Source organism: Cimex lectularius, unplaced genomic scaffold, assembly GCF_000648675.2.
Source record: "Cimex lectularius strain Harlan isolate CLEC.00 unplaced genomic scaffold, Clec_2.1 scaffold32, whole genome shotgun sequence".
NCBI lineage: Eukaryota > Metazoa > Arthropoda > Insecta > Hemiptera > Cimicidae > Cimex > Cimex lectularius.
Window position 1 is genome coordinate 61,855 of NW_019392689.1, and position 72,089 is coordinate 133,943.

General features: G+C 35.2%; 2 protein-coding genes across 2 annotated transcripts; both read right to left on the reverse strand.

The window, feature by feature from the left end:
* Positions 1-30,020: 30,020 nt before the first annotated feature.
* Positions 30,021-30,739, reverse strand: LOC106665059 (cytochrome c oxidase subunit 5A, mitochondrial-like). Its single transcript, XM_014391225.2, has one exon. The coding sequence runs from the start codon at positions 30,557-30,559 to the stop codon at positions 30,113-30,115; it is 447 nt and encodes a 148-aa protein (XP_014246711.1). The 5' UTR covers positions 30,560-30,739; the 3' UTR covers positions 30,021-30,112.
* Positions 30,740-41,239: 10,500 nt separating this feature from the next.
* Positions 41,240-50,106, reverse strand: LOC106664979. The gene is made up of 5 exons (XM_014391092.1): positions 49,643-50,106; positions 43,749-44,163; positions 43,626-43,694; positions 43,479-43,568; positions 41,240-41,455 (listed from the first exon to the last, which is right to left on the reverse strand). The coding sequence occupies exons 1-5, from the start codon at positions 50,104-50,106 to the stop codon at positions 41,381-41,383; spliced, it is 1,113 nt and encodes a 370-aa protein (XP_014246578.1). The 3' UTR covers positions 41,240-41,380.
* Positions 50,107-72,089: the final 21,983 nt, after the last annotated feature.

Sequence of the window (72,089 nt, forward strand, 5' to 3'; positions counted from 1 at the left end):
TTTGTTCTGTTTATATTAAAAGAAAATATGAATAAACAGTGCGGCTTGACGACGATCTAGGTTTATTTTACCGGCGTGTTTACAATTCTTCAGACGTCCTTCGAAGGAAGAGAACAGAAACCTTTTTAAAACTAGATCCTGTGAAAGAGAACGCCGCTTTGCCAGACCGCAAATATGTTTTAACTTTTTATATCCCTCGTAATTTGATATACGCAGACGAGATCTATAAAACAAGATTTATTTTCTTCAAAGTTGCACAAGCATGTTTTAAAGTCCACTAGGTTTATAATTCCTCCGATCAAAACTGGTTCAGGATATGCGATAGTTTTATAGAAAATTAGAGTCAAGAGGTTTTTCGTTGTTATTTCAATTCGGCCGATTGTATGATAATAATCTCGTATAATTTTTACGACCGTTCTTCGGGTTAAGGCCGGTCAAGTACATATCGCTTGTTGCATGGCCTTTAGATATATTAACTTTTTTTTAACTTTCTTTTTCTTCTAAAACCTCGAAAAAAAGGGGTCAGTACATAAATTATTCAAAATAAGCCGGGTATGAACGTCAAATCAAGAGGTAAAATATTTGACAACGGTGAGATTGAACCCTAGTATATAATTATTGACAGTCAATTGAAAAATTTAAAAAAAATACCATGAAAACTTTTACTAAACATCTTTTTTAATTTATTGAAAAACAGATGTGATATTCTGTGAAGTAGTAAGTGTTTATTTTTTATTCCACTATAAAATTTACAATGTTGATCTCAGTAACTAACCTTCATGAAAATAACATTAATTTCAATTTAAATACAATGAATTTGTTTGTCTTGTTAATAAAATTTTCTAGATGCCAAATAAGATATTGATTTATGCACAATGTGAAAATACAAATTGCGAAATAATATAAATTCCAATGTTAAAACAAATTTATGCACATGTGAAGGAAAGGAGTTGTGTTTATGTTAATTTATTGGAACGAATGTAATTTATTAGCGTGAAAGGAAAGAATAGTTTAACCCTACCCCGAGGAATATCGATAACTCTTGGTGTGAGTGTGCGACGTCTGGAGAGTAAAAGTAATTTATTAGCGAGAATGAAGTAAGTTTAACACCGCCCCGAAGAATATCGAGTACTATAGGGAAGAGAATGTGACCAGAATTTCACGTTTTTGTAGGGTAGTGATAAATGTATTGTATATCAAGTGTCCATTCTGAAGTTGACAAACTGAGGTTCAAATGAAAGGATATCGACTTATTGTTAGTTTTCTTATAAAAGCAGTCAGTAACAAATCGAGACGCTCATATGACTGCAGGTTGAAAAATACGCGTGGAAGACAAGGGAAAGGAGTTCAAACATACAGAGGGCCGTGGTGACTTCATCTGTTAGTCTGCCCTTAAACTTTCCGCATTACAACCTACTACAAAAAAGACAGACATCCAATGCATATGTATACGTCGTTACCACCCTGTACTGACATAGAAGCCTGGTGCCATCCCCTCCCCCGGAGTACTCGATATTCGACGGGGCGGGGTTAAACAACCCTTTCCACTCACGCTAATAAATTACATTATTCCAATAAATTAACATAAACACAACTCCTTTCCTTCACATGTTCATAAATTTGTTTTAACATTGGAATTTATATTATTTCGCAATTAGTATTTTCACATTTTGCATAAATCAATATCTTATTTGGCATTTAAAAAATGTTATTAACAAGACAAACAAATTCATTGTATTTACATTGAAATAAATGTTTTTCTTCCACGTCCATTTCAATACATTAACATAAACACAACACCTGATATAAACATAGAAGTCTGAAGAAACATTCCCTCCTCCAGAATTTTAATTTATTTAATTTATTTATATTTTTAAGCCATTTTTATTTTTTTACCTAAATTATTTTAGAAAAAATTAATATTAAAATTATTGAAATTATTTTGTATTAAAAATAACGATGAGGCCAATTGGGAAGAGAACACTCAGTTCCCTGGTTGAGCTTTCAAGAAATATATTTAAAAATATATAAATATAATATACAAGGTGAACAAAATATGAACATCTATTTAAAATATTGAAACATACAAGAATAAATGGAATTACTAATTAAATTTACGGTGAACTATGTCAAACTTAACTCGTCCATTCTATATAATAAATGATAAATTGGATATAAAATTACAGTATGTAGTCTGATGTTATTGATACAAAACATGATATTTTATTCAAGTAAAAATAACAAAGAAATTGTATTACGGGAAATAACAATTATGCCCGGGACGATATTAATCCAAGAAAAAATTCCAATAATATCACGTAAAGTCTGGAAAATTTGCCTTCGATTAATTTTCCATAATTTTCAATAAAACTTCAATTATAACTGTAATGACAATTTACAACCAATCTGGGTGCAAATTTTGTTGACATTATAATCCGACGAACTCAATTCGATAACAAACGAATCTGATAAGAAATCAAAAACAGCAATCCCCGTCCAATAATTGGTTTTGTTCGCGATTAACGTTTTACCATAATTATCAACTCAATAATTATCAGTTTAAAAATAAAAACCCTTTTCTAAACTTAAATTTCACATTTTTACCTACAAGTTTTCTTTCAGGAATTAACAATTACTAACGGATTAAAGAACAAATTCGTGCTGGTTTTAAGTTAGAAACACATTTATTATATACTAATCGAAGCATCAATTTAAAAAAATTTAAATTCTGGTAGTACTAATAGTTAGAATAATCTTTAAGTCGTAAAAATATATAAAACTGAGATATTTTTAAACTACATAAATAAATTTATAGCATTCTGTATTGGACAATTAAGTATCACGTGCCTTGCAAATGACATATAATGTGCATATGCAACATATGTTTTTTGTTAGTCACCAATTTAATAATGAAAAATGTGTTTCATGTCATTATTTTAGAAAATAATCACTAACAGAATTCGCAAAAAGTCGTGCTGGTTTTAAGTTAGAAACACATTTATTATATACTAATCGAAGCATCAATTATAAATTTTTAAATTCTGGTAGTAATGATAGTAAGAATAATGTATTAGTCGCCAAAATATATGTCGGAAAAATATATAAAAATAATACATTAAATACTGAAATATTTTTAAACTACATAAATAAAATTATGTCATTTTGTATTGGACAATTAAGTATCACGTGTCATGCATATAACATATAATGTGCATATGCAATATAATGTTTTTTGTTAATCACCAATTTAATAATGAAAAATGTGTTTCATGTCATTATTTTAGGAAGTAACAATCACTGATGGTTTACGAAAAAAATTCGTTGCTGGTTTTGAAGTTAGAAACACATGTATATCATCTATTAATCGAAGCTTCAGTTTAAAAAAATTTAAATTCTGGTAGTACTAATAGTTAAAACAATCTATAAGTCGGAAAAATATATAAAAAATGAGATATTTTTAAACTACATAAATAAACTTATATCATTCTGTATTGGACAATTAAGTATCACGTGCCTTGCAAATGACATATAATGTGCACATGCAGTATAATGTTTTTTTTATTCGCCAATTTAATGATTAAAATTGTGTTTTATGTCATGATGTTTTATTATTTACCATATTGTGTTAATTAAAAGAGAAAAATCATTACATTACATATCGTTTAATCTAAATTATTAACATTTGATAAAAAAACTTTCAAAATTGTTTTGAAATAGGATTTTAAGAATGTCTGGGTGTTTTAAAGAATTTGACCTGGTAGTTTAGATAGTTGATAATTATTTTGATGATCTGACAGTAAAAAGTATCTCTTGGGGGGTAGTTAATTCAAATTGTCTTATCTCAATCTATAAAAAAATGTAAATTTGATCAAAATTCCTCACCGTTCGAGTGACTCCCTTCTGAGCCGTTGATTCTGCGAGAAAACTATGAAATCGTTCGATTCGTGTGTATCGCAGACGACCAGGTGGGTTTTTTTTATCCGGCGAAGCTCACTCGCGGAGGTTTAGTTAACAACTGAGAAGTTTCGACCCCCCCGATAAACGCAGGCTGGTGCCCCTCTTCTTGATCACCGGCTCACCCCACTTTCACCCGGCACTCTCCCCCAGATAACGCGATCCTTATCACGTATCGCGATGATTTTATTAAGCTATAATGTTCACAGGTTTAATGACTTTCTTATTTGCTGAATCTGAGTGCCGGGACTGAGCGGCGAATCGGCTCTTTGATTGAAATTGATGGCCCTTCTATCACCTTATACTGTAGACATACAAGATTGGGTTTCATCAGTGCCGGTTTCGGTTATTTCATTCTCTCGATGTGGGTAACCTGCTGTTCTCTAACTGGAAATTGGACACCCTTGTCCCAATATCGGTCAGACACGTTTAGCCAATATCGGCATATTGAATAGTATTCTGCAGACTGAGGGTCGTACTTGCCTTTTCTTACGATCCCATTTATAGCAACAAATTAGTTTTAAACTATACGGAAACTTTTTAATATGCTACACAAATACTCATGCGTTAGTAGATAGAGAGATGGATTGTTCTAATTAGAGAGAAAAAGAGAGGAGAAAGAGCTTACAGATTACTGAATGGATTGAGAGAGTGATAGGGAGAAAGAGAAATAACTAGACAGCAAAGTAGAGAGAGTAAGAGGAAGAGAGAGATGGATTGTTTTAAATAGAAAGAAAAAGAGAGAAGAAAGAAATGACAGGCATACAGACAACTGAGTAGACAAAGATAATAAGAGAGAGAGAGAGAGAGAGAGAGAGAGAGAGAGAGAGATAGAGAGAGAATGAGAGACGGAGAAAGAGAGAAGAAAGATATAACAGACATGCAGACAACTGCTAATGATTGAGTGACTGAGAGAGAGAGAAAGAGAGAGGGGGAGAGAGAGAGAGAGAAACAGAGAGAGAAAGAGAGAGAGAGAGAGAGACAGAGACAGAGACAAACAGAAAATAGAGAAGAAAGATATAAAAGACAGGCAGCCAGAAAAAGAGACACAGATAGTGATTGAGCGACTGAGGGAGAGTAAGGGGGGAGAAAGAGAAGCAGAGAGAGAGTAAGACACAAACAGAAAATAGAGACGATAGAGAAGAGAGGAGGCATACAGATAACTGAGTAGACAAAGATAATGAGAAAGAGAGAGAGAGAGACTGAGACAAACAGAAAATAGAGAAGAAAGATATAACAGACATGCAGGCGGCAGAGTAGACACAGATAGTGATTGAGCGACTGAGGGAGAGTAAGGGGGGGAGAAAGAGAAGCAGAGAGAGAGAGACAGTGACAAACAGAAAATAGAGACGGTTGAATAGACAAGGTTAGTGAGTGAGTGACTGAGAGATAGAGGAGGGAGAGAGAGAGAGAGAGCGAGAGATGAAAGAGGTGACAAACAAACAGACGACTGATAGATAGTGAGAGAAAGAGAGCCAGAGACGGACAGAAAATAGAGACGAAAGATATGACACGCTGACAACTGAGTAGATGATGATGATAAACGCTTTATTTATCAATCACACAAGATTTGGTCTCAAGGACCATTCTTACATCTAATGTGAAAATATAGTTACTAAGTTTACTCATCCTCTAATTTATTAAACATTAATTACTTCGAATAAGCTGATTTTTGTGTTCAATATTTTACATCTATTCGTTGTACATTGAACTACATATGTATTTACTTCAAATTGCATATTGAAATAAATATTGTAATTTACAGAATAATTGAGCAATGAAAAAGTAAATTACTAATATAATAAGTGAACAAAAGTACATTTTCAATACAATTCAGTACAAATCATGAATTATAACTTGTCATTATAAATGTAGAAATAAAACTTGTAGTCATCAAATAGTAATATCAAAAACTAAATCAAAACAAAACTAACAAAAGAAATCAAATTTAAGACTGTGAATCTTTAGCATCATTCATAAGAGGTGATTATTAAGACTATGCTGGAAATCATTAATATTTTTACATGTTTTATGTTTATAGGAATTCTCGATAAAGTTATTGCACCTTTTACTAAAAATGTCCTATTAAAGTTTTGGTTTTGTGCTTAACGACGCGCGTACGGTAGTTTGCAAACCTAGAATCTCTAATTTTTGCGAAATTTTGGTTGCAAAAACTTTTTTGTATATACTACTGTCATATTGGTTTAGGATACATCTAATATACATGTTTAACCTGACTTTTAATTTTTTTGATCTGTGTACGATTTAAGTCACACATTGCTCCTAGACCATATGTTATGTGTGGAAAGATTAGAATTGATACAAGTTATCTTTTGATATTTACATTGTAATTTTCAAAACGTAAACATTTTATTAAATCTATGTAAGGTCTAGTGGATTTGATTTATGATTTTTAACGCTTGTGTATCCTTGGTAAGCGTTAAACCCAGACATTTTACGTTTTCCTCATATTTATATATATTACGCAGGGCGAGCGACGAGGACCCGAGGGGTTAAAAGCCTGGGTAGGCCCGTACCCCATCTTTTTTCCTCATATTTAAAAAAAATGTTATCAATTTGAATTTTACTTACATCATCAAGGTTCAATTTTTCTAATAATTTATTATGGCCAAAAATTATTGCTTTGCATTTAGTCGGGTTTAACGCTAACATTTGGTTATTACTCCTGTCTGCCAGGCTTACAAGGTCAGCATTTATTTTTTCGATTGGTTTTTAATATAATAAGTATTAAATAGTAACATCAAAAACTAAATCAAAACGAAAGCAACAAAAGAAATTTAGGACAGTGAATTTTAGCATTATTCATAAGAGATGATTTTTCTTGAACTTTTGCATCGATAAAAGCATTTATATGTATCATCTTTATATAACTTAACTTTACAACAATGGAAAGCTTCATATATTCTATTAATATACAGAGATAACAACAACGCTGACAAAGTAGACACAGATAATGAGAGAGAGAAAGAGAGAGAGAGAAGAGGGGGAGAGAGAGTGAGAGAGAGAGAGAAAAGAGGGAGAGAGAGAGAGAGAGAGAGAGAGAGAGAGAGAGAGAAACAGACAGACAGACAGACAGAGACAGACAGGCAGATAGAGAAAGAAAGAGGAAGAGAGAGAGAGAGAACGGGACNCAGACAGAGACAGACAGACAGACAGACAGACAGAGACAGACAGGCAGATAGAGAAAGAAAGAGAGAGAGAGTGAGAGGGAGAGGCAGTCAGAGACAGACAGGCAGACAGACAGACAGACAGAGAGAGAGAGAGAGAGAGAAACAGACTGACAGACAGACAGACAGAGGCAGACAGGCAGATAGAGAAAGAGAGAGAGAGAGAAGAGGGGGAGAGAGAGTGAGAGAGAGAGAGAGAAACAGACAGACAGACAGAGACAGACAGGCAGATAGAGAAAGAAAGAGGAAGAGAGAGAGAGAGAGCGTGACAGAGAGACAGACAGACAGATAGACAAACGGAGAGAGAGGGATATAGATAGTAGATAGATAGAAGGATAGAGAGCGAGAAAGAGAGAGAGAGAGAGAGAGAGAGAGAGAGAGAGAGAGAGAGAGAGAGGGAGGTGACAGACAACTGAGTTTTTCTCCAATGATTCATGCAAGGTTGCTTTTTTTATAACCAATTTCCAATTTTAAAATTCACATTTTTCGTAAACAATCCCGGGTTATCATTGAGAATTCGGTGTGGGTGAGGCGACCCTGACCCCGGCCTTACGATTGCGATTGTGTTGTGAGACACGTTCCTTCATCAATCTGTTTTTATTTACAAGCCATCTAGAAAGATTGGATGCAATGGGCTCCAAGGTTCAAATATGCCTTTATCCCACCATTTACACGTCAATTCGTCCCGACGCCGACCTTATCGTCATTGTTCAGATGGTACACTAAAAGAAAAATTAACTGAAACCAGTGAATTTACAACATAGAAGGTATATTTTATAGATAAAGTTATAAAAAATTGTATCAATAATTGGGTAGATTTCATTAGGTTAAACTGCCCCAAAATCTAAGTACTTTTTCAATAATTATATAAATATTAATCAATTCAAATATAAGAGCATTAATTATATTATTTCTATGAATAGCAAAATAAAGATATATTGTTTAGAAACCCCAACTGCGGTTAGTTATAGCTGGTATTAATTAATTAGGGTCTTTCTATGCGGTGCTATTGAGGAGTAGAAGGAAGTGGTTGCTTTTTCGTGCATTGATGTGGAGTGAATTATTATTTTATTTGTTATTGTATATAAAAGAAGCCACAACTGAGCTTTTGGGTTCATCTTATCATGAAGTTATCGATATAATTTTTCATCTCATAATAATGGCAGAAAAATTGATTGGTAAGCATTATTTTTTTAAACTGCATTTGGTACACAAGATAGGTTTGTTGAACTTAATAAAATAGTAATAAAATAATGGACCTACCTTCTATTCATCGTCTGCCAGCTGTTGTCAGTAGTACAAACAATTATGAAAGCTAAACCTACGACCTAGGAATGTGATATGTAAGAAGTCTACGTCAAATCTGTAAAATAGGGATTCACCAATCATCATAATTCAAGGTCAGTAAGGACCTTTGTCGATTCTTCTGAGGACTTTTAACAGAAAGTAGTAGATGCGCTGGATGTTAGATGGCTTGGCAGAACCCCACAGTTGCACAATGATGTCCAAAGTAAACTCTTGTATAAGGTTGGTTTAGTTTTGACGGTCAAAACGGATTTCAATCTTAGATAACTCTAAGTCTTCTATTAAGTTAATGCTTAATTCACCTTCTAAATTAAATAAAACATTTCTTGTAACCACTGTTTTTTTACGACAACCATCCTGCCCTTATCAATATTAAGAAACCAGAACGCCCCTTTTTGTAGGCCGTAAACTGTTGCAAAATAGATAAGATATGCACATTGGGCAGACATTAAAGGTTGAGTTTTCTATAACTAAGCATATCATTTGGCTGTGTTTATTAAGTGAAAAATAAATTGTAATTTTCATAAAAATCGAGTAAATTTGACCGTATTCATGTTTAAGTCTTATACTTGCTGGTAAAACTTCTGGAAAGATTGATCTTCTCTTATTAAACTTGGATCAAGTTCAGACAGTAATATTTCGAATTACACAGTGGACGCCTTGAAATCTTGCAGCTGTGCCATTTGGCACCGCACAGAGCCAGGCAAGGAAGCAAAAGGGATGAAACACTTAGAAGCATTTCGACAAAAAAAGCTCATTCACACCTCGTGAATCCATTTATTTTAATTATTCAAAATGTATACTTGAAAATCGAATCAGACTTTTTAAAAAACGGAAACCATTTTTAATCAAAAGCTTTATGATTTTACGATGTTTCCTGTGTACTAAAGTAAATTAATTCCACACAAACAGTGCACATCCTGTGAAGGCGGAAGGTGTAAATCCAAACTCCGTTTATTGAACTTTGTACCACTCCTATTGCTAATAAAAATAAATTAATTTACTGATTTTATGTTGTTATTGCTATAGATTTTCATGTTATACTTACAAGGAAAGTTTATGGACATCGGATGACTGAAACTTGAACGGCCGAGCATCATAAAAAAATAGGTTAGAACATTTTTAGCAAGAAACCAAATTTATATTATTCGCGCTCAAAAACCACTGAATTCAAATTTTACATAATTCTTCAAATTTTGCAAACACAAATGGCCGATAAGTGATCCTTTGAAACGATTCATCCGATCCACAGGAAATTTTACAGGTTTTAGTATCCTTTGATCCACACGCAATGGCCCAAATTTGACCTCCATAAATAAACGAAAATCGGATATACAAAATAAAACGTTTGAGGAATTTTTATTTTCATCCATATTTTTCAAACTTAACATGACACGAAATTTAAAGATTTTTGGTAGAGTCTAAAAGCAAAGAAAATCAACTTTCAAATTATTGTAATAAAGTTGAATTTAGGTCCCCGAAGCTAAAAATGCAATTAAAAAAACTTTAAAAAAAAACATGATAAAAAGGAAGTGGCTGAGTCGGTGGGCCGGATCGGCAGTAAAGCGTATAACTGGAGGACCTGACTCGTAGAAGAAGGTCCATCGTCACAGATTAAGAATAGGCCATGTCAGGTTGACCCACGGACTCTACTTTTGGGCCAAGCCCGTATATTTGTCCGGCATGCAATGAAAGGTGTGTCCTCAGCTAATTGAACTGTGCGATGCCTTAGCTCCATATAGAGAGCCTATAGGAAAGCCACCCTATATGGTAATTGATCAAGCACGGCAGCGACTCTGTTTCTCTTCTTGGAAGAAACAGTTTTATTGTATAACGTTATGATAGCTTGTGTAGCAATCGAATGTATTTATTGGTGTGAATGTGAAAGAGTAAGAGTGTGAATGGGTTTAGGTTTACGAACTGATTGCGTTGGGGATGATATGACCTATCCGTGGATACCCCTGGAGCCCATCCTCGGCGGCTGGACGTACAAGACCATGTACATGCGTCTGCAAATTTGAGTTTATATAAATCAGTAATCGGTAATAACGTTGAATTTTTACAATTTGGATAAAATCCAAAGGAGTTATGCATGTTAAGGTGGAACACAAGACAAATCGGAAAAAATCGCCCCTGACCAGTCCAGCGCGAAAATATTCACTTTTTTATTGCCTAGAAAATTAGGACTTAAGGGGTCGACAGGGGCTGATCGTGCATAATTATTTCCTTAACCTTAGTAAAATCGACTGATATGCAGAGTGTCAACATACTTGCGTCCCTGGTTTTCTTAAAAACTACTCAACCTAAAAAAATTGCAACAGTATTTTTTTTAATAAACTCTAATTTCAAACATTGCAAATGCATATCTCAGATTTTATCAATTTCTATAAAAATTAAAAAATAAACTTTTTCTTTTTTAAATTATATTTTCATTTGCGGTTGAGTCAAGTTAATTTGTTTTTATAAAAAATGGCGAAAACATTATCAAAATCGGTTCATAAAAACTTATTTAGATATTGCAAAAATAACATGTTAAATGAGAAACTACAAAAAAATTTACTCCTGTTTTTACAACCAAAATTAATTTTTATTATTAATAATACAATAAAATTTGTACCCGTTAAATCTTGAAAAGTTATGAAATTATTAATTCAGTCATTGTACACAATTTCAATTAATTAATCTTTATGTAAGGTATTGGTTGAAATGAAAAAGTTAGTGTCACGGCGGGATTTGAACCCAAGACCTTGGCGACATTGTTCACAATGTTATCTTTTTTTTATAAAATCAAATAAACGGTCTCATTTAAATTGATTGATTATATTTATAAGATCAAATTAATTATCGAAACATTTAAGCTGATTTAGAAAAACAATGGCAATTTTATTTTTCGGTGTGTACCTGATTTGCCGTGTTATTTTCGTAATAACTTAAATTTTTCTTAACCGATTTTTACATGGTTTTCTCCATTTTACACAAAATTCAATGACCCTGATGAATCCGTATTTCAAAATGTATATTACCATTTCAAAGTTATACTTTTTAACATTGTTAAAATGGAAAAAAATCTTAGTTATTGAAATGTTTAAAAGCAGAGCTCATGCGTAAAAAACTGTTAATTTTATTATTATGATGAGTAATTTTTGAGAAAACTAGGGGGACACTAGTAAGTCGACGCCCTAAAGAAAAAGAAGAAAAGAAAGTTGACAGCACCAATTGGTCGGATCGTCCGAGAAGCTCTTGTGTGTCAAGTACACGACTGAGAGATGGACCACCGAAGGTGCGAAACGCAAGGAAAGGATCTGTACTCACCCGTTTGAGGATAGGACAAACCCGATTGACACACTGATACCTGTCCCGATTTTAGACAATTTGTTCAGTGTGCCACACATGGTGGAGGAATGCCACGCCTCGCCCTCTACAGGGAGCGAGTAGGCATGACACCCGACATACAGACAGAGCTTGGACACGAGCATGGGTTGTTGGGTCCCTTGTTCCGATTTTTGAAATATGTTTCCCCATCTGTAAATGATGTAATTATTATAAATAATTATTGTGTACCTATACAGTGTGTATGTATCGTATTTGCTTGTTTATATATATATATATATNAATTAAATGTTCTAACCCCTTGAGGGATATATCCCGGAGGACATGAGATGAGATTTGTCATTTGTCCCTCAATATATACTATATATATATATAATATCATTGTTTATATCACGCCACAAAAAAATCGGAATAAATGCGCAGGATAGGCAGAAAACGTATTATTTGGAAAAAAAAACTCTCGGATTTCTCCCTATAATTTTCGGCCTAGTATCTACAAAAAAGTTTATTTTAGAGGTGATACCTCGTCCAGGAGGAGGCTACAACTTATTAAAACAGAAAAATGAAGGAAATACTGATTTATTTATTTTATTTTTATTTATTTATTTTATTTTTTTTTTTTTGCAAAGGAACAAGGCTTGGTAAGAAAATCAATCGAAACCCACCTAATATTGCACAGATTTGCATTTAAACGACTTAAACATATTTGTAATATTTAAAAAAATTATTAATATATCCAATAATTTATGAAATAGTACGATAAATGCACAAACAGAACACACCGAACAAACGTTAACAAATGCGAAAAATTAATAGAAGCCATTTTCCATCTAAAATATAGCGAGTCTACAGGAATGAAAAAGAAAGAAAGAAAAGAAGAAAAAAGCTGAACGCCTCTAGATGTGTCACTCGTGTTTTCCCCAATGCTGCCTTTCCAAACTCATAAAGGGCCGGTCATCCAGTTGATAAATGTATCGTCAACAATTGTGAAAAATTAATAGAAGCCATTTTTCCATTTAAAATATATTAGAGCGAGTAGTGCAGGAAAGAAGGTCATTCAATCACGCGCGTCTCCTAACAGGGATGGAGTTTATTTGCATTCAAATCACAAATTATGCGTATGATAATAATTATCGACCTTCACGAAAAAAATCCATTGCCGTTTTTTTTCGTTCTCTCTTTCTTCTATTATCCTCTTTTCAATAATGATAATCGCTAATGGCCAACAGAAATCCCTGGGGGTCTTTCTAGCGTGAGGCGCATATACGCTTGCGGCAGGGTTTCTATTAAAGGGGAAAAAAAGGAAGAAAAATAACTAAATCGGAACAAAGAAGGAATAACAGAAATCCATTGTTTGAATGCGCTGAGGCGTGACGAATTAATGCGATTGGAAATAAGAACCAAAACCAAAATATCCTGTAATCTACTTTAATTTTTGTAAGTGCTTTTAAAAACCTAAAAGACCAAAGGTTTCGTACGATTCAAAGAAATGATATGATAAATATTTAATGCTTAATTAACTCAGTGTGAGTTGAAATTTGCAATTTCTAAAATTACATCTTGGCTTAATGCGATTATATTTTATAATTAAAGTCAAAAATTAATAACCAACCAGCCAACTTAAACAATTAACACTTAATACTAATGAATGTATAAACACGTGCGAAACATGTAACATCTCAGATGTTCAAAACATATTTATTTCTTGATATTCGATCGAAACTTCATTACTTTAAAAAGCAAAAGTAAAAATGAGACCCAATGTTTATAATCAACAGTGCTGAAAAAAGATAATACACCGTTTTATATTAAGAAAATGTGTCTATTGCCAAATTGGCACGGTGGTTTGCATCTCCTGACCTCAATTCGACTGCAATGCTATTTTTTGTATTTCGGAAGTTTAAAAAAAACTCAACAAAACTGCACATCCGCTGTTCCTTTTAAACAAAAGGGAATTTTTCGTTTTTACATGACGGATAATTAATCACCGTAATGATTAAACCCTAACATCGAGGCTCTTCAAAGATGGTAATTGATCTTGAATTTTTTGGCAAACAGATTAAACATATGTATGAATTTCTACTTTAATAAGCCAATAGGATTCGTTAAAAAAGAAAATTGTTTTTATATTATTTTATTGACTGAATATTTTGTTTCTCTGCCGACCAAGAGAACTATTGGGTTACCATGACTTGTGTACCAGAGGCTTTGAATTTTTATTTCTAATATGGCAATACAATTTCCAGTTTTTTCTTTATATGCCAGCATAAATTAATAACAAACGGACTGTCACCAGCTAAAACGTTTTTTTCTTATCGATTGTGTCCGAAGGTTGAGGTTTTCACTATAAAATAAGAAATAAAATTTTAGCAAATACGTTATTTTGAAGAATTCGGACAGATTTTTAACTGGTGCAACAGATAACAGAGATCTTTGGAAAAAGCCAGCTCCAATTTTCAGGAATTCAGGAAGGGGCCTTAATATACACTGAGGGATCAAAGTTGGTAAGATGGTAAAGGGGCCGAATTAAACCCTAGCAAAACCACTTGGACTGGTTGCAACTATCTTTCAGCTGAGATCCAAGCGATCCAACTCTAGGTTAAGTTATGTTGTTCTAGAACATAAAGGTGTGGAAGGAAACGAGAGATTGACCATCTTTCCGCCCGCACCCAAGGGACCGGAATCAGAACCAGCCACCTCAAATTCTGCTAAAGATGAATCTGGAAAAATGTCCTGAGGAAGAAAACTCAAGTACAAATTAAGGATGGGCATCGATGGTCGATGTTTAGAAAACATCGATAGCAGGCGACCGATGTTCGATGTTTCCACCATCGATGTTACTGCATCAATGTTTTTGATCATCGATGTTTTATAAAGTTTGTCAGTTTTTCCTAATTTCCACTTTTGTGAATAGGGAATGACCCATATTCTTCGGATATGAAAGTGACCTACCAGAACCTGTCAGTTGTTCAATTTGTTGCCATAGCGGCACATCCAAATTTATTTTCCAAAGCTGGACAGATTATTTGGAAAACCAGAAATCGCTTAAAGGATAAATTGGCTTTAAATCTACGTTTTTTTAATTGCGTTCCGGAGAAGATGTGGTAGTGTTTCATTGTAAAATTTGGATACATTAATTCTAATAAATTAAGGATATGGTTGATTTTAGTTTCGTACATGGTACACCTTTACCTTTTTTTGAGCAAGGGACGGGAATTGGGTTTGGGTGGATTATGGATGTTTTCCAAAGTGTCGAATAAAAACAGCGAGGTATTATGAATAAAATTCACAGGCACAAAATTCTTTAACAATAGACGTCTTTTATTTAATAGGGGCCGATAGATTTATATACAACTATAAATGAAACCAAAGGCAAAAATAATTCCTAATAAATGTTATTAAAAAAATAAAATAATTTATTAATCCAGTTCCTAATAAAGGTTCGGAAATAGCGAAATTTGAAAAGTTAGCTTATGTTTCTAAAGTGGCACATAAAAATAATGTATGCATATGAAAATAATTTTTTGTTTGAGTAATGAGTACTCAAAAGACGATCGATGTGTAGACTGTAGAGTCGATGGTCGTACTACCATCGATGGTGAGGTTCCGATGTTTAATCGACCATTGATTTTTTTATCGATGTTCAACCCTAGTACAAATACACCGGGAATGAGGAAAGCCAGGAGATTCGAAGGATACTCTTCTTCAGGGAGCAAAATTCGAGGAATTAAAGGCCAATGCCATCTTAAATAGCATCTAAAGAATTATTGCACGGTGGATTTGGCATAAAATTAAACCAATTTTGCCTCAATTAAGTTCGACAATAATTAATAAAACTTGTAATGCTGGTTGCATTTATCACGGCGAATAATACAATACTTTTATACTTACTAATCTCTTTATGTGAAGATTATCATAATATGTCTAAATATTTATACATTTGAACTCAGAGTCTCCAATTACGCTTAATGCAGGTTTCAATGCAAATTTAGGTTGACTTAGCCTTTTGACTAATCGGTTGTAAACAGATTTGTGGTTAAGGATGATTATCTTCAAGCTGAGGCAAAACCGAGACAGAAATCTGCGACCAGAAACATCGGCAGATGTCCATTGTGAATTTACAGCAGTGGCCCTTATACTATACAGTCACTTGAGTAAGTGAATTCTTGAATTTTGAATGATCATGGTGAACGTAAAGCTTTATTTGTCCTAATTCGTACAGTTCGTTTTATTGGTGATAATGGTGAAATTGACATTAGGTTTCTCAAGATACAGTTCGTGGTAGACAAAATCAATCCGCAAATCAAATGTACTTGGTGAGTGACAGTTGTCAACAGAACACCTGCTGAACACCAGAAAAACATTTTTATTTTTCGTTTATTCTAATAAATTAGACCTATTTAAAAACTACTGTTCTGTGAAAAAAAAACGTAAAACTATGAAGCAATTATATGCCAGGGTGCAGATGTATTTTCTCTTCACCAAAGAAAGTGACATTGAACTATCATAATAGGCTTGAAGTTGTCTGCGACTTATTGTCTCTCGTTGATAAAAATATGGAAATTGTGTATGAAAGTATATAGCAGTTATATGCCAAGAGTGCAGGTGTGTACACTTCACCAATGAAACTATTGACTAGTGATGTTGTCTTATTGATAAAAATGGTGAAATTTACATTATTATTCTCGTAGTAAATAAATTGTTATCATTTTGAAAATGTCCAATTTTTCAACGCAACAATTCTTTCTTACCAACGAATCTGGTGAACTTCGATTATTATTGAAAATTGTGTGATGAAGGAACAGTTTATGGTGAATATAATTAATCCGAAATACAAAGTATATGGAAAGTTTCGCGGAATAATCAACCATTAATTTTTGTTAATCATTACACTTAATCTGATGTTACTTCAAAGGAATTATTTCATGGCACCAAGTATGGCAAGAAAAACTTCTTAGGCTTTAATTATCTGTTCAAATGCAAATTTCTGTAAGCACAATCAGAAAAATGTTGTGGTAAAATATAAAAATGTATAGCAAATAATGACACACATTTTTTCGAAAACTGTTCAAAGCATTATGCCTTTATTAGAATTAAAATTCCTAATTGTCATAAATATCTCTTAATCGCCCATTCCTTGAGCAATTACAGGAGGAATTTAAGAAATGAAAAACAAACATTTAAAAATGTTTCCCCTTTTCTTAGTATGACGAAATCTTAGAAACGCAAACAGTAGCCCCTGGGCAGCTAAGTCGTGCACTTACTCAATCGTGCCACGAATACGATTATTAATTTAATTGTGACCGGGGAACGATTGTAGATTTTTTTCTCAAGAACGTACCATCTGGGTTACCTCAAGAGCAACCCTTCACAGCAAAAGCGCCCCTAAAAAAATAGGCCTCCTGGGGGCAAGACACCGGGAGACTGGATGAATTGATTCAAAGCACCCTCATAAATAATACATTTTTTCAGTCAATTATTTACTACAAAGAGACGGAGGATGTTACTTATAGGCCGTTTCCTATTATTAATTTGATTCGGTGTGTATTTAAATTTATCATGTTAGCAATAATGAGGACAGGGTAAGTTATGACTTGTGTTTTCTCATTTCCAGGAATTGTTCAAAAGATGTTGTTGGTTATACAATAGATCTATATCTAATTTATATTTCATAAAACCATATTATCTTATTTTAAGGAGGTTTAACAACAGGGAGAAAGAGTATCAGAGAGACGTAGAGAGAGAGAAAGATGGGTCAAAAGAAAGTGGTATGTTTAGAAAGAGAGGACGGGATAAAATGACAGAGAGAGATGGATAGATAAAAAGGGAGACAGAAAAATTTAGATAGAAGAGAGAGAGAGAGAGAGAGAGAGAGAGAGAGAGATCGTAAATTTAGATTGAGAAAGACCTCTTAGAATTACCGAGAGAGATGCATAAAATGAAAGAGTGAGAGAGAGAGAGAGAAAGAGAGAGAGATGGGGAGAAAGACAGAGATATGTATAGAAAGAGAGAAATGGATAGATAAAAAGAGAAACAGAAAAAGTGAGATAGGGCGAGGGAGTGAGAGAGAGATGGATAAAAACTTTATATATATATAAACACACACACACACACACACACACAAAAAGAGATATATGGATAAGATGAAAGAGAGAGATGGATAAAAAGATATACAGTGTACGTGAGGTAAGGAGAAAGCGAGAGGGAGAGAGAGAGAAAGAGATATAGATAGATACAAAAGAAACGAGAAAGAGAGAGAAAAAAGGAAAAGTGAGATAGGAGTTGATACAGAATAAGTGAATATGAGAGAGAGAGAGAGAGAGAGAGAGAGAGAGAGAGAGAGAGAGAGAGAGAGAGAGAAGTTGAGATATAGATAAATATAGAACAAATGAGAAAGGGAAAGATAGAAAAATTAAATAGTTAGATACGAGTTGATACTGAACAAGTGAGTGAGTGAGAAAGGGAAAAGAGAAAATGAAAGAGTGAGTTAGGAATTAGTGCAGAATATGTGAGTGAGAGGGAACGAGAGCTGATATAACTAACTACTCGTACTAAAAATATTACTAATTTAAAAAGTTCTTCTGTAGCTTTGCACATTGCTAACTGTAAAATATTAATCCCATTTCCAAACAAATCGCCTGCCATAAAGGCATTTCGAAGAAAATCGTACCACTCTACCCCATTCGCCTTATATACAGGAACTTTCTCCTTCAGTCTCCAACCTCTTCGGCTTACTTAACAACTTACAAGCTTCGACATGCTCCCAGCTTTGGAAGTGGCGAGAAAGGAACTCGTTCGAGTGGAAATGTCTCGTCCCTTGGGAATAGGTTATAGACTGTAAACTAAACATATTTCAAACTGGAGCCAATAAAAATGGAAACAGAAGAATCTGTGGGTGGCCACTGCTTACACAACGGAATAAAGCTCTACTTAAGTATGCTGGGTGATTTCATGAAGCAGTATTGAGTTGTAAATTCTACCAAGTACGGGAAATTTAAAAAAAATTGCCTCATTATTCTTTCGTCTAAAATGAAGGTTCAACGTTAATTTTTTTTTATTGTAGTTAAGTCTATTTTAATGTTTTGGAGAAAAAAGTAGGGGTTTTCGTCAGATAACTAGGAATAATTTATTTTTTAACATCTAATTAATAATAAATTAAAAAATAAGATACCTAACAAAAAAGAAATCTCTACTCAAAATAAGGTTTTAACAAACGATGCTATGCAATATGTGTAATTCAAGTCACTACAGCAGACTTTAAAAAAACAGTTATATTAGCTCTTAGTATTTCTTAATATCTATTTTTAAGAAGAGAAAAAATGTAATTCAAACAAATATCAAATTGTATACTAAGGGACAAAAAATGAAATGAGGAACGAGTAAACAGGAAAATAAACCAAAGCAATTTATATAAAAAAAGCACGTGTGCAGAACTCACCAAATGGTGACCCTCCAACGGAAGAAATAAATAATGACTTCGCTTTTTCAAGTTTCTTCGTCACTACGTAAACCATCACGCGGCTAACGGCGTTTGAGTTGACGGTGAGGATTTTCTTGGGATATGGTAGTGGAACTGAATGACGGACTAAAGCATTGTGATGTGTAGAAAGGGATTGACGGAATCTTTGGAACAAAAGGAATATTAAGGTCTCAGTGTGGAATGAGGTTCGATAGATAAAAGGGAGGGGTTATCAATTTTTCTTAGCAGTTTTGATGGGAATCTTTGGTTGCTTTGGGAGTTAGGGTATCGCTGACATATTTTTAACTGTGCTGTGGAAAACTTGGTTCACCCCCAGAGTTATAGAACCATTCCACATAGGTTTGAGTATCATGGCGTATATCAACCTTTTGTAGTTTAGTCAAAATGATGATGACGTTGGATACTAGTAATCGGGGTTTGTGCTACCAAGGTACTGCAGACTTCTCGAATAGTGTACCTTCCTGGTTCCCTAGTTCAGTGCAATCGACTCAATCCTTCTTCTCAGAAGTATTAGGTCATTGACTTTTGCTGCTTTAATTATATTCGAAGTCTGCCAGTCTTATCCTTCCACCGAATGAGGTTGGGATTTATATAATGGTTTACCAACAGCTAGGTCATTTCATCCTCCAATGCAATCAGTTCATAAAACCAATTCATACTCTCACTCCCACTCACTCTTAAATACTTTCTCTCACATACTTCCTTATTTACATACCATCCACTCAGTTAACCATATTTAACAATTAACCATTAACCTAATCTCTCACCTAATTGCTAACCTTCCGAGGCGACCTGTCGATAGTTCTCTTTATACGTGACAGGTTCTTTGCTGATCACGTCAGCTTTTCCGCTTGGATTACGGTATTATTTGTTTTGAATGTAAATTTAAACCTGCTGTAATAAATTTCATGGCTGGTGACTTGCATATAAATTTATTAAATATATGAGGTTACAACCGAAATATACACTGACAGGCAAAAATTCCACCCAATTGAGTTTTTTAGGTTCTCGATAGAAGAAAATTCTGCCCTTAATGTCTCACTGTTTTTATCAATAAATATTTTTTATGCTATGTTTTAAATTTGGAATATCAATTAGAGGTAAACACACATAATCCTTAATACAAAACAAGGATAAAGGATTTTTCAATCTTTACTTTTTACAGCATTTAAAATATTTGTTCAGACTCATTTGAATTCTGAAGCAATAAACTATTTAGGTTTGTTTTCTTAATTTAAATTTATAAACTTAGAAATGTCACTTAGTGATGAGCATGTTGCGCGTGGTGTGGCTCTTACTGATGATGGACGTTCCGTCACGTATGCACCTATTGCCATCGGAGTTCCCTACGAAACTCTGCGAGACGCAGTTAGGCGTTTTCGAGAAACTGATCCTACAGAAGACACGGTTCTGGACGCCCTAGGGTAACAGAACCACAGGATGACCGTTTTTTGACTTTGAGAATGTTGCGAAACCGGCACCTTACTGTTGTTCAAGCGATTCATCAGCTCCAGGAAGTTCGAGGTGTTCAAATTTCTGAACGCATTGCTCGAAGAAGATTAATTCAGTATGGTCTGATGGCTTTTTGCCCCGTAAGAGGACAGAATTGACGAACTCACAGGGTTGCACGGCTCGCATTTGCTAGAGAACGCAGCCATTGGTCTTTGGAAGATTGGTCTGCGGTACTTTTTACAGATGAGGGTAGATTTGCTCTACTATCCCCAGATGGGCGTGAAAGAGTGTGGAGAAAGCGAAATGAAAGGTACGACGCCTGTAATTTTTCCAAGATCCAACCTTTTCAACGTAGCTTAGTGATGGTGTGGTTAGGGATTTCAATGGAGAGTCGCACAGAGTTGGCTGTTGTTCGTGGAGGGTCTTTGACGACCACTCGCTATGTGGATGAAATTTTGGAACACCATCCTCGATGAAATCAGCGACACGATGCACAATGCACGATAATGCCCCTCCACATGTCGCATAACATCAGGGTCTTAGCCTGGCTCCAGACTTGAACATTTATAGGATAACCTCAAAAGCCGGATAAGAGCACGTCCATCACTTCCTAATACACTCCACGATCTTGAAAGGACTCTCCGTAAAGAATGGGCTAATTTCCAGCAAAGAGACATTTCCAGACTGGTAGAAAGTATGCCGAGGCGTCTTTGAGATGTAATTAAGGCAAGAGGAGGAAGGAAATACGCGATGTGGAAATGTTAATTAAAGATCTAAAACACAATTAAAACAAATTTTATCTGTCCGTCTTTTTTTATTTTTCATTTTTCATAGCAATTTACATTTTGTTTTCCATTTTTAGACAAAGACTCAATTATTAAACGTTAAAAAACGTGAAACTTCGGTTAATATATGAAATATATATACAGATCGAGTTATATTACAAGTAGGTGGAATTTTTGGCCTGTAAGTGTATTACAGATCATTTTGAAAAAAAACCATAGATATCTTTCATAAGTAATGTGCTGAAGATTGAGATGAATTATGTGTTTCTTTTATTCGTTGAATAATGCAATATCAATGAGGGATGATCTAATATTTAATGAAGAGTTAATTGCTTAATGTGTTGAGGTTTTTAGCTGCACTCGTGAGGAAGGGATAAAATAGATCAAGCTTGGCCTCGGATCAAGGCTTGGAAAAAAACATATTTTTCTACATGTTAAATATTTTTTAAACAAATTGGGAAATCTTTGTTGTTTGAGGATCGGCCGTTTAAGAATCGTTATTGGAGTCCTCCGGGATAACGCCAGTTTGCTTTAAGGTCCTAAACGCATCTGTTTGTGAATCTCAACACGGTCCTGGTTTTTACTATGTTAAAGATCTGAAATTGCCACCAAGGCTACACCGCACTGCATTAGCTTCCAGCCTCTTATATAATCCCGCCTTCGTTTATAAACTAAGATGATAAAAAGCATTAAACCGCGAGCCGATGAAAAACTCCAGGATTAGAATCCGCCTTCGTGATGATTCAATTACACCATTGTAAAGCGGGTTATACGTGCATCCTCGCCTCTTTCCACAAAGAAGAAGAAGTACTAGAACAATTACCCTCGAAATAATACCTTTTCCACCTTTTCTTTCTCGTAACAATAAATTTTTTAATCGGTATAAAATAAATCCGTGTAAAATTTAGTCTCGTCGCACATTTCTTCATTACATACCAAGCTTTAATAAAAATCTCCTCTTACTAACAAAATTTGTTTTGCACTAATTATTCTCAAACAAAGTCCAAGAAATCATTCGAATCATACAAAATATTTTGTTGGTTTTGTCTCGTGATTTTCCTGATAATGCAACTGATGGGGTTTGAGTTCATATTGGCCTATACTCGATTTTTTGGATTTTCAAGATGTTCAGCAGTGGGTTGGTCTGAATTTTGTTTTATCGGAGTTTAGTAGTTAAAAATTGCCGTACCATTATCTGTCACCCCAAACTTTATTTTGGCCATTGAAACTGTCTCTTCTATTTCGTTAACTCTCCCACTTCACATAAAGTTTAAACTTTCTTTCTTTTCCAGATATCCATTTCCTCAAAATTACTGCGCTTCGAGTATTTGAAAAGAAAACTTTCTGATTCACTTTAACTTCAGAACATGTCTTTATGGGGTACATTTATCACTGCTCCTATCTAAAATAAGTACCGTATATATATATATATATATAAAGAGTGCAACAACTTCAGAACGATTTTCTTTGTATAAGATAATTAAGACATATAAAGTCCATCACAGTACAAGAGAAGCTGAATTTGGTTGAGTTAAGATGGTTTCTTGAACGCCTGGGCAAATTACACTATCTGAATTATAAGCCATGGGTAGAAAGGGAGGATTCATGTGATTTCTTGGGTGTGTCCCCTCAGGGAAGTAAGAGCTTCTTATTTTCGGTAAGAAAAACTTGTTAAGGGAAGATAATCTCCCATTTCTAACAAGACAGACTGGTGTACTTCCTTTAATTAAGTACGTCCAACACGGAAAGTAAGATTTGAGTAGTTATCAGATACGTAGGTGTCTTTGTTTTAAATAATCACTGCTTTGCTGCTTATGTATAATCAATTTTGAAAAAATGCAATCAATCTGGAAATATTCTCTAATTAGGAGTACCTTCACTTATTAGTTTTGCTACTTTAAATACACTGATGGGCAAATTTAACGCACCACTCAATTTTCTTAGTTTAAAGTTAAATTCTCTCTATATTACTTACAGGTAATTATGAGTTACCGTAGTCAAAATAAACAGTAAATAATGCTTTGTTTACGTCCTTTGTTTTCTTTTGTTCTGATCGATCCCATTTCCCCGAAAAGTATTATTATTATTATGCTCTCCCATTCTGCTACGCCTAAACATAGCTTTGCGTTAATCTTTATCCTTTGTTGATTTCATTTAATATTATTCTTATTCATAACACTTTTTCAATGGCTCTAATCGGGCATTTAAGTGAGTAGGACAATGTCACGTTCATGACGTTAAAACAGCCAGCGCGAAGTCGCCAAGAATTGGAAGAATCACACTACATAAGAAGGATTCTTTGGCGTTTCGGAGAAACAGGACTTCTCTCTAAAAGGCCAGGTCGACCTAGGTCTAAGGACGAGAGAAACGTTTCATCCGTCAACGGGCTCTACGAAACCGCACCCTTACGGGAAGTGACATAAGAAATACAAGACGTCCGAAATGTTTCGATTTCCTCCAGGTCTATAAGAAGAAGGCTCAATGAAAATAATCTCAGAGCCCGGTACCCGGCTCGTGGACCTCTTCTTACCACAGCTCAGAAAATGGCCAGGCTTCAATTCGCACGGGAACATATGAATTGGACTGTCGTAATTTCATGTGGAGACGCTGAGGAGAAAGAAAAGCTGTGTGCTTCCTCAGGTGGCATTCGACAGTGGGTCATTGATGTCATGGGGTGGCATTTCCTTGGACGCCCGCACCGAATTGGTTGTTGTACGACGAAGATCTCTAACCCCAAAGAGGTACTTACAAGCTATAATCGAAGAACAAGTACCATTTGCCCCCCCCCCTCAATGAGATAATAAATTTATCCGACAAGACAAGTCCGAAATGTTTCGCTTTCCTCAGGACTGCAAGAAGACAGAGAAGACTCAATGAAAACAACCTCAGGACCCGGCACCCGGTTCGTGGACCTCCTGTTAACACAGCTCAGAAAAGGCTTCAATTCACAGGGGAACGTTCACGAATTGAAGTTAGGAAGATTGGGGACGAGTTCTCTTTACAGTTGAGGTGAGAGTGGGCCTCAAATCTTCAAATGAGCGTAATTTGATATGGAGACACTCAGGAGAAATATAAGCTGTATAACCTCAGGTGGCATTCGTCAGTGGGTCATTGATGTCGTGGGGTGGCATTTCCTTGGACGCCCGCACCGAATTGGTTGTTGTAGGAGGAAGATCTCTAACTCCAAAGAGGTACTTAAAAGCCATAATCGAAGAACATGCAGAGTCATTTGCCCCCCACATCGGTGAGAGATTCTTGCTAACGCACAATACTGCCAGGCCCCACAGAGCACGTTGTTTGGATGAATGAGGTTGAAATCGAGGGTTTTGAGTGGCCAGCTCGAAGTCCAGATTTGAACCCAACCGAATACATTTGGGACCAACTTAAGCGACGAGAACGACGGCGAAAACCAGGTTCTATTACCCTAGAATAGTTGGAAACGGCTGTTCTTGATGAAAGGGAAGGAATTCCTAAGGATCTTATCAAAAGTCTTTTCCAGAGAATGCAAAGCCATTTAACGGACATGGTTCGTGTCAGAGGTATACTGGTATTAATGGGGCCAACATTTTTTTTAAGCTCTTCATTAGTTTTTGAATTTTCTTTTGCTTTTTAAATTCCCACAAACATTTGCTTTTTAATTCCTTATTTTTACAATCAAACCTTTAGTTGGTATGCAAAATATGAATAAACTTAAATATTTTAAAATTTAAGGGTGGTGCGATTCTTTTTGTTGATTTTTGTCCATCAGTGTATATGTTGGGAGCTAAGGGAGAAGATACCGTTTAGTAAAGGAAGGACTACAGCCTGCGGTGGGAAGTGCATAACTTCTTGAAACGAAAGTACATATCAGTCAGGTGGGACCTCCTTGGGTAGCCTAAGAAAAAGCGTAGAAAACAATTCATTTTAAGTGCTCAAGTCTACTATCCAGCTCCTCAGTGGCTCCCCCGTAATCAAAGTATGGGAAAATAAGAGAGGAGACTGTTTACGGGTACTAATGGGGAGAAATTGGTTGGACGACGATGGAAGGTGGAAAAGCAGCGGCGCGAGATCTGGGAAATATTTGGTTTCCAAGATAAGGTCGGATGGAGGATAAGGTTTTTGACTTTGGGACAGAAAGAAATAGGGTAATTGTTACTGGTAAATGAAGGGTCAAAAGGTAAGGATCGGGATCCAAACACAATACTTGGTCTCTTCTTCATTAAGGTTAAGCTTCATTAAGTAAATCGATAAGTAGAAAAGAAAAGTAAATTTGAAATAGGCCTAAAGATGATGGGAGATTTGTGGCCAGATATTATATTCTTAACTGCATGGTTTGGTGTGGCATAACAAGAGCGGAAGTTCTGTTTACATGGACATATAGTTTATGTCTTCTTTTATGTGCTTCAGTCCTTTCCTGTACGAAGGAACTATTGTAAGTGTTTTTCATATATATAAGAGTGAGAGAGAGAGAGAGAGAGAGAGAGAGAGAGAGAGAGAGAGAGAGAGAAAGAGAAAACCTCATTCTGGAACTAGGATATAGGGCATAACAAAAGGCACAGAACTTTTTACAACTGTGGCACTTGAATTAATGAAGGTTTGACGTTAACATGTAGATAAATAAATCAATCATATAACCTAATCATGAAAGAAGAATTCCCTGTTTTTTCAACATAATCACAAAATGTGAACATAAAAATTCAGGAAAGGAAGGAAAACGTTCTTATGATTGGTCTATTGTCTCTGTTTGGAAGGAGATAAGGTACAGGAGGGATTTAAAAGAAGTAAGGGAGGCCGCTTTGCGGATTGGAATAGGGATTGATTCCATAGATGTAGGTCGAGCTAGAAAGAACCTGTTCAAATTTGGAGGTTTTATGACGAGGAAGTTATAGGTCATTGGGAAACGAGCGATTATTAAGATAAACTTGTCAAATAATCGATAATTATTACAGATTTAGAGGTTTCGTTACTTTGTATCCAATAGTGATAGTTACCGTCACCATCCAATAGTCATTATAAAAAATTAGAAAAATGTTTGTAAGTAATTCTTTTTAAAAGCTTTCGTTTCCAATATGTATAGCATATTATACATACTATAGAAATGTAGTATAAATATATTATAATTACACTAGAATCCGCCATATTTTAATGAAATGGAAAACCAACTGCATGTTTTCCAAAGAATTGTAGATAAACCATTTTTTTATATATTTCCTTTTTTCTTTGCCCCTTGGAGATTTTAATGTAATACTATTTTAAGTAAAAGATCTTGAACTATAATTACATCCTTTTATGATAAGGTTTTAAAAATTGAACAACAGAACATTTTCCAATAGTCTTCTCTTGCCGAGTGACGCAATTCGTAGCGTTGTTTATGTAGGAATGTTTATAATAGAAAATAAATTCCTTTCTACGAAAAGTTATCTATAAGCTTAAACCGACGAGCGAGCAGATGACTTCCTAAACAGACGTCTCAGCTCATCTAAGTTAACGTTGAAGAAATTCCTCAGAAATTATATTATAGAGATTTTATCAAAGCTATCAACCCCGATGAACTTGAAACTATATTTCAGTAGTTAAGCGTCCAGACGTTTTTACTGCGGTGATAGTCGATAAAAAGCAATGAGCAAGAAATGAAAAATGGTAAAGTTGATAAATGATAAAAATATTTCATACTGATGGCGAAATTCAGAAACAGGCCTCACAGACCAAAAACATTGAGGATAGTTGAACCAAAATGATTTGAAACAATCAAAGTATTGGTTCATAACGCCGATACGCAGAGAAATCTCGCAACAAAAAGATAAATTATTTAACAAAAGAGAAGTAAATAAATTAAACAAATTATGCCAGCCTTAGAAGACGGTATAGACCCAGTATGGTTAAAAGATGATGAACTCAAAACAAGTTCTCCTGAATTGTTTGAGAACCTTTATCAGCTAGGTGTCTAAACGTTTCTTTTTAATTTATTTCATTTATATCATTAAGACCTAACCACACCTAATCACAGACGGTCTTTGACAAAAACTCTGTAGTGACTTTTGGGTCAAACGGCGATAATATTGGACTAGGAGCTATGTCCTACATTTCGTTTCTTTCCCAAAATGTACAAATCAGCAAAAGGACTTTCCAATTTGATCAGTACGAGTGGTTCGTTGCTTCATTAAACCTGGAATTATAACCATAACGTCGGTCATAAACTTGTACTTAGTAGTAGATTTCTCCTTGAGGTCTGCTCGGTGATTATCCTGTAGATAATCAAGGTCTGCCTGTACTTTTTGGTTGTGTCTGTCATTAGTAAAAGGGATGTGTAAATTAATATCGTTATTTTATTTATGACACCCGCCGGAAAAGTTGGCGAAATCGGTTGCGTGTAACTGACTGACCAAAACAGCGAGTGTAAACATGTTCGCGCCAAAGTTGGCCAAATATAAATTGTTTTATTTTTGCCCAAATTCCGCTAATTAACGTTCCTGCATCCAATCGTTAATCAATAATCTTTGATAATCGCCCCCACTTCCGGCTCTGGACTTTTTCACGTCATGTTTCGCTTCCGACTTGAGTCCGATATGCCATCCGTAAAGTCCATTGCGATTAAGTTTACCCTTTATCTTCCTAGAGTATCCTTTTATTTATTGCGTATAAAAACATCGCAAGTGTCGCATCCTTGATTTGTAACCACAAAGCTACATTTAAATTTTAGCTTAAACCATATTCTAGCCAAATTTATAACAGGTTTTAACTATTATACGGCCGTCGACGAAATCCGGTAAAACGTCACTTAATGGTTTTATTAACATTCACACTGTTGGGATGTCCACCTAACAAATTGTAAAAACACTGAAGAGGGCTCGTGTCAAGAGATCATGAACTATGTAAATAAAATATAATACTCTCAAAGACCGTGCTGTACACGGTTTAAGAACCTACATTTCACATAATTCTTTTCAATTAATTAAGGTTTTGGTTGAGATAAAAAAGTCAGTGTCACAAGCGGGATTCGAACCCAAGACCTTCAGGTAAATACGCCGCTGCTCTACCACTTGAGCTATCGTGACCTCAATCCACTCGGACACCAACTTCCCATCTAAACTCCACCTTTTGAATTTTCCCACCTTTTTGCCATTTTTCCAATTTTCACATAATATAGTTTAAAAAACGAAGCAGTAAAAAAATTAGTTATTAATACAACTATATAAATCTTACAATACGAGAAGTGTCCTTCCTATCTCGAGCCACAAATATCTGTAAGTATAGTTCTTTGCAATCTGCAAAGCCGCCTCCCTTACGCCTTTTAAATCCCTCCTGTACCTCATCTCCTTCCAAACAGAAACAACATAGTCCATCAATGTTATCAATGTTTTAAAAGCAATAAGTTAAAAGTATAAGAAAAAGACAAAATACAAATTCACGATGTTTGCAAGATGTTAACTCGAATATAGAAATGTTCATAAGATCGTGAACACACCCTTCTTTTCTTAACATGTTAAATGTTAATTTTTCCGAAATGCTCACGTGGTGACTGGTAGAACCAAAAATAAAGCTGTAACGGTCCTTGAGGGCTTGTTGTTTGTTTTGGTTTTCTTTTGTGTTAAATTGTAAGATGCCAAAAGTTAATAAAGAGTAAAATTAAACAACTCTTTCATTCAAAATGCTATCTGTGCACGAAAAGTAATAACAAATGACGCTTCGTGCCGACAAGCCTAACTTGTATCCTAACTTCTTACAGCCTACAACTTTATAGAATAGGGGATGTATCTATTATGAATGAGAGTATAAGGACAGGCCAGAAATTAACAAAAGAAATGTATTTGTCTGATTGAATTAATGCGTTTTTTTTTTGCCTTATGGCCTTTGGCCTTATGATCTTGCATATTAGCCATAGTACGAATTCTTGTGTGTTCAAATTGGGGGTTATCGGGAAAAAAGGGCCAGAGGCGACGGTGGGAATCGAACCCACGGCCGCGGCGTGAGAGTCTCATGCTAACCACTCGGCTACTTAATGCGTATTTAAAAATAAAAATGCGTGTAAACAAAAAACCAGGGTTCGCAACCGCAGAGGTCATTCTACGTTTTTGATGTGGTGTTTTTGAAAAAAAGCCCATTTATAAGTATGTCGGGTTCGAATTCAAGGCCGCTGGATTCGAACCCGGGACCGGCAATGTTAACTAGCCGATTCTTACAATAATACGTCATCATTTTTCTCGATCTAACAGGACCTAACAGGGTTAACACAAAGATCGTGAATACCCCTAAAATCTTTGTATAATAAAAGTAAATTCTTCTCTCACTCTTCCAAAAAAAATACTTTTCCAAATACTCTTAAAAAAACGCTTTCCTCAAAAAATACTTTTACTACAAGTGTTCTTAAATAACGAGTAAATTTCTGGTCTAAAATTTGGTCTAGTTTGAGAAAACAATTTTGTTTATTTGTTAAAAGAACTCAAGTAGGAAATGTTTTACTTAAGATTTTTGCACGCATGAATTTAATTATATATACTTTTGGCTTGAAGGCTTGGATAAATACATTTTATAATAATAACACAAACATAAAGAGAACATTATTACTTATTCAAAGATAAAAAAATACAACGTTACATTTTAGAAGAATAAACTTTAAACGGCGTTTTTGATTTCATGTACTAGTTTTCCTCGTACACACTCTTGAGAGCAAGTTCCGGCTTGTCGTATCCCAGTTTCTCAGGCGGGTCGATTCCCAGCTCGTCGAGGGTCGGTTGAATTTCCTGAATCAAGTAAGGCCAGATGTTCACACGGTCAGCGCATTTGTAACGGATCGCCTCCAGGAACCTGACGGCGAGGGCGTAGTCGTTGCAGCGTCTGCAGGCCTTCAGGGCGGACTTGATGAGCGGCGGCGAAGGGATCATGTCGAAGCCGTGCATGTCGCACAACGCTTTCCTCAGCTCCCATCCGTCGATGTCCCCCTTGTCGAATATGGCCGTGAAATTCGTTTCCATCTCATCATCTGGCAGGTCGTCCATCACTTCGAAACGATTCGCCATCGTCCTTGTCATCGGCGGCTGGTAAAACCTCCTGACCGCCCGCGACGCGAAACTAAAAAACATGGACATTGTTTCGGAAAATGATCGGCGTTTTCTCTGATTTATACGCAACAAAAACTGCACAATTAATTCTATTTACGAGAATAATATAAGTGAAAAATATGTCTCATTTATCGTTATAGAAATCACGTGGTGGACTGCTTCTCTAGCTAACTTATTGAGAAACTAAACATAAAAATGGCGGCTATCAGCTGTCAGCGGAACAACTCTGCTAACGTAATTCCAAAATATTTCATCACCATAATATTAAAGTTTCTCTCTTAAATCTCAATTACTATTATATCATAAATTGTTGGAAAAAATAGGCCTATTGTTTATTTACAGTTTTATTTGTTTACTAAGTTCCAGGCGCCGATTGTTGAAAACTACTATCCTTATCGCAAATGTGATGGGAATTCTTCCACAATGACGTCACCTTCACCCAACAATTGATAAATTAGAGGATTAAAAATCCATTAAAGGAATTAAAACACCAACTTTGACCTTCAATCATTTTTATTCCTTTTATGCAGAATTTTTAAAACACAAATCATAAATCTTTAGCATACGGGATATTCAAAGTCAAGACATCCTTCCAAACCTCCAGGCCTGGTGAGGTCGTAGTATGTCGATTACGTATAGTGCACGCAAATATGACCCATAGGCACCTCGGAAAAATTTATACCAACCATCCCTTTTGTCTGAGGTGCGCTCATTACTCCAAAATCCCCTTTACTATAAAAGAAATGTTAGGGAATGAACAGAAAAAAAATTGATCATGTCTTCGAAAGTCTAAAAATGAGAAATCTATAAACTTATATAAATTTCCATAATTTACAATAAACCACTGGTAGTGCAAAGGCGATTATAACATTTGATGTTTTTCGCAAAATTTCGTAAAAAAAAGACTTGTCTTACGTACAAATTTACATACATCGTTCGAAATCAGTACAATATATGAAAAAAAAATCAAAATAAGTTCACTAATTTCGTGGTCGGCTTGACAAATTAATACATTACAATTAATTGAGGTTTATAGTTGAGATAAAAAAGGTGGGGTTGAGATGGGAAGTTAGTGTCCGAGTGGATCGAGGTCACGATAGCTCAAGTGGTAGAGAAGCGGCGTATTTAGCCGAAGATCGTGGGTTCGAATACAGCTCGTGCCATTGACTTTTTTATCTCAACTAAAAACCTTAATTAATTGTAATCAAAATAAGTTTAACCTTTCTCAAAGTAAAATTATGGTTTAGATAGGCCGAGAAGGAAATAAAGGAAAGCCTTATAACCCACTCATTTGTTGCGGAACATGTGTCTCGGTAAAGGACACGGAATGTTCCGGGACTTTTTTCTTGTATCGCGACTATCATAATACAAGTCCCATGTCTAAAGTTCCCTATCGAAAACAGATAACACTGATTCATTGTTGCGCAACATGTCTAAAGCCTAGTAAACACCTAACGACATTGTTCCGCGACTTTGTCATGGGTCATTTCCGATATATTTTCTTGAGGATGTCGCGGGTCCACACTAAGAAGTTTTGGGCTATAGAAATTGAAACGCACTTTGCGCATTTAGTGTTTGCAAAATTTAATGTTAATATAAGAAAATGCGTAAACCTAAACGTTACGGGGAAGAAATTTTCTGGTGGAATTTAAGTCGCTTGGAATCTCCTAGAAATATTGAATTCAGATGTTTCTAGGGCAGTTCATAAATACTGAAAAAGCATTCGTCAAATTGTGGCACCCAGGTTTATTAATAAAATTTAAGCTATATCTTGAAGACTCCCTGTATAAACCTACCTTACGGATCGAAGGTATTTAGTGAACTATGGAATAGCCTATTCAAAGTCTTTCGCTATTAAATCGGGAGTACCTCCAGGCAGTGTACTGGGACCTTCTCTTTTCAAGTGATTTCCCAACAAATACGGTTTTAAAAACAGGTGATTTTGTTGACCATATCGTCATATTATCAAAACAACATACCAATGAAGAATCCCATTCAGTGCTACAGTAATTGGTAAAAGATGGAGGGTAAAAGTGAGCCCAATGAAATCACAAGTATCCAATTCACCTTGGTCGTGTCAAATGAAGCAATTTTGTTGCTGGAGAACCCGTAACATCTGCTGACAAAAAGGTGTTCATGGGAAATACATATCAAAATCATTCTCACACGGAGTCAGCATCGAATGAATACACTGAAACATACCCTCGCCCGTAAAAGCACCCGTCTCCACGTGAAGCTGCTCATTTGCATAACGATCATACAGCTATCTGACAATACGGTCGAGACATGGTCACTGGCATCTGATTCGCAAATTGTGCAAATCATTAAGAATCGTATCCTCTGGTTAGTAACAAATTGTCCGTGGTATGTTCAGAACCAAACTATCCACAAAGACTTGGACATCCCTAACGTCAACGCGGTGATCATTTACCTTCGACAATACCCGTCCATCACGGCACACCCCAACCAACTGATGCTTGAAATTGCCCAGAACGCAAAGTTAACCAACTCCAAGAACACAAAGACGAATGAGAAGACATTTATTTAATCCTGCATTATTAGATATATTTTCCTATTAAATAATTATTTACAGCTATTGTTCCTAAAATTTATTAATAATCTCATTAAGATGGGAACACCGTTGGGCGTTTTGTCCTTACTACAATTTCAAGTCATATGTTTTTATTTAGTGTACGATCACGACTGTAATGTGCATTAGCAATAAAATTTAAAATAAGACGAAGATGCCATCTGTTTTTTGGTAGATTGAAGAGAAACTTTCGTATTTTATTCCGATTTTTATGATCACACGTCACAAAGTCAAGAGCCAATTTTCAATTATTTTTATTATGGTTTCCATGACAGGCAGCAACAATGAACTGAGACAAAAATTCATGTATAGACATGTTGCGCAACATTGTACCATCTGTTCCGCAACAAATGTCGCTAGGTGTGCGTGAACTAGGCCAAATTTAGAGGTGTTCGATCCTCTGTAACTTTTGTCTTAGTTTATTGTCATTGCCCGTCATGGAAACCATGTTAAAAATAATTGAAGACTGGCAAACCGTCCCGTGTATTTGGGATGTGACTAATGATGACCACAAAAATCGGAATAAATCGGCGGCTGCTCTTGAGAATCACACATAAATATATAAAATGTCAACTCAACAGAGAGAAAAAATGCCACAATTTAAAATCGCAATACAGACGGGAACGGAAAACGTTAACCGCAAATTTAAAGCGCAAAGTGTTATTTCTCTTGACATTGCGTTCCCATTTTTGAACACATTCTTTTCTTTATATCCACTTATATTTGTGTTTTTTTTACATATACATATTGGTATATTGATTGTTGCATTGTGTTTACCTTATTTTTATCTAGCGATATTAAGCTTCCAAATCTGTGTTTGTAATAAATAAAACCTTTAAAAAAAACTAAGATGTGAAGTCCCGCAAAAGAGGAAATTTACTTAACGCGCTTAAGAATAGGGCATAACCAGCTAACAACTTTCTCAATGCGAAATAATCTCATTCTTCCTGTTCGAGACGAACTAGTTGCAGTAAAAACAAATTCTAATGGAATGTGCATTATTCGCGGGAAAAAACAAATTTCAACATACCTGACAATTTGATGAGACTATCAGATAACATTAAGACAAAGAAATCGACCTATTTTTCAGTAAATTCAGGTTTTTTCTTGCGTCTTAATGATTGCGTCTTTAAAAATAAGTTTCTAAAATACAATATATCGCCAAATTAATTGCATATGTTTTGGTGGCTTATCTGATGGGAACATTCATTTCCCTCCTATTTTTATGGTATAGTTTTTATTGTTTACATAATTAATAATTTAGAACCTTCTTATATTTACTGTTTAAAGAACTATCTTTCAAAGGATAAAATTGACATTATTTTATGGAGGGAAGCATTTTCATCGATCTTTTAAATCTATTGATCACTGCTGATTACAGAACTAGACAATGTTTAAGGTTAACTAGTTTAATTAATTTGCTCAGTTGATTGTGTTTCACTTGTAAAATTGGATTAAGACGAGCAATAATTCCAAGGCAATATATTGACATTTGAGAATTGTTTTTAAATCATACATTTAGAATGTACAAAATTTATTACAATAAATTAAATATAATTTATTTAATGCTATAATTCAAAGGGCGTTGGCTAAATTTACTAACAATAATTTTACCAATTGTGAGACATGTGATTTCACGATAAATGTCCACACGTGTCGTTATTAACTGTTTTTCTGTACAAAAGATCAATTTTAAGCATTTATATCGCATGTTATCTGATTTGGCCAAATCAATGGGTAATAATAGATTGGCTGGGGAAGTAACATTGCATAATTTCAAGGCAATGTGGACATTCTGCCAATTCTTATTATCGCTAGAATTATTTGAGACCAACGTTGTAATTGGATCTGAGGACTGATCGATATTCAAAAGGACTTTTTTCTTTTTGATAAACATGGGGGCCGAGATTGTAACAAAATACTTTAATCGCCCGAGGTCGATAGAGCGCCATTCAGTAGATGTCATGGTTTTAAATTTCACACTTGTTTTCTTCGAAATATACGCGCAATTGATCTACATGCATTAGATGTTCGGTTGTTTAAAAAAGTTTAAAAGATTTACTGATTCTGATTTACATATGCTCCAACCTGGACATACTCGTACACATACATGCGTGTATACAGAGTTAAGCCTATCACTTTAGAAGTCCGCCGACATTCCACCTTTTGTAATTTACAATGAACAGGCAAGTCTCGAGAAACACTCACCCTGGGCGTTGGCAGTCCGGGGTCGGACCTCGTTTTGTCCGTCCAGCCACCTAGTTTGGGTTCCAGGGGCTATCAACAGCTAGGTCATTTTAGCCCCCAACTCAGTTCCTTAACAGCACCCATTCACTCTTAAATATATTCTTTCTTATTTACATACCATTCACTTCCTCCATCATCCTTTACTCTTTTATAAATAACCTAATTGAGGGTGATTACACTATACACTTACGCCAATAAATACATTTACTCACATACGTAAAATAAAACAACCCTGTTTCCTCCAAGGATCGGAACAGGAGATCCCAATACTCTCTGCCGTTCTCAATCACTATTCTCATAACGGGTAGCATTCCTACGCACACTCTATATGGAGCCAAGGAATTGCACACTTCATTCAGGTGGGACACATGGAGCAACCTTTCTCTACATGCCGGACACATGCGATGGCCATGGCCAAAAAGTAAATGACCTCGCATGCCCTATCATTAATCGGGTGAGGATGACTCTTCTTCCACGAATCAGGACCTCCGAGGGCCGTCAGTGTTCTTGATACGTAAGAGACTGGTGTTTTATAGTGCAAAATGGACTGTGCGAGTGCGGCATGCTAGAGACAGTCGAGCATGTGGCCCTAGTATGCGAAAAGTACACAGTCGTCCGGACGAGATGGGTGTATGAATCCAATGTTGATGAGGCTAGCATGGACTCCTTACGCCGCGTCATATGGCCGGCCTAACATAAGCAGTACCTTCGCAGTGTGATGTATATGATTAAGAGAAAGAAGAAAACCTAAAGCCTATTCCGCCTCCTCTTAAAATCCCGAGTGCGCCGCCTCCGCGAAGCCCATCCTGGACGCAGTGACTAACAGCTCGCCAGGTGGAGTGAGATGCGACCATGATTAACAAAAGAAAGAACAGAGCTTCCGTCTTTCAACCAAAAAGCTTTATAGAAATGCAAGCCAAGAAGCTGCAAAGAGTCAGATATGGCTTAGGTGCGGCAAAAACAATGGCACAGAGGTCAATGATATTTGTCTCAAATCTGGTACGCGGAAAACATTAAGCAGCAAATCAATTTTTAACGTTGTTCAGAAATCGTGAGATGCGGTCTGGTGTGATGTAGGTTTCAGAAAAACATTTTCTTTATCGTGCCAACGTTTCAATCTTTATTGAGATCATCTTCAGGGCCTGGGATTTACAAACATTGTTTAAATTTAACAAATACAGGTAGGATGTGGAAAACAGTGAATTTATACAATGCAAAAAAGACCGCATCTCACGATTTCAGAATAATCATCAACTAACGGTCACCAATCACCTCAATTTTTAAGGTTAACCTTATATAATCATCTGCAAAGATGATCAGCCTTGTACTTGTTTTATTTTTTCTACTTATTTGTTGTTTTGTTTAGTGCTGTATTTATTGCAAATCCGTCCCCCCTGATTAAAATTGTAAAAAATATTTTTGTACGACATATATTAATTGATTGATCGTCTACGCGTCTACTGAGTTTCTAAACGCAACCTTCTTGTGTTTTAATATAAAATGCGAAAAATTAAAATTCCCCAGACCGGTTCAAGTGCATCAGGCCGTATCAAGCCCAGTGGCTTAACATTTTACATAAGAAAATTAACAGCCGACAGGAGCGTGGGTGGAGCGAGTCAAGGAGCCGGAGAGATTGTTTAATGGGAATGTATCAGAAGGCAAGGCCGTATCGGACAATGCGGCGGTGCACTCCCCTCCGGATGTCGGACCCCATACTCAGAATATCAAAACGAGTCCCCTTCGATACGACAGTCCCTACCATAACTTTCTTCCAGTTCCCCCGACTTTCGTCGAGAGTTTAAGTCAGCTGGGGCCTGTTTTCGCAATTCGGCCATCAGGTTCAATTTCCTTGCCCCTTCCGACTAGCAAAAGTAGTTGTGATAGTAATTTTTGTATTTCGCACGATGAACATATGATTACACAGCAAAAACAGTTAATAGTTATAAAATTTGAATAACTTGGACACTATTGTAAAAAAATCTAGGCCGTACTTCAATGACAACGCTGATACGAGGCCGGAGATGGTCAATGATGGTCTACCTACTGACATTACAATTCAACGGCAATGAGGATCAATTTGTGATATAATTCACACTGATTCTTTTTAAAGGGTACAAATCACTTTATGTTCTGCAATCTTTTTATATTGCTCAACAACCTGCTACAAAGAGCTCTATATGGCGTTTAGCCAAAAGACATCCATTTAGGTTTTCTACCTTGTAAACAGCAATGGATTCTTGCATGTTGGAATGCCTAATGAATAACATAACCAGTTAATTAATTTTGACTATAAAACAAAAAACTGCAAATGGCCAAACCAGGTGGTCTGTTAGCAACTGCGTAACACTTCAATTCACGAACAGAACGTATGTGCAAAAAAAAAATTCGAACAGATAAAGTGAAAGTAGTAGTCGAGACAATGATCTTCCATGTAAAACGCTCAAAAAATTTATTTATTTTTAATCTAACAATTTATTTTTCTACTAGGCTAAACTCTAACTAATGCGTAAAATAAACGAAAAAATCCATTTTTCTGGGTTATTTTTACTATAGGTTAATTATGCTCTCTGGATGTGATTCGATAAAATTACCTTCTTTAATTATTAAAAAAATTGTTATGTAAGGTTGTAGGTTGATATGGAGAGTTGGTGTCCGAGTGGATCGAAGTCACAATAGCTCAAGTGGTAGAGCAGCGGCGAATTGAGCCGAAGTCGTGGGTTCGAATCCCGCTCGTGACCTAACTTTTTCATTTCAACTAAGACCTTACATAAAAGGACTAATTAATTGAAAGAAGTAATTTGGTCAATCAGACCACTAAATATAATGGATTATGTAAACTGAAGCTGGTGATGGGTTCTCTTCATGGCACCACCAAAAAACTTCAAGGTTTTGCCAGAACACTCATTTCACGAGTTTCGCTAGAAAAGACAAAGAGAACGACCTAAAGAGACTACGGAAAGACTAAACCACCGATAATGTCGACGTTTCCGTGAGCAGTGGTGGCTAAAGGCAAACACAATCCACAAAAGGACTAAGAACTGTTCAGAAACTACTGCAAATGGCAAAATGAAATCCGAACTTCAAATACAGTGATTTTCCAATACATCGTAGGACTACTGAATTGTATAAACATAAGTTTACATCTCGTAAACTATGTACTATAACCCATTTTTTTCGGATTTATGCTGGACATCCCCGAATATCCATAAAGTCGTCAGAAAATGCGTTTACAGGATTTTTAGTTATGAGGGTATAGAGAAATTGGGTCACATTGGGAGTTGAAAGTGATGGAGGGTATTTTAATTAATAAAATGTAGACTAACTATATAAATATAGACTAAATAAAGACGGACACCGCACAGACTCAACCATCGGAAATGGCGCAATGTCGACGTCTGATTTTACAATGGATCAAAATAGGCAGTCATGATGATCAGAGACAAGCAAATTGAAGGCTAATGTAAAATGTAATTCTGAATTCTCTAATCCGTACACAGCATACGAACAAAAAAGAAACGCACAGGCCCAACCAACGGAGATGGCAAAACGTAGGTGTAAGCTCTTCAAAGGGAGTACTACGAGTAGAGCGTACAGGTAAAACCAAATTGGAGAAAAATAAATTTTCATAAGCTTCAAAACTATTCTACGAGCAGTGTTGGCTAAGGTAATCCCAATCCACAAAAGGGACAAAGAAAAAAGAGACAACGCGCAGACATATACTGGGTAATCCAGCATAAATCCGAAAAAAATTTGGTTCTAGTACATCTTAAATAGAGTAAAATGTTCCCAACCTAGCTGTTCTATATCCGGTCGGAAGTTATTAATTTTTTTCTTGTTTTTCTGAAAATCCCGACCTTAGCCATAAATTTTCAAGATCTAGAGTAACTGTTCTAATTTTTAACCAGATTTTTTTAAATTCTGTATTAAATTTTCTATAAGGAGCTATTTTTAATCTTATCAAATGCAGTTGTTTGTTTATTAATTTAACCCTAAATGAAGAATTTGAGAAATGGAAAAACTTTTTGCTAAAATTTCAAAAATAACTTTTTCAACAAACATATTTGTAGGGGTGCCATAAAAACTTCATTTAACAATCCTTTCCTATTTTGTATTGGGCGGCACGGAAGGAAATGACGTTATTGCCCCAACCCGGCGAACGATAAAAATAAATAACAAAATAAAAAATAAATAAATAATAACTCCTCTTTCGTAAGCGTTAAATTTACACGTTTGAACCATGTTGTTTTTTTAACATTCCAATTTTACCGTTGAAGGTTTCACGTTTTTGGACGTTCGCGGATACCATAAGAAAGCTTATTAAATGAAGAAATTTTTACGATGTTTGGCAACCCTAAAAATATCTTTGTTGGAAAACATTTATTTTTTGAAATTTATCAAAAGTTTCTCCGTTTTTTTTTATTTTTCATTTTGGGTTGAATTAATAAACAAACATAGATCGGCTTTTGAGAAGAAATTAAAAATAACTTTTTTTAATAAGAAATTTAATGCAGAATTAAAAAATATGGTTAATAGACTTAGATGTTGAAAAAATGCCAATTTATGGTTTAAGGTCGGAATTAAACAAAAAAAACTTAAGAATTAATAACTTCCGACAGGAATGAGATAGACCAGCTCGGTTGGTTGCATTTTACTCTATTTACGATGTACTAAAACCCAATTTTTTTCGGATTTATGCTGGACCTCCCCGTATATCCATAAAGTCGTTAGAAAATGGGTTTACAGAATTTTTAATTGTAAAGATTCACGAATCTATTCAGAGGGTATAGAGAAGAGAAGTTGCCGTCACGTTGAGAGAAGTGTATTGAAAGTGATGGAGGGTATTTTAATTAATAAAAATGATTAAAATAATTTATGCAATTGTTTCTATTTTATAACGATAAACCTGTATTATTTTCCGAACAACCTAATAATTATTTAGTTTTGACTAGTGAGTATTATCAATTTCCCTTATCTCCCAATAACTTAATTATTTTATAACCAATTCAAAATCAAATTTATTTGCACACCCTTCGAAACGGGTACGGAGTTCTGAGGATTTTAGAACCACTCCTCTCCCCAACAGGTCCTGTTAAATAATTTTAGTAAACAAGAAAAAAAGGATCCTCATTCCATCCGTTAGATTTCATCTCCTTTCTGCAAAAATCATAAATCCAGCATTCCATCTTTTCTCCTCGCGAATTTACATATTGTAATAAATATTTTTTGACGTTTATAGGCACCTTAAATCGAAGTGGGAGGAAGAAATTAAAAGAAGGATTCGGCACGTTAGACAATTTTTGTATTTTTGAAGAAAGAACTCAAGTCCAGTGACAGTCTTTCCTAACAATTAATTTAAAAAAGCGATTTGAGATCAAAAAGGCTAATTGTATTGTCCACTTTGGACGCGCTTAATTTTCTAATTGACACTAATTGATTTCGTTAAATGCGGACTAATTTTTAAAACGGCCTTCTTAACCGTTGAAGATCCGAACTGAGGGCACTAATCGTAATGAATTAGTTCAGCCTTGGATCGTCCGTTTGAATGGAGCAAAGAAGAGGAAACAGTCATAACTGGCGGATACAAACCCATTCTAGAATCAAAGCGCATTTTTTAACATGGGCCAACGCCGCGCCGTTTGCTTGGGGGGCTTCGCTCGATACACGGCCGTCAAGCACGTGAGGCGAAGTCTTTATGAAAAATTCAATGAGCAATTACAAATGTAGAGCTTTCTGAATATTCAAGCCGCCTCCTATTGTCGAGACGTGTGGCTGTAAACGGACCGGGCTTAACATACAAATTTGAATTCAGGATAAGAAGCATATCACGCCTACCGATTTCTTAAATCTTTATTTTCCATTTAATACTCCATGCAATACAGCAAATATAAATTTAATAAAAGGAAAATCACAAAACCCTACATTCAAAATTTGGAAATCCTTAGGAACCTTCATCTTTTACCAATTAATGGGTGTAAATTATCATTAATTAGGCATTCTTTTTTGTCATCAGATTAAGTCCTTAAAGACATGGCCGACATCTGTTTCTGTATGAAAAATCCCAAATAGGTCACCAAAGCTCCCACCATCTGAAAAAATTCCATTTTACACTAAAATGTGTAGTATTTAGTGACCGTTAGCCAATGATATATCGTGATTGCGTGATGTAAGTTTAGAAAAACATTTTCTTTATCGTGCCAACGTTTCGATCTTTATTGAGATCACCTTCAGTGCATGGAATTTACATTTTTTCAATTAATTAAAAGTTAGTGTCACGAGCGGGATTCGAACCCACGACCTTCGGCTCAATGCTGCTCTAACCACTTGAGCTATTGTGACTAACTTTCTCATTTTAACCAATACCTAACAAAAAGATTCATTAATTGAAAGAAGTTATTGGTCAATCGGACCACGAAATATAATGGATTGTTTGCATTATACAAATACTTGTAAGATGTGAAAATGAATTTATACAATGATGTAGAAAATGCAGAAATTTTAGGTTAAATCAAAGTATTTGTATTCAGTCAAAGTGTGCGTTTTCTGTGTAGATGTGTCATTGTTTTGTGTTGTATTAGTGAGACATTAAAACTTTTTTTTTACATATATTGGATTTTGAAGGAGTGGGGAAGGAAGTAGGGATAGAAATTCATTTTCTACGAGGAGTCGGCTTCTTAGAGATGAAAGGGGCCGACAATGGGAAAAAAGAACAATGGTTTTTCGTTCGGGCTTAGTTATCGTTCCTGGAATATATAGACAGGATTATTATGGGAAGGAAGGATAAATTGTTAGGGATTTAGACTATGTAGAAATTGTTTGATTTTTGGAGTGTAATGATTGTTTTATATGTTGCATTATATGTTTTGTGCATTTTATGTACGTTATTGATATTGAATTTGATTTTTGATATTAGCTTAGCTGCGACTTAGTTTACACATGTATGTTCTGCAATTGATGTTGTGTTTATCCCTGTTGAACATTTCTAAAAAGTTACGTTTACATATGTTTTGTTCTGTGTTTAATCTTATTGGATAGTTAAACCCGAAAAAATTCCGATGTAAGTTGCCGGACAATTTATCCAATTGATTTTTGTAAATTGCATCAGACTTATTTGTTACAGGCGTGGGATCTTTAATTTTTGGAAAAAGGGATTGAATAGTTTTATAGATTTTGAAAACTATTTTAAAGTTATTAGAGGGGCGTCGGTGGCCGCAAGGTTTAGTCTTTGACACGGGGCTCATCACTGTAAGGTAAAGGTCCCGGGTTCGAATCCAGCGGCCCTGCATTCGAACCCGACATACTTACAAATGGGCTTTTTTTCAAAAACACCGGCACCCTGAGGGTTTATATTATGACCTCTGCTGTTACGAATCCTCGTTAAAAAAATAAATAAATAAAGTTATTAGAAGAAAGAAATGTGTTTAATTTGTGTGATAGGCCGTGAACGAATGGAATGGTATTGGTTTGTTTGTGTTTGATAGAATTGAGGTTATTAGTGATAGTGGATGGTGTTAGCGTTGAGTTGTAGTGGGCGATTATTCTGTTGATTATGCTTTTAGGGTAGTGATTGTTTTGTAGGATATGTTTATATCTTTACGTTCTTGTGGCGAAAAGATTCATGGCAGGGTAATCATTCTGTGAAGTAGCCCTTTGGCTGTGTTTATCATTGTATGAAGGGGATGGTGTGAAGTAAGAGTTTGAGTGTGTACAAATACTTTGATTAAACCTAAAATTTCTACATTTTGTACATAATTGTATAAATTCATTTTCACGTACATGTATAATGTAAACAATGTTTGTAAATCCCAGGCCCTGAAGATGATCTCAATAGAGATCGAAAAGTTGGCACGATAAAGAAAAGGTTTTCTAAGCCTACATCAAATGTATGCATATTACGATTTCCAAATAATCTTAGTCTAAAAGTTCACCATATAGTTTATGCTGTTATAGGGGGTCGGCGAGGTTATGAACGTGTAGTTTAGTTGTTTCCGATTATTTTTTGTTTGGTCTGTGTATTTAGTCTGTACAGCTGGTTTGGTTCAATTGACCAGAATGATCGGGAACGACTAAACTACAAATGCAATTTATATTTAATACTTTTCCTATATTTACCGACAAAAATAAAGAATTTTTCAAACGGATGTATCCACCGCAGTCGAATTCGATTGAGTACTTCATAGCCAGGTGCGTTCTTATATCTATCTAAAATAAAAATAAATTATTTGTTGACGAACTTAGAAGGAGTAGGGGGAAAGTTACATCTTGCAGAGCTGATTTAGACGAACCAGATATCACCAAATACCGGAAATAATAGTTAAATTTTTCATTCTGAAAAATAAATTTTTATAGTACAAAAACCTTTTTTGTATCATCAGTTTTCACCTGAGTCTCTGTCCAGTAGCAAATGCTACACATATCGTACAACTCCCAGAAGTAGTAAACTGTGTAGAATAAGTAAAGAGCGGTCGCAATCGCTTGTTTGTCCTGTTTTTTCTCGTCGTGGTTGAACATGAGGTAAAACAGGGCGAAGTGAGCAGACGTCACTGCCATGAAGAAGAGCCGTAAGAGGCAACAAAGGATTTCAGTACTGTAGAAAGAGCCGATCTCTTTGGCCATCCCTCTGAGCCTGATGTGCTGCAGCATGAGGAACTTACAGCCGACGAGCTGGTACAGAGTTTTACCTTCATTCCTTAGGGATTGTAAGTGATTGCCAACCACTTTAACGAGGAACACGAACTCAAACTCTGTGGCGGATATCACCACCTGATCGTAGAATACGATCACCTGCGGCATCTTTCTGAAAAACAACATTTTTACTTTTAATAAAAATATATAACAAAAAAATAATTAACAATGTTNTATATATGCCTGATTAAGAATAAGCCATGCGAGGTTGACACAGATGCACGTACTTTGGGGCAAAAGCCCATTTGTCCGGCATGTAAAAAACGGTTGTAAAGTTGGAAATCTTTAGTTACATATAGAGAGCGTTTCCAATGCTATCGATGCCACCCGACATGAGAATCATGGTTGAGTACGGCAGCGAGATCTGAGCTCCCTTTTCCGATTCTTGGAGGAAACAGGGTCGATTTACTGAATATAGTCCTGATTGTTTTGTGTCCCCAGTGTGTTGGAAGTGAATGTATTTATTGGTGTGACTGTGCTATGTGAGAAGGCAGATTGCGGTATACCTCATCAATTAAGTTAGTTACATGTCTTGTGAGTGAGAGTGTGAATGGTTTGCTTTTAGAAACTGATTGAGTTGGGGCTGAATCGCATAGCTGTTGGCACCCCTGGAGCCCAACTTCGATGCTGGACGGATAAGACCGAGGTCTGACCACGGACTGCCAACACCCGGGGTTCTCAAGGCCTGTCTGTAATTTATTGTAAATTTCAAAAGCTGGAATTGCCGCTAGTAGGCGAAAACTGATAGAATGTCTGTACATGCGTGTTCATATTTGAGCATATATATATACAGAATATAGTAAGAGTTACCTTATATACAATGCCTTTTGTGTTTATGCTTTCTGTATTGATGTATGTAGAGGTACAAAACAGATTAAGGACAATAATTTGTTGAAGTCGTAAGGAGCGAACAAGAATGACATAATTTAGAATAACACATTTCTTCATTTTTTGCCGACCTTTCGACCTTTATTCGGATCATCTTCAGGGATGGTGCTATTCTTAGGGTGTCATATTGGTTTTGTGTGATAGTGTTATAGTTTCTTCTGGTTTCTTGCTATGCTTTTGAGTGTGACAGTGGGTTGATGCTCATGTTTCATGGTAATATGTTAGTTCTGTTTTCCCTCTCAAGTAGAAATGAGTGTTTCTTAGTGTCCTGTTGTTTCATCAATTGTTGAAGTCGTGAGGAGCGGTCAAACATGAGGTAGTTTAGAAAAAAAACTTTCTCAATTTTTTGCCGACGTTTCGAACTTTATTCGGGTCATCTTCAGGGCATAAAGTGTGGTGCTATTCTTGTGTTGTCATATTGGTGGGAAAGTGTTGTGACAACACCGGTCACAAAGAAACACACATTAAGGGCTATATTTGATTACATTGTTCTATGGAATTTGGATATTGTCAATATTGGCAAAATAAGACACTTAGGCTTCCTTTTAGTGAATAAAATGGCTTGGATTTTGCCGAAGATATATTTCAATTTAAGACTATGACCAAGAGAGACATTTCCAGGAGAAGAAAGAAGAAAAACGCTATATAATCAGCCTAACTTTAACTTTAAAAACTGATAAAATAAACATTAATTTTAACGCATTTAATGAAGTATGAGAAAGCAAATAAAAGTTAATAATAATAATTTAATCCTAAGCTTTTGTCAAATGAAGTAAGAGGCAATGACATAAATAAAGATTATCAAACATACCTTTTTGTTGACGCAAAGCGTGAGAAGGTTGTTTAAAATTTCCAAAACCGTCAGGGCAAAGATAATAATTACTTTCAAATATGTTTTGCGATAAATAAAATAACTGTTTTAAATTACGGTTATTCAAATTATTTTAAAAACGTATCTAAAATGGCTTTACGTAGAGTATCTTTCGTTTGTTTAAAAAAAATATGAGAGGTACATCACTTTTACAACACAATCAAATTTATATTTCAAGAGTGATGATGTTCGACCAATTTTAACATAATTGTTTTGTTTTTGTTTTCAGATCAGGGATGAGGTCCAAAAGTCGACATGTTTTGCACAGCTAAGCTTTTCGACATTAGTGGCTTCTTCAGGGCTCTACATCCATAATGCGATAATAATTAATAATCAATAATTGGACTTAATAAATGCCCATATCCTTGACCCCAAAAAACCGACTCACAATAAAATTGATGAAAAAAAAGCTACAGTCAACATATATTGCTAACCATAATTGTTATGCAATAAACTACAGACCTAAATTAATAATTTGTATAGAAGCAGCGTGTTAAGATGAAAAGAATTAATGCAAAACAACAAAATTCAAACCAAAAAGAAAGCCATGTATTATTTCGTTACGATAATCCTCAATCGACCGACCCATTTTATTAACCAAATTATTAGTTAGTTTATTGGGTGATACCCGATTGACAGGTAGATAACGTTATCTAAATGTTTCATTTTTGATTGGTTTCACTATTTTTAGTAATTTATAAACGAAACAATTGTACATATACAATGTGGAAAATAGTAAAATGGATCACATCCACGTTATTAATCATATTTTTAAAAAATCTTTTAAATTTAACCAGTTGGCTTGTAATAGTTCCGATTTTCAGCTTCAAGAAGGAGAAATTCTCAGAACGTCCTTAAATAATTCATCAACTTACGTTAACTATTGTATATGTATCGATAAACTACATACATCTTACAAGCAGAGGCTACGGACGTGGGATCAACGGCTTTGATGAAACTTTTTTTTTGGATACTAGTTTGAAAAACATTAGTTACGGACAAGCGTCCTTGCCTATTAGCCTAGAAGCCGAAAAATCATAAATGTATTATGCAATTTAAACGCTTTTTTAATCCTATTTTTCTGCCTTTATTATGCGTATCTTTCAAGAAAAAAACGGGATTAAATCTAAATTAAATTAAATTAAAGATACATAAAAACTTAAAACACCAGACGTTCACAGTATACTATGTCCACAAATTGAAAAAATACTTAAATTTCCTGGATGTAGGACGTCTGTACACCATGTATGTATTCTGCGTATTATTTTCTTATTTTTTATAACCTTATAATACCTTTATAATAACCTTGAAATACACGCACAACATGGCAGAAAACCATATTTTAAAAAGTTTAAATTTTAAATTACATATTTTTTTACTGGCTCCTAGACATTAATGTGGTGGACCAAAGCTCAACAAAAAGCACCTACTCAAACATTAGGCAGCATACAAAGACTAGCAAACCTATGTATCACAGGGGCAATGAGAACAACCCCTACAAGTACGCTAGAAACTCTACTAAACCAACCTCCACTGGAAACATTTATACAAGGAGGGGCTAGGAAAAGCTGATTTAGGCTCCAAAAACAATCAATTTGAATAGGAACTAATCAATTCTAGCACACAACCATAATTAATAAAATCAGACACCAATTCTTTGAAATGGAACATTTTTCACAACATCCTATAAAGTCTCGAAAGGACTATAAAGGAGAGGAAGACCACAGGAGAGCATCAGATACAATGATATAGCATGCAGATGGCCCAAAAATAAACAAAGGAACCGGTTCAGGCATTTACTGCACAAGCCCAAAACCTGAGCAATCAAACTCATTAGGGAAGTATAATTCGGTCTTTCAAGCAGAAATACATGCCATCAATGCTTGTGCCCTGGAAAATCTTAAAAAGAGAACTGACAAAAAAATCCTCATAAGATCTGATCGCCAAGCAGCCATTAAAGCATTAGCATAAGAGAAAATTACATCAAAATTAGTCAGTGAATGCATCCAAAATCTTCAAAATCTGGGGAAACACAACATCCTGATGATATCTTGGGGGGTTTTGGGTAACGAGAAAGCAGACAGTCTGGCCAGAGGAGGATCTGCAAGACCATATATAGGCCCCGAACCTATCCTTGGGATAACAAAAACAAATGTAGAAACCTCGATCGCAGAATGGATCTAAGCAAAACAAAAGGAGAAGTGGATATACTCGGTGCTAGACATAGTAAACCTATGATGAAACAACTCTCACCAAGACTGGCAAAATCACTGCTGCAACTGGAGAGAGCTAAACTAGGAGTGATAAGACTGCTAACCGGTCATTGGCATCTGAGAAAACATCTACACAACATGGGCATATACAACGAAGACCCCATCTGTACATTATGTAATGAGGAGGAGGAAACAGCCACTCATATCGTCTTCGACTGCGAAGCAACAGCTCAATGGAGATTCAACCTTAAATACGAAAAACTTAGGGAATGAAATTTTAGCAGCGACAGTCAATGACCTGATACTTCTAACGAGAAGAATTGAGTCTATTACACTGAACTAAGGAAATAGGAAGGTTCAATAAGTCAGAAGGCTGCAGTGCGTGGGGAGTACAAGCCCTGCTTCCTAGTATCCTTGTCACCATACCATACTGGCTCCTTTGTCACTTGTTTAATGTTTTTTGACATAGTATCATCACAAAAAATTTCATTATAATCGGTGATCCCACGTCCATAGCCTGCACTTGTTAGAAATAATATGAACATATTTCAAGGCCTTAGAAAAAAAATTATAAGAAAGAACACAAAGAGAGAAGAGTGGAGAAATAGAGAGACAAGAGAAGAAAGAATCAAAAGTTACACATTATTAAGAAATCCACTGAATATACAAATGTTATTAACACTGAAGAGGACATGATGTAGAAACCGTTCCGTTAATAAAGAAAATTCCATCCTGCCGTATATTGTGTGTGTGGTGATTAATGACCGTTAATCGATTTCTAAATAAATACTGCAGTATATTGTTTAACGGCTGTAGTACAAGTGTAGAGTAAACATTAATTTTATTTAATATCTATAAGAAATAACCCGTTAAATTGTTAAAACTTTTCTCTGAGAATAAATGAAAATTAACAGCAGGAGGAGACAAAACAAGAAACGACCAATTTTTTACGAACAATCCTTACGTAAATACTTTATTTGTATGCAAATAGCATTTTCTGGACGGAACTATCGGCCAATTTGAAAACTAGTCCAATTTCATTAAATGTTCCATTCCGTTGAATTGAAAAGTAAAATCCTTTTGGGGTGATTTCATCGAAAAATAACAATACACCTATATCATTCCGAAGGCTTTATCGACAGCCAAATCTGCTTTATTGGCAAGATTGCACGATATTTTGTAAAAATGCTTGTTGGAAAGTTTAGAAACATTGAGCGAAAGAAATATTTTTTTTAATCATTCATTTTTTAATAAATTTTCACAATTTTTAGTTTTTCAGTCCTTTGAAAATATTTGCACTATTTTTCTTAGTTAAATGAAGAACGATTTAATTTATCTTAATATTTTTTGGGTACAAATTGAAAATTGGTAAAATTAAACAATTTAGAAAAAATGCAATTTAGTATTTTTAATACTAGTGGCTTAGGGAAAGGAAACAAATTTTTAAGTAATTATTGCAAATTTATATATTTTTTGCACTCAGCTATTGCTAGTGCGTGTCTGAATGGATTTTTTAATTTTCAAGACCTTGAAAACGTAAGAATTAATTAAACAGTGAAATTATTCACACAAAAATTTTTTGATTCTATGTCGATTTGACAAAATTTGTAGTGCCTTACCTCAAATCTTTAAAATATCCATAAATAAGACTCTCAATCACCATCGCGGTTAACAGATAGACGGGTGCAAAGATAGATTTGAAACATTCCAGTTTTGTACCGTAGCTGACAACGATCCCCATTCTCTTTAGGAATCGGTCGTATCTGTCGATCCTTTCGAGAAAAGATTTTAAAAACCGCATTCTCTTCGGGTAGCGGACAATGCACAGTATAGCGACTCCGGTCATAATCGTGTACTGGAAATCGACTTCGGCCGTGTTCACCATCGATAGCGACAATCCGTCTACGTCTTTGAAACCGTAAGTGCAAAATGTCATAAATATCAGCATGACGACGACAAAAATAGAGTAGTAAATCTGAAAAATGGACATCTTGAAATCCAAATTAAAAAGAGAACAGCCGAACAGTTTGGACAAGATTATCAATGGGATCAAACCAGCGGCTGCAGAACCTTTTCGGACCATTTTGACCCGAATAATACCCACCTGGAACGTTTGATAAATTGATTTCCAAAAAAACGATGCCTTTAACAGTAATTTATTGCTGTTATGTTTTTCACCCGTTAGCTCAAAAAGAAAAACCCTTATTATGTACCATTATTGACCCAATTGTAGTGGCATTGAATTACATCCATCATTGGGTCAATATCTCGAAAATAATTACACTTAATGCAGTATTTTTTCTGCGTAAATTATTATTTAACTTATTAGTAATTTTTTAATTAATTAAGGATTTTAGTTGAGATAAAAAAGTCAGTGTCACGAGCGGGATTCGAACCCACGACCTTCGGCTAGATACGCGGCTGCTCTACCACTTGAGCTATCGTGACTTCGATCCACTCGGACACTAACTTCCCTCTCAACCTCACCTTTTGAATTTTCCCTCCATTTTGCCATTTTTCAAAATTTTTATACCAATTAACACCTTTCAATTAATTAAGGTTTTTAGTTGAGATGAAAAAAGGCAAAAAAGAGTGAAAATTCAAAAGGTGACATATTTACAAATGGGATTTTTTCAAAAACACCAGCACCCTGAGGGTTGATATGACCTCTGGTGTTGCGAACCCTCGTTTACAAAACAATAATAATAAATAATATATATAAGCGATGTGGACTTAAAATTTATCAAGGAATGTGTTAACCCTTTGAGAAAAAAAATATTCTCAAAACGTCCTTAATTTTAGTAGTTAACGATTCTGGAAGAATGTTATGAATTGGTAGTACTTTGAACCTCACCAATAGTGTAAAGATGGTTTCTTGGTTTCTTTTTAAATACCACTAAATATTGAATTATTTATAAGAAATTTTCATATTTTGCATTATCTACTTTTGACCAGAAGTTTAAACTATGCGTAACTTTATTAACTCGCCAAATTTCGATTTTTGAACCCGTTGATTTTTTGCCCAGTTCGTTCAACAAGGACTTTAAATTCGGAAAAAGTGTTAATGGGGGAGAATAAATATATTTCCAAAATTTCCTAAATGTAAACAAGAAGATCATTAAAATAATAAAACCTCCAATGTTAGGGTATTCACGCAATTGTAACGTCTTGAATGTGTTCAAATATGTTTTTTAGTGATTATTCGTAAAAATTTTACAAAACAATTGATAACAGATATAAATAAAAAAAGAAGTTCAGAAGAGGCCCTTGTGTAACACCATGTTCAATTGTTTAAATTTTGAACTAAAATTATAGCTAACCGCTGCAATATGAGTTCATCATTGTGTTTATGTCTTACAAAAAGGGGCAAAAAAGTTACATCACCGATTGTTTAATGAAACTTTTTTTGGTGATACATAAAAGATCAAAAAATAAGAAGCTAAGTCAGTACGACAAGATCGTATTAGGTCCTAAGCATGTAAGGGTATCGTAGATATTGAAATACATGATTTGTGACCGAGTGGCTTAGGATGGTAAGCTGCAAAGATTTCTTAGCAAAAACTGATACTGATTTATACCTCCTTAAAAACAAATATACAAATTTTTAAGGAAAAGATGGTTTTGTTTTTCTCCAAAATGGCGATAACTTTAAAAGGACTCGACCGTTCTATTGGAAACTTTACAGGGGCTTAGGACGTATTACTACGTAATGTTGATTTAACCCTATTTTCTCACTTATAACAATATAAAATGTAAATTATTAAAATAGTCTAGAAGGAGAGATAATCAGCTTCCAAATCTTGTATTAATTCACTAGTTTTCGTGGTCCGCTTGACCAATTAATAACTTCAATTAATTAAGGTTTTTAGTTCAGATAAAAAAGTCATTGTCACGAGCGGGATTCGAAAATGGCAAAAAGGAGGGAAAATTCAAAAGGTGGGGTTGAGATGGGAAGGTAGTGTCCGAGTGGATCGAAGTCCCGACAGCTCAAGTGGTAGAGCAGCGGCGTATTTAGCGGAAGGTCGTGGGTTCGAATCCCGCTCGTACACTGACTTTTTTATCTTGTATTAATGTTGAATTTAGATACAATCCCGCTCATGGCACTGACTTTTTTATCTCAACCAATGTCTTACTTAAAAGATTATTTAATTGGAAATAATTTATTTGGTCAATCGTACCACGAAACCTAATGGATTTTTATGTAATACATGCACAAAGAAGGCAGAAAAAAAACTAAAAAGTTTAAACTTTCAATTAATTTGGATTTGAACCTAGAAAGACATTAGGACCCTATCTACTTTTGGACCAATATCACTAAAAAAGTTTCTACAAAATCTGTCAGCCCATCCCACGTCATACAACTTGATGCAACATTGTTATTGTTTAGGACATTATAAAACGAGGGCGTAAGATTTATTGAATTTTTTTGTTGTTAATGGAATTGGTTAAAATATTCACATCCAAAACTTTTTGATTTTGATCGTATTGCTAATGAAAACAAGCAACCTCAGATTTACTTGCAATCATAGCTGATAATATTAACATGCGAACATAGCTGATAATATTAATATTAAAACGACAGATTGTGTTTTTTTCATTTATTGAATTAAAAATTACACCAATTGTTCGTTTACAGAAATGGTTTCATCAGTAGGTCATATAGGTCTCAAAATATCCAGTTCAGAAGAAAGAACCCCATTTGAACAGCACTGCTCCTATTCCGCTTAACTAAATTTCAGTTTCGGCACGACCAAGCGTGAAACTAAATCCGTCTTGTCAACAATTGGAAAGCATGTTCGTCAGTAAACGCTTATAAATTTAGCCCTTAACTACCCTAAGTCGAGAACAAATAAGAAAACTTGGTTTTATGAGAAGTATCACAATGTTGTTCTATTGTTGAGTTGTTCAACTACCAATTTGGCTTATTGTATAAATCATAAAGCAAGCATTAGTTACTAAGTAAATCTTAACTAATACTCTTAAATATTATGATCAAGATTTATTACACTCAGACCATTATTTCCTAAGGTGAACAAATTATTTTATGGTAAGTGTTAGGAAGAAAAACTGTATGAAGCGAAACGGGTTGATTGATACCTCAATGCGTCATAGATGTTCAATTGATATACGCTTTCAAGGATAAGATACCTTTAGTAATTTAGAAACGTGTTATCTTTGAACAAATTGTTTATATATAAAAACTATCAAAATTGACAGAACCAAAAGGAATTTCAAAAACATCAGTTATTAGATGATTTCATAAAAAATACAATGACTACAAAAGAAGTTTCTAAATGTACAGAGTAAAAGTCTCCAAGTAGTTGGGGATGCATTTGTTATAAAGACCTTTATATATATATNATAAAGAAAATGTTTTTCTGAAACCTACATCACACCCGACCGCATCTCACGATATCTGAATAACTATCGATTAACGGTCACTAATCTCTACACGTTTTTATAACGCTCACCTTGGCAAATTTATATACTACATATACACAGAATTGATCTCTACCCAGTTCAGTATTTTGGGATTCCGAGGTCATCCTAGGTCTTATTATTTTTTTACCATATGTACTTAATTGCATGCTCTATAAAAATATTACATGCAAACCTCGGTCTCAAAAGCCCCCCCCCTCCAAATTACAGTACTAACATTCCTACTCCACATTTTCCACATACGATATACAGGTTGTATCAACTTCTATACTCTACCTATTTAATTCACAAACTATTAACTTCAGCAAAAATGGTCTTTTATAAACCCCAAGTTAATTTTGGTCAGGAATCACGTGGTGTTAACAGATTTAACATAACTTTCTCATCTAGCTGGGAAATGACACAAACTTTGTTATTTTAAATGGGAATCCCATATTTTTATTGTTCAACTCGATTCTAAAGCTTTTTTATAGCTCTTATAGGGAAAGGAAAATTTTGATACGGTCGACTGTTTCTGAGTTATGCCCGACAGAAAGCGCGTGAGGGGGGTATGATTTTGAAACGACAAGATGACCCACCCCCTTTATTTCGAAAACGATTAATTTTAGCAAAAAAATTTCTTAAACAAACCTCATGTTAATTTTGGCTAGGAATCGCGGGATGAAAACCAATTTAGCATAACTTTCTCATCTCGCTAGTAAATGTCACTAACTTTGTTATTTTAAACGGGATCCACATATTTTTATTGTACAATTCGATTCTAGAGCTTATTTTATGGCACTTCACTGAAAGAAAAAATTTTGATAGGATCGACCATTTCTGAGTTATGCCCGACGTAAGGGTGCTTCTTGTAGCAAAGTCGTTTGTGAATTATATGGACTATAGAAATTGATACACCCTGCATCTAATTGAGGGTCGACTCAATTTCCGTCATAGGCCATCTCACACTACAATTTCACGCCAATAAATACACTCACTATCAATACTAGGATATATATATACTAATGTATGAAATAAAACAATCCTGCTTCATCCAAGCATTTGAACAGAGGACCCAGATACTCGCTGCCGTGCTTAAGTCCAATTCTCATATCGGGTATACATTCCTATGCGCTCTCTATAAGGAGCCAATATCCTTCCATTAAGCAGGTCACATCAGACAACCTTTCCCTACCCGGACACATTCCCCAAAAGTATCTGTTTGTCAACCTAGTATAGCCTAATCTTGGTCGGGTGGATCCCTCTTTTTTGATTCAGATCCGAGGGCCACGTCGTTATTTTAAAAAGTAGCCTCTTTTAAAAAGACCTTTATATTTTATATTTTCATTTTTTTTTTTTTTTTTTAAATCAGATATAATGTCGAATTTGAAAGAAAAAGCTCCAATTATTTCTAATTAGGTAATGATTCACACGTAAACAACTACTTACAATTTTAAAAATTACGGCTTTAACCGAATTGAATTTATAAGTTTATCTTGGAGTGGACGAGATCTCGTAATAATCCATAATTATTAATATTGTAAGTAGATGGTTATATTTGTTAAACGAGTAAATCATTCAAAATATTTTCAAAATCCTACTCCTGAGTTTTCCTTCCATAAAATTCGCATTCTCCCCTTTTTTTACATTTTATATACAATAAAATAAGACAATAAAAAGTGAAAAATAAGACAGGTAATAATTATTTTAATAAACTAAACATAAATAATGGAGGAATCAAATAACCACAATTATTTATTCACGTTTTTATAAAACACGGCACTCTCAACACGACACGCAAGGATGGCACAATTACACAGAAGACAAACACTTTGAGCCCTGAAGATGATCTCAATAAAAGATCGAAACGTTGGCACGATAAAGAAAATGTTTTTCTGAAACCTACATCACACCCGACCGCANTAATTGTTTCTGCCCCATTTTATGTAAACAATAATACACTTCACAGAGATCTTCAAATCCCAACAGTTTTTTCATCCATCAAAACATATTACAGACGTTTTCATAGTAAATTACAAAATCACACCAACACACAAATACAATTACTCCATTCCCCACAATTACCACGTAAACGTCTGAAAAGAATATGGATAAGAGACCTCTTAAATGATTAATATAATTTCATTAATCCAGAGCGGCTGCCAATGGGTAGCTTTCTCTATAACGCCCATAATGCCAAACACACAGTCTGAAATCCAATCTGCTGGTTGTATATCATGCATGTACAGTTGTAGATATAAATAAATGAAGTCAAAAAAAAAAAAAAAATATTTTACAACTATAATCAAAACGCGCTTATTATTTGTTTTTATTTTTTTAATTTTATTTATTTTTTCTATATTATGATTGAAAAATTTTACTAACGGTGTTAAATAAAAAAATCAAGGCAAAATTTTTCAAGAGAAGTTCAAAATTTTACAGGGTTTTTGTAGAAAAGTGAAAAGTTGGCTGGTGTTAGTCACCCTTCAGCTAAATCTGATGCCGCAACGGCAGACAGAAGTGTAGTGCGGGTTTGCATAGAACAACATAGAAGGCGTTCAAGCACGGCCTGATAATTGTTTAATAAAATATTTAACTATAATGGTATTTTCAACTAATACAACATTTTTAGAAAACAAATATTCGTTTATTTTGTCATTTTGAACTTTGAACAGAAAAAAGGGATGCTTGTTAAAATCCTTGTTATAAATTTAGTTATTATATTTTAAAAATTAATTATAACCTGTGAAAGTTAAGCTTCTTCAAATGGAACGAATTTAGCAATAAACCTACTGTTTTAAGGTGATGGTCAGTATTTCGTGAATGACAAGAGCTATTTATCCTTGTTGACTGAAAAAAGGTTTGTTTCTTCGATCGATATTTAATATTGTATTTTTGTGGAAAAAAAGTATATTTTTATATATTAATCAAAGTTTCACTTTTTTTAGCATTTAATAATTGAGATTTTGTCTAAAAAAGTTATAAAAAAAATGTAAATGACTAAGGAAAAAAAGACGGACAGATAAAATTTGTTTTAATTTTGTATTAGATTTTTAATTATCACTTCAATATTGCATATTTTCATACTTTCTACTAGTCTGGAAATTGTAAATTGTTTCTTTGCTGGAGGTTAACCCATACTTCACGAAGAGACCTTTCAAGAAGGTGGAGTGGACGTCTTTTGAGGTTATGCCAGGCTAAGACCCTGATGTTATGCGACATGTGGACGAGCATTATCGAGCATTAGAATAGGATTGTCGCTCATTTCATGGAGGACATGCAACGCGTTATGTTCCAAAATTTCATCCACATAGCGAGTGGCCGTCAAAGACCCTCCACGAACAACAGCCAACTCTATGCGACTCTCCATTGAAATCCCTAACCTACATCACTGAGCTACGTTGAAAAGGTTGGATCTTGGAAAAATTACAGGCGTCGTACCTTTCATTTCGCTTTCTCCACACTCTTTCACGCCCATCTGGGGATTGTGGAGCAAATCTACCCTCATCTGTAAAAAGTACCGCAGACCAATCTTCCAAAGACCAATGGCTGTGTTCTCGAGCAAATGCGAGCCGTGCAACCCTGTGAGTTCTTTTCAATTATGTCCTCTTACGGGGCAAAAAGCCATCAGTCCATACTGAATTAATCTTCTTCGAGCAATGCGTTCAGAAATTTGGATACCTCGAACTTCCTGGAGCTGGTGAATCGCTTGGACAACAGTAAGGTGCCGGTTTCGCAACATTCTCAAAGTCAAAAATGGTCAACCTGTGGTTCTGTTACCTTTGGGCGGCGTCCAGAACCGGGCCTTCTATGGTAGACCCAATTTCTCGAAAATGTCTAACGGCGTCTCGCAGAGTTTCGTAGGGAACTCCGATTGCAATAGCTGCATACCTGATGGAACGTCCATCATCAATAAGTGCCACACCACGCGCAACATGCTCATCAGTAAGTGGCATTTTTATGTTTAATAATTGCAATTAAGAAAACAAAGATGAAAACTAAATAGTTTGTTCATCTGTTGCATTATGACGCAAACCACTGTACTTGACAAGCAAACATCCTTTAAAAAAAGAACTTTGATCAATAACTGTAAGAATCTATCTATAGTCACAATATTTATAACATTATAAGAAAAAAGTAAAATTATATGCCAACAAATACTAAGTTAATTGCAACATGCCTAGTTCGTATTTTAGCTTTTTTTTTTTTAACTAAATAATTTATTGCTTCAGAATTATAAAAAGTAAACATTGAAAAATCCTTTGTCCTTAATTTGGATTAAGGATTAAGTGTATTTACCTCTAATTGATATCCGCAGTTTAAAACATAGCATAAACAAATATTTATTGATAAAAACAATGATACAAATTAAGAACAGAAGAATTTTCTTTTATCAAGAAAATGAAAAACAATCAATTGGGTGGAATTTTTAGCCTGTCAGTGTATATAAAAGTAAATGTTCCTATGTGTTATTATATTAACGATAAAAAACGAAAACTACTGAACCGATTTCGATGAAACTTTCACACTTTATTTGTACTAGTGCTGGGCGGGTTTAGAAAATATAAAATGGCCATATAAATAATGGGTGTCAGAATTTACAAAAAAAGAGATATTTCAGGAATTTGAAGCATCCATTTTCACAGCTGCCAACTGTCCGGACGAGACTTCGAGAGTTTGGATTAGTAGGCTCACATAATTGACCATTAACACTGTCAAAATTTATTTGGAGCGGACGAGATGGATTAACTACCTTGATCCGGCCTTCTGATGATGAAAATGCAATAAAAACATGATTAAAAGAAAATGGCAGCAAGAGTGAATGTATTTATTGGCGTAAATAGTGTGTGAGGATTGGGTACCCCATGGAATCTCAATTAGGTTGGTTTTTTAATAGGTGTAAAGGGTGAGGATTATCAAGAACTCCACCGCCCCAACTGAGTGAATGGTATGTAAATAAGAAAGAATGTTTTCATGATTGGCTGAAATGACCTAGCTGTTGATAGTGCCTGGAGCCCAACCTCGGTGGCTGGACGGATAAGGCCGAAGTCTGTTCCCGGACTATCAACACTGGGTGATTTCACAGTCTGTCGGTACTTTATTGTAAAGGCTGAAGTTGCCGGCGGACTTCGAGAAGTAATACACTCAGGCTTCGGAAACATCCGCAAGGTTTACTAGATAATTCATTAGTGGAGAAGCATTCAATTGCTGATTACTATAAATACTGCTGATATCACATCCCAGACCGACACCACTATCCTAACTTCCATTGCCATTCTATCCTCTAACTCCAATTTCGTCAAAGCTCACCTTAGCCTCCAGACACATATATATCATTGAACAATGGTTCAAAAAATGGCGAATCAAAGAGAACACCTCAATGTTCCAAAACATAATCTTCACCCTCCGTTGCATCATTCTACCTCACACCTTTACCACCAAGCAGTCATCCACTACCTAGAGGTGCATATACGATTCACGTAGAATCCACTCTCACACGACTCAAAAGGATAGAACTGAACCGACGATACCAATTACATAAAAAACTACTAGACAACAGATCTAAACTCTCCCTTGACAACAAATTTCTCAATACTGAAACCAATATAGGGCATAGAACTATTTCAGCCAAACCTTCCAATCTCCGTAGGATCCAGACCTTGAATCCTTAGATGCCTTGTCAAGGCCCCTGTCCTATGCTTCTAACCATCCATAATGACCAAAATTTTCCCTTTTTTAATAAGTTGTAAAATCCAGCTACGAAAAATTCCACACTAAACTCTAATTCCACTCTAATCACTTCGTACTTTCCTCCCGATCTCTTCCCAGCAATCCTCCTCGACATCTAAAAAGGCAGTGGCCCCGGGACCTGCTTCCATGAAATGCGATTGAATAAGTGATAATTTCTAATTTAGGAAAAATAATATTAAGGAAATTTTAGTTAGAGAAATGTGAGAACGCATTAATCCCCTTAATTATGGCTTTTGTCATATTGCATTAAGTTCGCTAAAATTGCTCCACAATTACATTGCAATTACGAACACTACATCCTCCTGGACCGGGGAAAACGCGTCCCCTTAACACAGTTATCATATTATAAAATCAAGAGCCGGCGAAGAACAATTCCGTCGGTCGCAAAAACAGTCGCCTTAACAATCCGGTTCTTGAATTAGTCACTCCAACCGGATCGTCCCCGGAGTTTTCCCACCTAGGTGACGACGGAAAATGACGAGAATTACAATTCTTTTGTTTTATTTTCCAAAATTAACGACAATCCGTCAAGGTCTCAAAGTCCGTGGCCAAACATCAACATAAAACGCACATCTTTTCCGGATGATCTTGAATTTTTTTGTCTTTTTCCGGGGCAAACTAGGGATAACTCACCCAGATAACGAAGTGATTATGTTCTTGAAAATCAAACAAATAACTAACATACATTATTATTTATCAATTAATTAATCTTTATGTAAGGTATTGGTTGAGTTGTCGAAAGTCTTACAAATTATAAATTCTTTTCAATTAATTAAGGTTTTGGTTGAGATAAAAAAGTCAGTGTCACGAGCGGGATCCGAATTCACGATCTTCGGCTACGCCGCTGCGCTACCAACCACTTGAGCTATCGCGACTTCGATCCACTCGGACACCAATTTCCCATCTAAACCTTACCTCTCGAATTTTCCCTCCTTTTTGCCATTTTTCAAATGTCGTGTAATCAGGATTCGATTCTCGGCGACAAATAAAATGGCGACGGAGAGCTTTCGTGAAGATATACTTCATTTTACTTTTAAAATTCATTACAGTTCGTGGTCTGATTGAGTTAATAACTTTTTTCAATTAATTAATTTTTATGTAAGGTATTGGTTGAGATAAAAAAGTCAGTGCCATGAGCGGGATGACGCTCTGATTATTATTTATGTACATGGGATTCGAGATCACAATAATAACATTAGATCAACCAATAACCATTTATATCCAGACTATGTAAATCAAATACCAAATAAAAATACAATGATAATTCCTTTCTTAAAACTTCTACTGTTCATGGTGTGTAGAAAGTTTTTTACAACCGTTTAAGTGTTTTAGCCGTCCTTCTCTCCTGGCCTGGCAATTACGCAAATTAACGAAACCTTGATTAAATAGATGGTACGAATCAATTTTCGCCTTGATATCCATCAAAAGTCTCATCTGGTCAAGACCGAATCTGAAACGCTTCTTCGATTCGATTAAATTTGACAGGATTTTTTTACCTCGTTAAAACTGTTCAACTCCGACAAACAAATTGGCAGATGTACCTCTCAAGAAGTCCCAATGATGCAGATGATTTTTAAATGACTGACCTCTGTGAGGGGACTTTATCATTACGATGCCTAAGTTTTTGTGCAAGAAATTCAACACTGTTGCTTTTTATTATTTATTGAAAGAAAAAAATCTAATATGAAAATACAAAGTACCCAGCCGAATAATAAAGTTTGATCTGTCACCCAAAGATTTTGTTAATTTTGGATGAAAACAAGATTTTGATCATTTTATGAAACGTTTGATTTTCCAATATATATTATTTTAATTCACATCTATAAAATTTATATGAAAACATGTTAGATAACTATTTATTAGTAGTTTGGTAAGTAATATATGGTTTCTTCATTGTCATCCTTATCAATATCTTAAGAAATTAATCCATAAGTATTGAGATCACAAATAGAAATGCGGTTACCTAAATGTCCTTTAACAAGTCCGGCGTTCCTTTTTGCAAATGAGAAACAACATCTCAAGATACAGAGGATTGGCCCTACGAGGTTGACATATGGAGAGTTGTTACTTTTGGGTCAAAGCCCGCGAATGTGTCTGGCATTCAGAGAAGGTTGCATGTGTCTTAATTAAAGAGTGCAATTACTTGGCTCCATATAGAGAGCGTGTAGCAATGCCACCCGATATGATAATTGCACTTGAGCAGGGCAGCGAGTATCTTGATACGCTTTCCTGATTCTCGGAGGAAACGGTTGTTTTATTGCACTGATTGTTTTGCGGCCATAGAATTTGGTGAGAGTGGATGTATTTATTGGCGTGAATATGTAAGAAAGCCAAACGGAATATTGAGAACCCCATCGACTCTCAGTTAGGTTAGTAAAAAGGGTAATAGAATAATATCAAGTACTACACCACCTTAAACGTGTGAATGGTTTGTAAATATGTAAGTATGTCTTTAAGGGGGGGGGGTGAATGGATTTAGAAACAGATTGCGTTGGGTGGTGAAATGACATGCTATTGATAGTGCCTGGAGCGCAACCACCACGTGAATGTGGCGCGACAGCAAATTTGAGCTTTCTGATTATATAAAGCAAATAGACATGAGATTATTATTGGTGTTTGGTCTGTGAGATGTTGAACTCTTCTGGCTCAGCGAAAATAGACTAGCCCAGATCAGTGTAAATCAATAATGTTTGATCAAGGTTGATGTTCAGGCCTCTCTGAATCTTGTTAATGATCGATAAATCTCGATACGAACAAACGATCGTAAAAACATCGATTTTAACGAAATATTATTTGGTGGTAGGACATTGAAAAAGTGTAGGCACGTGTCTAGGTGTTCTTGCAAATGGCCCCCAAGAATGGAAGCTTTTAATGAAATTGCAGATAATTTCTTCTCTCGGAGCTGTTACTACAAAAACTGAAATGTATCATTTGTAACCAGCATGGCAAAAAGCGGTTAAATTAAAATCACTGAACCTAAGTCCGAAGCCTCCCCTTGAAAGCAATCCCCTGACAAACGCATCTGTTGCATTATGACGCAAACCACTGTACTTGACAAGCAAACATCCTTTAAAAAAAAAAGAACTTTGATCAATAACTGTAAGAATCTATGGTCACAATACTTATAACATTATAAGAAAAAAGATAAATAATATGCCAACAAATACTAAGTTAATTGCAACATAGTTAGTATTTTAGCATGTGTTCAAATTTGATTTTTTCAAAGATCCGTCAATCGCAGTAAGTCTTGTTTCATCTCATGTGGCTTTATTTTGTTTTTGCGTGCCTTCTCACAACTAGAAATTGTTATTTTTTTGTTTTTTTTTGCTCGGCGCATAATCGAGTTCTCCCCGATTCTTGGTAATAGCAGCTTCTTTTGTGAGCTTTTCCGCTTTCTCCCTTATTTCCTTCGAGCGCCTTACCCACCCAAGGTACATGTACAAATATTACCTACCTCACAGGATGTATTATTATTCCGAAAGCGACGATCACCTCCGGCTAAATCATTTGCAAACCTTTTATGCGCGTGTTAAAGCTCGTCTGAATGTTATTGTAACGTATTAGTGAGAGAGAAATACTGAGAATGGATAAGCAGACAGACATAGAGGCGACCGAGTAGAAGAAAGTACGAGATATATAAGAGTGACAGACAGTTATAATCCTTCTTGAGAATAGGTAATAAAATAACAAAGGGGGAAGAGTGCTGGAAAAGTTTATTTTGCTGTATGAGCATTTCATGGTTCTGCGTGTTTTCCATTCACCACGTCCACCATAATTCTCGATAATACTGCTTTCAAGTTGAGTCTATCAAGTCGCCTTGGTCGATAATGCTTTACTACAACTGGCGGATGATCGGTTAAATCTGGAGTACCTCCTGTCACAAAATGCTAACATATTTGTAACTTTGTATCCGGTATATGGATTGGTTAACATTGTTTCGATGTTAACCACGTTTGTTCTCAAATCGGTGATCTTTTGGATTTTTTATTCCTTTAAAAACCCAGCATAGATAAAAATTATCAGCCAATAATTTCCCAAGAAAGAAGAGTTTGAAAATATTTCGCCATTTGAGTTTATTCCAGATGACTGAGTCACACTTGTAAAGTTTTAAACACAAATCTCCTTTTAAGCAATCATAATAAGCTAGTGTCTCGAGCGGGATTCGAACCCACGACCTACGGCTGGGGGTTTTCAATCACGCTCGTGACACTAGCTTTTTCATTTCAACCAAAACCTTACATAAAAAGATTAATTAATTGAAAGAAGTAATTTGGTCAATCAGACCACTAAATATAATGTAAATCTGGAAACAAAACCTCTGCCCACCGTTCGCATTTCACACAACACTAAGTCGAGGGAATTTCGCCCTGCTTATATCCTTGAACATCATAACATCGATGAGTACGAAAAAAATCGCTAAATTATTTTCTATGCAATAACTATGAATAATCATATTTTATTACATAAATTAATTAATTAATTTGACGTATGTGAGAAGCGATAGTTTCAAAACTTGCGAAAAGATGGAAATGTTGGCTCTGGGATCAAAATGTTCAGAATGCATATAGGTTAAAAATGCATACAACTAAACATAGTTCACGTCTATTAAAAAAATTATGTTCTTACTAAACTTGAAAATTATTGAACCAAAATACATTTTTTTATAATAACAGACAAAATTGATAAAACAACCACAATTCCCGGAGGAAAATTTAGTTTTCCCAACTTGCTTTTCCGTTTTGGGGGTTTGGTCGTGCGAATGCGTGCATCCGACCAATTTCACGGCTTAAGGTCGATTTGTGTTGAAACTGCAAGTGTGACCGGCAAACAGAGCGTTAAGGCCTTTCAACCTTCAAAAAATTACAAATGGAAACAAAACAAGGCAGGAAAATTTGATAAATATTATCGACTCAAATTAACCAAGTTGGGAATGTTTTGTTTAGGTTTGTAATTATATTCATGTCCGCGTCGTCGTGTATTGTTAGTAAGAAATCCTGCTAAGCTGACTTAATTAGACGAACAAGTTCATTTTTGTTTTGTTTTTATTATATTTATTTGATATTTACAACTACAAGCATTGTATTACGTAAATATTTTATATATGTTCAATTTGTTATTTGAGTCGTTTGTAGAGAAGCTGCCCAGTGACAACACTCCACACTGAAACCTCGTCGTTAGTCACTCACCTAGAACATTCGCTTCAATCGTCTTGGAGGATCTTCTGGTAGGGTTGGAAGTGATAACTGTCGTACTAGTAGATTATTGTGAACGGTCAATGATTTATGAATTTTTTTTATGATAATGTACTGGTACAAACGGGATGTGAAAGATGAATAGTATGATTTGAAACGAAGTTCTTTTCAATTAATTAATCTTTGAGTAAGGTATTGGTTGAGATGAAAAAGTCAGCGCCACTAGGGGATTCGAACTCAAGACCTTCGGCTAAATACGCCGCTGCACGACCACTTGAGCTATCGTGACTTCGATCCACTCGGACACCAACTTCCCATCTCAACCTCACCTTTTGAATTTTCCCTCCTTTTTGCCATTTTTTTATCTCAACCAATAACTTACTCAAAGATTAATTAATTGAAAAGAATTTATTTGGGCAATCGGACTACGAAACTAATGGATAAAAAAGAAGTATTTATAATTTGACAGAGAATTTTAGACAGGATTAATTGGAGATGTGGGGAATTGGATTCCATGGTTAATCCCCACACTTCACAACCGTATATCTGTAGAGGTCTTTTCATGTTCTCGTAAAATAAGTTTGTTTTCAATGTCTAATTTTGATCGTGAGTCAAGTAATTGTTTTAATAATTTATTTGTTTGCTGTCTTTTCAGTTTTATGTTTGAATTCCAAGTCTGTCGTTTATCCATGAAAAATCCAAAATAACGTACAAGGTCAATGGTAGGCGATCGATTTCCATTTATACTCACTGGGTAGATGCTTTTACAAAGGATACAATTTTATTTTAATTTATTGATTTTAATATTATTGATTGATTTTAAAATCTTTTTCGGTTTTTTTTTTTTTTGCTTTCTCTTTGTGAACTTATTAATACTGTCAATTCATTCTCGTGTTGTAAGTGTTGAGTATTTTTGGAGGGGTCAAAGTTACGTTACGATTTGAGAATGTATGTGTTGAAATATTAACAAGTGTAGTAATATCTACAGTGAATATTGAAAATAGAAATCTGCCAAGTGTGCTTCCCTGAGGAACACCCACATTAATGGGTAAGGTGAAAATTCAGTTTCCTGACGGTAGATAGATAGATGTAGTAATTCAGGGTATGGTATACTGCGCCCTTTAAGAGCTATTGTATCCCCTGTGCTCTGCTTAAAGCACATCGGTGAGTCCTATTTCATCAAGAAACTTGATTAATAGGCCCGGTTTCAGTGGTTGTAGTTCTTTTATGGTCACATTGTACATCCCAAAACACTTCCTCCTGCGGGCTAGTGTAGCTCCGCAGTTTGTTAGTAAGTGTGTTGGTGTCTCTTCTGCTTCTTTGCAGAATCTACATGTGCCATCTTGGATTATTCCAATTTTCTTTANATATGCAAAATATCGTAGAAGTAATAAATATGTATAAATAAAAAGAATCAGTAAATTTTGTGTATGTGATGTAAATGTCTATTAATTTTTCCCTTTTATTTAAAATGTGTAAGTAAACATTAAAAATTACTTATATTGTATAACAAATTCCTTTTCGTAGCCACGTAAATAATTTAACAACAAATAAAAAAATAAGAGAGCAATAGTTCGTGCTCTATTATACTAACAATTATCATATTAATCCTTACGTGTTCGGCGGTCATAATTGCCCGGCATATTATTCAGAAATAAGGCTTTCGTTAGTATTACTATCATCAATATTTTTCTTTCTAAAAATACAACGATTTGATACAATTTATATACTTAACATTAATACCATATTTCCTTTTTCGTTGTGGTAAATAAATACTAGAATTGAAAATTAATTTGAATTATGGCGGGAAATTTGGATAAAGGGAGAAACCAATAAACGAAAGCTCTGGTACCAGGAGTGGGGGGGAATCAAAGAATCGATAAAAAGAATCGACTCATTTCAGGGATTGAATCGAAGGGAATCGACTCACTTAAAAGAATCAAACTTCCCACCACTACACCAGAGCCCCTTTAGCCTTTTCGCACCGTACCATGCCGTGGGGATCAGTGTGAATCCCCCCGTCAGGACGGCGACGAACGTTTCCCGGGGTTCACTACTTGGAAGCGGGGTTGGTCTTTGAACCCCTCCTGACGGTAGGTAAAATCAGTTCGTCAGAGATGAACTCAGTATGAGACAGTATGTATGAGCTGCTGTTCTTCAGTTTCCAAAGCAACCCCAGTTTCTGGTCTGTTTTCGATCTAATACCTGTTTTAAATCAACTAAGACGCCCAAGCTATGCTGTTTTTGCTCAAGGGAAGAGGGAGGCGATATGTTAAAATAGAAAAATCGCCTAATTTAAAAAGATCACCTATATTCGAAAACTTTATTTCAAATGTCATTTTGATAAATAAAGTACATAGATATCGATGTTTGATTTTTCCCCCTGGATTCAAATACAAGTGTAAAAACTAACGATTTATAACAACATAAACAATACAGCTTTAATTTTTCATACTTTTCATATTCGATTGAAGAGTATGGATCAACAATGTATTCCAGAAATAAGCAAGAACGAAAGCATCTTGAAGCTTTATTAAAAGTTTAAAATAGTTTAATTTGTCGAGGAGAAAAAGACCTAATTTAAAAATCTCAGCATAAGCATTGCCCTGTTGCACTTCATATCGCACGTAATTATTATAAACAACGCAATATATTCACAAAATATCTTGAAAAAATTTAATACATTGATAAATAAAATATATTCCGATTTATGTACAGTTTGGCCCAAATTTCTACAAATTAAACTGACCCTTTTTCAAATTGGTTTAAGCATTGATTCCCTAAGCATTTTGTGCTGACTGAATTAATAACAATGAGTTGGTCATCGATACTTGCGAATAACTGTGTGAGAGAAAGAGAAAGAAAGAAAAATAAATAGATTAAGAGAAAGACAGAGAGAGATATATTGGGTTGTCCGGAAAATAATGCAGGATTTTGGTATTAAACAAAAAAAAAGAAACTAGTTACTTTAAAGCAATGTTCTTTAATCAAAATAATTTCCCATACTCTCAATACATTTCTCCCAACGTGTTGGTAACTTATTAATTCCGTCTGAGTAGAATTCAGAATTTTTAGAATTGATAAAGTCAATAAATGCATTTTCCAGTTCCGTTTGATTTTTGAATATTATGTGTTGTAAGTAGTGGTCCAGGTGTCTAAAAAAATGGTAGTCAGTAGGCGAGAGGTCCGGAGAGTAGGGTGGGTGAGGCAAAGTTTCATAGCCAAGCTCCAATAATTTTTGTGACGTTACACGTGACACATGTGGTCGAGCGTTGTCATGCAACAAAATGGGCCCTTTCCGATTGACCAAAGAGGGCTTCATTACTGCCAATTTCTGATGCATGGTATTAATTTGGTTACAGTATGATTCAGCATTGATGGTTTCGCCAGGATTTAAGAAGCTGTAGTGTATTAAACCAAATGAAGCCCACCATACCGTAACCATTACCTTTTTTTGATGAGTTGGGGGCTTTGGAAAATGTATTGGAGCTTCTCCTTTGTCGAGCCACTGTCCAGAACGTCTAGTGTTATCGTAGAGAATCCACTTTTCGTCACATGTAACAATTCTGGCCAGAAATGGGTCATTTTTGTTTCGACAAAGAAGTGATGCACAAACATCAAAGCGCTGATTTTTTTGGCGATCGTTTAATGAGTGTGGAACCCAATTTTCGAGTTTTTTCACTTTTCCAATCGCCTTGAGGTGGTCAGCGACGGTCGTTTTACTGACTTTGAGTTGCTCTGCAAGTTCTCGAACAGTTGTTTTGGGGTTTTCTTCCACCACTGATCGCAGAACATCATCATTAAGAGAGGAAGGCCTTCCACGACCTTCTTCATCTTCAAGGCTGAAATCTCCCTCCCGAAATTTTTTAAACCACCTTTGCACAGTGCACTCATTAACACAACCCTCGCCCCAGACTTGGTTAATGTTTCTAGCCGTTTGGGCTCCGCTTCGGCCGAGTTTAAACTCGTAAAAGAAAATCGTACGAAATTCTCGCTTTGACATTATAAGGATGACTGAATTATTTCCAAGTAGCGGAATGCTACAGAGGTAAACAAACAATATCATTTGGAAGAGGATTAATAAGTGTTGACATTCATACAAATGAGTAATCCTGTAAACGTAAACAGAATATTTTATATAGATTTTTTTTTAATGAAAACTTAAAATCCTGCATTATTTTCCGGACAACCCAATATAAAGAGGGAGTGAGAGTGTGTGTGTATGTGGCACTGTAATGTTGGTGTAAACAAGATAATTTTATTAAAACAATTGGTGTTTCTCAAGGCTCTATACTTAGACCCATCCTGCTCCTTCTATATTTTAACAAAATACCTCGCTCTAATAACGTAAAAATGGCTCTAAATGCCATTACTACATCGCTCTCTGCTCTTTCTGTCGGAGGATAGATACAATATCGAACAGGTTAGACAACGCAATGCGCTGCATAGAAAGTTTCTACCGTTGAAAAATTAAAATTAGTCGTCACAAAACGGAGACAATAGTTTTTAGCAAGAGTAGACCATTGCTTTATATAAAGATCCAAATTGAAGGTGTAACTGTGTCCTGGGCTGAGTCTGTTAAATATCTTGGGGTGATATTGGACCGAAAACTCACTTTTACTCACCATGTTTATGGTAAAGTAACAAGGGTACAGTACATCCGCGTACTTTTCCCTCTACTCTGTGTACGGTCCAGTCTCCAATAAACTATACAAGGTGGTGTTCAATCCTTTTTAAAAAAGATAGTTCCTACTCGCAGTAAGTTGTTTTGCAACGATCCGGATTTCGAGCCTTTTAGCTCATCATCAGGTTGAAAGAAATCCACAACCACGTCTCTCGACATGAATTGCCAAAGTGAACCCGCTGATACCTCCGCCAACGCGACGTTCCAATTAGCAGGTGATTTTTTTAATGGCGCTCAATTTGAACGTGCGAAACCCGGAAATTATAACACAAATAAATATTATAATAGTAAATACTTAATATTATTAAATTACTATAAAAATAATAATTAAAATAATTAGTTTAATTATTTGGATGTTTGATAGTATTTATGTACATATTTAAAATGGGAGGTAGATCAAAATCTGTTATATTATTAATGCATTTATCACCATGTTCAATTTTACATTTTTTAATTTCAAATTTCTCAAACCAATCTAGTTCTTTCCCTTTGTTGAAACTATGTAACACTCTTGTATTTAGATTTGAATGGAAATTATGTTTTGTTTCTTTTAGATGGCCCTTAAATTCCGAAAATTTGCTCGATTTAGGCAAGTGTTCTTTTACTCTTGTTTTTATTCCTCTACCGCTTTGTCCTATATATTTAATATCACAATCATTACAATTGAGTTGGTAAATTTATTTAGAGAAATAAAAACAGTATTTACTATTACAATATTTATTTGTGTTGTAATTTCCGCGTTTCGCACGTTCAAATTGAGCGCCATTAAAAAAATCAGCTGCTAATTGGAACGTCGCGTTGGCGGAGGTATCAGCGGGTTCACTTTGGCAATTCATGTCGAGAGACGTGGTTGTAGAAGCCCTTCAACCTGATGATGAGCTAAAAGGCTCGAAATCCGGATCGTTGCAAAACAACTTACTGTGGGTAGAAACTATCTTTTTTTAAAAGGATTATACAAGGTGGTGTCAGGCCTATGCACAGTCACATGCACCACTAATGTCGCCAGGCTGCATGTTGGACAGTAAAGTTTCTGGGGCTTGCGACAAACTTCTTGATGTTGCTGGAATACATCAGAGATGTTATTTGTTGTTTTTGTGTTAAATTTTTTAAACACTGGAGGGCTAATTAGTACCATTAGAATGTGCTGCCAAAGGTAGGTAATTATAGTTTGGACGACAGGTACAGGATAATAAATAACCCATTATATTTCGAGGCCCGATTGACCAAATATCTTCTTTTAATTAATTAATCTTTATGTAAGGTATTGGTTGAAATGAAAAAGTTAGTGTCACGAGCGCGATTCGAACCCACGACCTTCGGCTAAATAAGCCGCGCTCTAGAGATGAAATTAATAATAATTTAGTTATAATTTAACCAGCTGGTGTTAAGTGCGGCTGGACAAAAATTCCACCAAACTACTGTATTTAAGTACATATTTGTAAGTAAAAATGTCTGTTTTAATAAAACAATTAAATCTTTATCTTCGTGTACATAAATGAACCTAGATTATCTAACACGGAATAAAAGTTAGATAATTGATCCCCCTCCCGGTGTACTAGTTTTAATGGTTTGCTCTCCATTTATCCATGGATATCGATGCCTTCCGGTTTCCAGTGGTTCACACTGCCATTGAAAGTGTCGGGTTACGGTTGTAAAATTGATTCATTCCGGTTTCATAATGTAGATATATTCAGTCGACTCTTTCCTCCAGTATGATACAGTCTTATGAATTAAATCGGTGAGAAATAAACTATAGACAAAACTATGTAGAATATGAAATTTACGTCTTGGACGAATGGGAATGTTTAAACTTACATATTTTTTCCTGCTAACAGACTGTTACCTCTTAAATGGAATGAAAATATATCTGAGTTGCCCCGCATGATACTTTATTCAGTCATTATTAAATAACGTGTTTTGGAATTTTTGAACTTTCGGCTGCAGAAATTTTCATGGAATTCATTCTTTATCCAAGATCAAGAGCAAAAGCAATTATCTACCGGCGATTATGTTCCCTATTAAGATGTTACCGAAGGTTCTTCACAATCAAATTTCACTTTAGAATCTTCTAAATAATTATTCTTCTCTTCTTCCCTCGTGGGTGTTCGCTTAAGGTTTTTAAGGTGTTTTTCAGGAACATACAACCATTTCGACATATAATTTAATAACAATTTTTTCTATATAATTTTAATTTGGAAAATTAATGGAAAAATTTTTTCTTAATATGTAACTTTGTAATTTTTACTATATAGACTGAAGAGGAGAGGCTGGTGCCCCCGAAATCTATATCGCTGTAATAAAATGATATGTCGAAATGGTTGTATGTTCCTGAAAAACATCTTAAAAACGATCTTCTACATAATTGGTTCAATGATTTAAAGCATTATTTACAATGATTATTACATTAATCAACGAAGTATTCCAAGTATTCCGTATGCCATTATACATTTATTGTTTGGCCGTTTCATACTTAATGTTTTCGTGGTAAAATGCGTTTAATCATTTCACTATTTTCAGTAATGGATTTGTGTGTTATTTTTGCTTAATAAAAAAAAATTCTGTACGTACGCCAATGAGTAAATAAATAATTGCGTCTGTCATTTTGAACTACACATTTCTATGTAGGCTCCGTTAAATGGGGCGCGCGCTGGTGTGGTCGCGAAACAATAATAAAAATAATTAAATAAACTAAAGGCAATACCTGAGCTGAACGAGTGTGCAGTCCTCGCCAGTCTTCTTTTAGTAGCCAGCAATGCAGCACCTGAACTCAACTAACCTAAACTCAACATGTCTAAGACCCTGGGTAATATGATGGCTTAGATTATGCCAGCTAGGTTCCGTCCGAACCTTTTCTATCGGCGGTTTGCGGATATCACTCCCGTAAGGTGTCCAAATTTCTGAACGGCTCGAAGAAGATTACATCAGTATGGACTGATGGCTTCCCCCCCCCCCGTACGGGTACCCGAAAAGAACAGAACACACGCAGCTGCACGACTCGCATTTGCTCGAGAACTCAGGTAT

Coding starts and splice junctions, on each gene's coding strand:
- LOC106665059 (XM_014391225.2), bottom strand. CDS start 30,559: ATGTCCATGTTTTTTAGTTTCGCGTCGCGGGCGGTCAGGAGGTTTTAC.
- LOC106664979 (XM_014391092.1), bottom strand. CDS start 50,106: ATGGTCCGAAAAGGTTCTGCAGCCGCTGGTTTGATCCCATTGATAATC. Junction 44,164..49,642: donor GGATATTTTAAAGATTTGAG/GTAAGGCACTAC, acceptor GTTGTTTTTCAG/AAAGATGCCGCAGGTGATCG. Junction 43,695..43,748: donor GCTACTGGACAGAGACTCAG/GTGAAAACTGAT, acceptor TTTATTTTTCAG/AATGAAAAATTTAACTATTA.